The sequence below is a fragment of the Phalacrocorax carbo genome, chromosome 9 (assembly GCF_963921805.1).
Source record: "Phalacrocorax carbo chromosome 9, bPhaCar2.1, whole genome shotgun sequence".
Taxonomy (NCBI): Eukaryota; Metazoa; Chordata; class Aves; order Suliformes; family Phalacrocoracidae; genus Phalacrocorax; species Phalacrocorax carbo.
The window spans coordinates 32246533-32301449 of record NC_087521.1 but is presented as its reverse complement, the minus strand read 5'-3'; the positions used below and the strand labels follow the sequence as shown (position 1 = coordinate 32301449).

Below are 54917 nucleotides of genomic sequence, written 5' to 3'. Positions count from 1 at the left end.
ACCTGAGGGTAGAACCAGTGTTCTCATCTTGAATTAGTTATACATAAACAGAGAAAGAGCATTAACATTTAAAATTAAGGAAACTTTTAAGAGTATTTTAATATGTCAGAATGCTGTGGGTTGAGTATCATGCTAAATGTTTTAATGTAATACTAGAATGTTGTGTATTGAGTATGTTGTAATAATTAAAGAAACAGACTAACTTGGTTGGTTTTGCACTTTTAATATGGGAAGATAATGAGAGCAAGTACAAAAGCAATGAAAAAACAGCCTCTGGTGTTACCAGGCCAGCTCTCAGAGGGACGGAAATAAACTTGAGGAAGCCAAAGCCACCTGGGTGAGGAATTCAGCAGCTGAAGAGGGACCATCTTTGAAGGACGCTGCTGCTGGAAGGCGGGATATGGAGGGATGCGGGCAGGGAACCCCACGAAGGGCCCAGCTCGCGGCCGGCCATGGCGGCCGCAGGTAGCCCCTGCCTGCCTTGCCACAGCTCCTCTGTGCAATGAGGCGTTTTCTTCACCCTTCTTCCCTCCGGGAAGCTGCTGGCAGGCTACAGCTAGAGAGAGGTCTCACGCCTAATTTTAACAGCAGGAGACGGTTATGTGTGGAAAGCACAACTGGAAAAACACGTACTGCCGAGGGAAGGGCGAGCGGGCGGTGGCCGGGGGGCTCAGGGCGCCGGGCTGCCGTGGGGGCAAGCCCCGCCGCGCCCAACCCCTCGCCGCCGCTCGTAGCTCCCTGTGCCGACCCCCGCCACAAAGACGCCCGGAGAAGCCCCTCCGCCACCACGCCGTGGGCCGGGGCCATTTGCCGCAGGCAACGCGGACCCCCGCAGCAACTCGCCGCCACCGGGTGCCTCAGGCGGGCAAAATGGCGGCGGTGGCCGAGGGGAGGGAAGAGAGGGCGGGAAGGGGAGGGGGCCGCCGCAGCAGCGAGGCCGGGCCTCGTCGCCGCCGTTAGCAGCCGCCTCAACCTTCCACCTCCCACGGCCCCGCCGTCTTCAGCAGCAGCAGCCGCAGCAGCGGAGGGGCACACCCGCCGGTGGGGAGGAGCGCCCGTCTGTAGCCTGAGCCCTTCGCACTCCCTCAGGACAGCCTCGGGGCGGGAGGGGGCACCGCTCCGCCATCATTCCTACTCCTCCCGCCGCAGGCTCAGCCCTGTTCCCCTTCTCCCCCCTCCCCGCAAAGCCCCTGACCTGCTCCGAGCCCGGGCCAGAGGTAGGTGCCCGCCTCGCAGAGGCTTTTTACCGCGGCTGCCTCTCACCGGCGCCGGCCGTTCGCCGCAGGGGCGCAAACACCCACCTGCCCGCTGCCCTTCCGTGGAGCGGGCAGAGGCGCCAGGGCCTCCCCGAAGCGGGAGGTGTGGGGGGGAGCTCGCGCCCGGCCCGGCCCGGCCCGGCCCGGCCCGGCCCGTCTGGCTCTGCCTGACCGGCGTTGCCCTCCCCTGGGTTTGCCCACCGGCCGTGCCTCGGCGGGTGCCTGGCTTCCCTTCCTCTCCGCAGTTGAAAACAGCAGAGGCTTTAGTTTTGGTCGCTTGGTTGATTATTTTAATTCCTGTTTCTGCAGAAGATCCAGGGAAGAGGTGGCTGGGTAGGAGGTATGGTGGCTCTGGTGGGAGCCCGTCTGGTCAGGTGCAGAGGCGTCTCGGGAAGGAGGTGGCTACAGCCCTTCCCAAAGGTGGTCCCAGGATGCTCTTCCCATAGCTGGATGGAGCTTGTGGACCTGAAACGCTGCATCCCCGGTCTTGCTGCGGGATGAGGGCTGGCAGGGGTCCCCAGCCTGCTCCGTCTGGCTGCTGGGTTGGAAGCTTGCCTGCAGTGCAGCTGAACCGGATTCAGTTCTTCATAATTCTTCATAAAGAATGAAACTTTAACCATGGAGTGGAGGCGCGGGTGTCTGTGCACACAGGTGGGCTCGGGGCGCATCTGCATTTGCCTGGACAGGGGCTGTTGCAGCTCGCCGTGCGCCTCCCACGCTGGCATTCCTCCCTCCTGTGCTAGCAGGTGGTTTAAAACCGTTACTTAGTCTCGCATGAAAAGACCTGGAAGACCACTGAGGTGAGTATTTTTAAGCCTTATGTGCTTCAACAGCTTAGGTGGCAGAGAACTGTACACATGTTCTGTAATCCGCTTGAAATCATCCTTCACATCCACTGATGGTTTGGGTTTATGTTCAGACAAAAATTCATGCCCTCCAGTGAGCTTCTGCCTGAATTTGAGCAAGACTTGCTTTGTTTCTGTAATAAGGACATAGAGAGGCTACTGGTGGAGGGCAGGAACATGTTAAATGACTTTATGGTGTTAAAGTCCTTTTACCGTCCCTGTTACGATAGTCATAAGTTGCATGGATCCCTGCTGGTGATGACAAACTGTTGTGGTGGGGATTGTTTGGGTAACCAGGCAAGTTGTCAAAGTCAGGCCTGGCCTGTATGTTAGGAATGTATATTGAAGCCAGATCCTGTAAACACTCGCTAATGTGTGGAGTCTTGTTGCTAGGGCTTTGCACAGAAATATCAAGACACGTGGGAGTGCCTCTTTGAAGCCCTAAATGTGCTACCTGACTATTTGGAAGCCAGGAGGACAGTCAAGTGTATCATTTCCATAGTTCTTAAGCGTCAGTCATGGGATTTTAATTTATAAATAAACTCATATCTTTTTATGGCGCATTCTGGACTGTAGCCAAGTAGAACTATATTGTTTATGTGCGTACATTTTTGTGTCTCACACAAAGATGTCTGTTGATAACATAGAAACTGTAAGAGAGATGTTTTGCTAATGTTTTGTTAGCGATATAAAGGCAAACACAAATGCAGACTAGAACTTGAAAGAAAACTAGCTTTTAGAGCAGAAGAACACAGCTGCCAGAAAACTTTCAAGGAAAACTATGCACCTTTTGGTTCTATGTTTCTTTTAAAACTCAGCTTCTGTCATTTCCATGCATACAAATCGTCTACCGCATGGAACTTTCGCAGCAACTTAGGTTCATGCCTATGTAGCTCTCTAAACTATTTCTTTTTCTAAACAAGATTGGATGAATTGTGATTTTTTTTTTTTAATTACATTTGAAATTTGTTTTTAGTTGGGTGTGTCCCTGTTACATTCTCAAATCCCTGAGCTGACTGCAATGAATTCCCCTCTCCATTGTCAACATGTGTCTTTTCCATTAAGACTGACTGCTGCCTTCTCCTTCCCTTAAGAAACTTCCAATTTCTTGAAATAATATGACCAAAAAACCTCTGTGTTTTCAGTATTCCATGTTCAATGGTCTATGTGTAAAAATTCCAGTTTGAAATTCCAATTCGGAATTTTTACTTAAAAAATAATTCCACAGCCTACATGGAGACTACTTATGGAGCCTGTGGGGTCGTGCTTTGCATTGTGGAGTGTATTGACTTTGTGGACCCTGAATGCAAATTTGCGGTTGTGATAATGCATATGAATAGCTTTTAATCTTTCTCATTTGCACTGTTTCTAATTTATTCCCCTGATGTATCTCCCTACAGTCAGGTGATTGATATCTGTTTAAATATAAGGAGTAAATTGTTCTCAGAAGTGACTAAAAGCATTTGGTGTTGTAGAAAGAAAAGACCACAGTAGCTTGGAAACTCCACGGCAGCTGAGTGTGTCATTTTTACTATATCAACAGTGATGGCTAACAATCATTCATCAGATTATACAGGTCCGTAGAAGAAAGTCTTAATTTCAGTACTTGCACATCTGCTCATGTACACCAACATCTCTTTTGTTAGAATTATTATTAATGAAGTGTTTTGGCACTGCATTTTCATGCTGCTTTTTTGCCCTATTTCTTATCTTGAGTATTTCTACCTGCCATTTGTAGATTCTTGCTTTCGTGACTAGTAGCATAAAACTATACTTTCATATCATAGTTACCATCTTTATTTTTGCATCGCCTTATCCTCTCTAAATGAATTCTATATCTGATTTCTATTTGATGATTCACTATAAATGTTTACAGGTAGCTTTCTTCCTTTTTTTTCAGCTTTCTCCACTGACATACAGAAGAATATATGCCGATTCTGCTGCAGCTCATAAGTACTGTGTTTATTTTTTTTATTTTATATGTTTTAGGAAGCCTAAAGTGAACTGTTTATTTTGTCACGTATAGTGCTTAGTACAGTGAGATCCTGTTTGGCAGCTAGGCTGTGTAGGGATGACAGTAAAAATGCTGATGTTGAAAACAATTTTTAATGCTTCTACTAATTTTTTTTACATTTAGTTTATTTCATAAGGCTTTGATTTTTACAGGGACTTGGGGTGGTTGTATCCTTGCATTTATGTGGCTATTCACTGAAATCACTAACTCTTCTGTTTGTATATGGAGATCCTTAACAGGATTAATTGGAATTAGAGGTCTGTGGCAAGATGTGATTGGATTCAGACCAGATGGAAAAAAATGTCAGTTTTAGAAAGGTTTCTGGTGTGGAGATGAGTCGGTTTTATCATATCGCAAGAAGAGATTATGTGTTTGTTGCCTAAAGCTTCAGATCACGAACGTGTTCTTTATTTTAAAACAGAGTGTCTTTTTCCATTTTAGGTGTCTGCTTAGTAGTTGCATTCTGGCAGGCTCTGTGGGTGCTTTAGGATGATGTCTTCTAACACTAACGTGTCAGAATTCCGATAAATGAAAATGAATGGTAAATAAAAATAGGACAAAAGAATTCCCTGGTTAAGTTCTGAGTTCCAGGTTCAGTAATGTTTCTGTCTTTTTCTTTCTGTTCTCTTACAGGAAAAATGATATCCATCCAGCATTCCTGAACAATAAGAATGGGTCCAGATGTACCTCTGCTGAATGATTACAAACAGGAGTTCTTCTTGAAGCGCTTTCCACAGACTCTGCTGGGAGGTCCCCGGTTTAAATTAGGCTATTGCGCCCCTCCTTACGTATACGTGAATCAGATTATTCTTTTCTTGACGCCATGGGTTTTGGGAGGAGTAGGAACACTTTTGTACCAATTAGGCATTATGAAAGACTATTACACTGCAGCACTTTCAGGAGGACTGATGTTTGTTACTGCACTTATCCTTCAGATGACAAATCTATATGCAAAACAGAAAACAGCGAGAGTAGAAAGAATGCAAATTCAGAATACCCTAACGGATGAAGATGAGTTTGAATTTTCCAGCTGTGTAGGTTCAGAGACAGTAAAATTTATTATTCCTGGCAAGAAGTATATAATCAACACTGTATTTCATTCCCTTCTGGCAGGGGTGTTGTGTGGGTTGGGAACTTGGTATTTGCTGCCAAACAGAATAACCTTGCTGTATAGCAACATCGGAGGAACTGTTATGATCTTTGTATTTGGATGGGTGACTGTATGTATAGGAGAGTATTCGTTAATCATAAACACGGCTACCGAAACAGCTACTTTCCAAGCACTGGATACTTACGAAATCACTGCTCTGATGAGACCTTTCTATATTTTTGTCTTTATTGCAGTGGATCTTGCACACAGGTAAACCTAATATGATGTTTAGCTAATAAAAGTAATGGTTATTCTATATGTTTTTGATGAGAAAGATGAAATGATTCTTGTGAGGGAAATTTATTTTGAGATTTTAATCAACTGTAGGAACTCCAAAGAAAGAAACTAGGAGAGTGGATGGTAGAAATTGATGCTCTACGTTGTGCATAAAAGGTTATTGTTAAAATTTTAGTGTTCCATGTAAATTAGGAAGAGAAGTTTCTAAGTAAGGGAAAGCTAAAAATATCTTCTAGTGTCAGTTTCAGTATTTTTCTACAAGAGCATTTGCAGCATCATCCTTTAAAGGGTATGTTTTCAAAAAACAGGTTTCTGATCTGGAACTGTAGATCTAAACACTGCAAACTTGAGGAGCACTGGATGTATATCCAGATTTCACCCTGGCATATTTTCTAATTTAATCTCTTGCAAAGGGATTGCAGAGAGTCATAAATTACAGGCAAAAAGGACCATAAATCTGGTTTTAATTAGTGGATAAGCAAATGTGAACATTGCTGTATTTCTGTTATATGGGTTTTGAACTTGGATTTTTAAATGCTTTTGTAATACAAAAGAACAATGTCAGTCTACAAATGGGAGACTTTTATATTTCCACTTTTCAGATGAGTGTCTTAGTTAAAGTATTTGTAGAATCTCTTAAAGCAAGATGCTTTTAGATTTACTTCATGCATTCTTTCTTCATGTCGGATGATATTTCTATCACTTTGTCACACGTACATATTTTATGTTTGGGATACTTCAAATGCATTTTTAAAAAGGCACACATTTGATTTTACTAGTTTTGCACTTGGAGATGTCTTTGTTAATGATTTACCCTAGTTGCCTCTTCAGTTTGGATATGAAAATTATACTTGTGGTCTTTGACCCCAAATTCTTCTGTAGAATTTCCTGAGGAGAAAATTCAGACATTCTTTAAATTCCTAACAAAATTCCTTTGAAGCTTGCTTACTTATTTAGTAAGAAGTAGAGAGAAACTAAATACCTTAGCAGTCCACCTTTAACTTAATTAGCTAGCTGGTGAACTATGTGTGTCTTAGAATTTATGCAGATTTCTAATACTGATCTTTGTATTTTTACAGGAAGATTGTTCATACTTCTGTGTACAAAATAACATTTCATATGCCTAAAGAGAGTTTACCTCTTGGTGTACAGGCAACATGCCAGTCCTTTCATGGTTAAGACTTATATCTTGAGTCTTAGACTTGCATAAAGTTTCGCTTTTGTAATTCTGAAAAAATACTTAGCATTTTTTTGTTTAAGAGTCAGGGTCTTGGAGCCTGTGGACCTTTCTTCTTTGCACAAGTATTCCTTGAGTGCATTAGCACAATGATATCAAAACAATTAGGATACTTGCATCACTTGATCCATCTGCTTAATCTGAAGGCTTCAAATCTTTTGAATGAAAAATTAGCCTGTGTTCTGGCGCTCTAATTAGCGTACTACTGCCTCAAGCAGAAATGTATGTCCTTATTTTTACTTTCAGAAGATACTAGTTGAGGTTTTGTAGATTGACTATGTAATATTTATACTTCTGGATTTGCTGTAGTAGTTAAACAAAAAGTCTTTCCCCACATCAGTTATCTTTTCCTTCACAGAAGTCAAATACATTTCTTCTTTTATCCAGGTTTGCTGTCAACACAGCCATTCTAGAACAGACAAACCAGATTTTGCACATCGTATTTCTTTTTCTGCCGTTCTTATGGGCAATGGGAATTCTGCCCCCGCTTGATGCGCTTTTTCTATGGGGAATGGAACAACTCTTGGAGTTTGGACTAGGAGGTTCACCTATGTCAAGTAACACAAAGTAAATGTTGTTTATATAATTGTAAAATATATCAATATTGTTTATAACCTTTTTCTTTTCAAGCAAATCTTCTTTATTTTCTCCTTCACAGGTTATTAGTAATGTTTCTCATTTCTGCTGGAACAGCAATAGCATCGTATTTCATTCCCAGCACTCTCGGTGTGATCCTCTTCATGACTGGATTTGGGTTCATACTGAGTCTTAACCTAAGCGAGATTGGTTTTGCCTTCAAACACACCATGATCAGCCATTTAGCCTCCAGCAAATCTAAAAATATGCACAGAGGTCTTAGAATACAATTTGGGTGGAGGGAATTTATTTTTTATTTGACTGTGTTGATATTTGCTCTCATAGAAGCTAGCCTGCTGCATCAATTTGCAGGCTTTTCATCATTTTCCAAAGCCAGTCCTCAGGCTATAGCGAGTTACATTCTGATCGTATTACTTATAATTATGTGGATTCTTAGAGAGATTCAGAGAGTGTACTTGTTTGGAGTCTTCCGAAACCCCTTTTATCCAAAGGATGTCAGGACTGTGACTGTGTTCATGGAGAAGCAAAGAAGGCTAATGAAAGTTGGTGTTGTCAGGAGGATTTTACTAACTCTAGGTAGGAATACGTGCTGTCTGTTGTTTGTTAGATGATGCTTGTAGGGAGATTGAAACAACACTAGAATTACTGTATGTGCAAGATTCTGTGAACTCTAAGAAAAACCAAGTAGCTGGAAATACTTGTTGATGCTTTGCTGAATTGTGCATTGAGGTCAAAATTACTGGTTCAGAATATTTGGAAGTGATTAGTGATTTTTTTTTTATTTATTTATTTTTTATGTGTAAACCTAAAAAGTTGAGCTTTTGAAAAGCCCAGCTCAGAAAGCAAGGCCTTGTAAAGGATTTTAGTTATAACATCAATACTCACTTTTGAAAAAATGGCTCTTGTATAGTTTTTTACAAGGTACTCGGAAACAAGAGTTGAGAGTCTTCAAGCTGACTAAGTATTTGGTTCTTACAACTTGCTAGTAAAGGGAACAGTCTCCTTTCTGGTAGGTTAGGAACAGATGTAATTACTTTGGGGGAAGCAAAATTTGATCTAAATTAATTTTATAAAGAAGCATCAGTTTGGGTAAGTGGATTGATGAGTGCAACTCCCACGTTTATTTTTACTTATATGAGTATTCCTGTTCTCTTGGGGAAACAAACAACAAAAAAGTAATAGCAAGTAACAACTGAGCATCGACATAAATGTTTGCTGTCTTGGGCAATTAGTCCAAATATGCTGTTTGATATCCTGGAAGTTTAACACAAAAGGAATTTGTAATAATAAAGGGAAGAGTTCTCTTTTTACACCAGGATTTCCATTCTGCAATAAGACTGCTTACCTCTATAGACTTTTATTATGTTTTTGAAAACAAATCAATTATTTTTATTTCAATTACAGTGTCTCCGTTTGCTATGATAGCATTCCTGTCACTAGACCGTTCGCTACAGAATCTTCATTCTGTGTCTGTTTGCATTGGATTCACAAGAATATTTAGGATGGTAATTTGAATTTTAAATACATTAGCCTAAAAAATTCTCTTCTACATGATTTAAGTATTAAGGTGACTTGGAAGAAATATTCCAGGTCATGAAATCAGAGATAGATAAATACATTTTTAAATGTATGTCTAACATATCTGTATTTTAGGTCTGGCAGAATACAGAAAATGCCCTGCTGGACATAGTGGTCATGTCAATAGCTCAAATGTTGGTGTTTAATCCAGACCTCTGGTGGAACAGGAGCCTTGATACAGGAATCAGACTCTTGCTGGTAACTGTCATAATGCAAATTTAAGCAGATAGTTGTCACTTGAAGTCTTTGTTTCCTTGCCTTCCCCCATTAGAGATTTAACACAGTCCAGGACCTAGCAAACAGAAGCTAAAAAGCTGTGTACTAAGATCTACGTTCTAATACCACTCAATGATAATCACACTTTATTTTCTTAAAATTATTGTAGATAAGACAGCTTTGGCAGTGCTAAATATGATATGATACAGGATACAAATAAACGTGCCTGTTGTACGTATCTTGCAGGTTGGTATCCTACGGGATCGGCTGCTTCAGTTTGTCTCAAAGTTGCAGTTTGCCATAGCTATTCTTTTGACATCGTGGACAGAGAAAAAACAACGTCGTAAATCTACTGCCACCTTAATCACACTCAATGTCGTCTTCTTCCCGATCCTGCTGACCTTTGTCGCCATCTCTGCACTCCTTTCTTCTCCCTTGCTGCCACTCTTCACGCTACCGGTATTTTTGATTGGGTTTCCTCGGCCCATCCGAAGCTGGCCAGGACCTGTGGGCGCTACAGCATGTGTTTGCTCCGATACCGTGTACTACCAGCAGATGGTTCCAAGTCTGGCTGTTGCTCTGCAGTCTGCACTAGCAGCCGGTAGCCTAGGTAGGTACGCTAGCAACACTGTGAAGGAATGTAGCTAAATATTTTTAGGAAACATGATTTTGCTGGAGAGCAGGAGAATCATAGCATCTGATTTAAACCATGTTTCATGGCATAGGTTAAATCTGATATTCAGAGATTATTCACTTGAGGAAAAAAGTGATTACTTTTGTCATTCTTGTACATCTCTACTTGTACATTCTTGTAAAAAAATAATGCTGGTTTGTTATCTTTAAAATAAGGAGAAACTAAATGGTGATGAAGCAGTATCAATCCTAATCTTTTCATACTGACCAAAAAGATGGTATGCACTCCTCCCACCTAATTGGAGGCAATAAATGGAGGTGTTCTCCTGACAGTCAGTGGAGAGGAAGAGGTGTGTCAAGCGACTTAATGTCGTATCTTGTGCAGCTGGTTAGGGTATGGTTGTAACAGGACTCGTGGTCTTAACGCCTGTGAAAGCCATCATGATGGGTATTGCACAGAGTTACATAAAGAGAGGTGGAGAAATGCTGAGTCGTTTTCCCAGCTGGAGGCAGAATAAGAGTTAAAACTGCAGGCTTGTTTTCTTGAGAAACGGTCTTTGTGTAACCTGAATAATCAAAGGATCGTTGCCCTTAGACCAGAGGCAAATATTTACGTAAGCCTCTTAGAAAATGGCTTATGACTAGAAAAAATGGACTAATATTTGAAGACAGTGGAAGTTAACCTTAATCATGCTTTTCTGAAGGCGATATGCAAGTGCTTTACTAGGAAATGTCTGCTGCGATTTTAGTACTGGCGTAGAGAAGAGGTATTAAAAAACTAGGAAGCTCTTTGCGTCTAAAGAGGAGGGACACTTCAGTTAGTCTGCTGCATCAAGCCTATCTATTTTTTATAATAGATATATAATATTTATAGCTATCTGTTTATCTATTTTATAGATATACATATATTTTATATATATATTTCCCCATTGCCATCATGACTCTGGTGGCATGTATGCTTCAGATTAAATAATTTAAAAGACTAGTCTTGAAGGGGAAAATGTCTCTTCTTTAATGGAAAAATCTGTGAACGAATGTCTTCAAGCAAGAAAAAACATGGTGTTCTCAGACAAGTTCAAAATTATGAGGTATCACTTTGTGTGCCTTTTTAATTTAAAACCATACTTTCTTCTGTGTAAAGGAGTTTTAGTAGCTTTAACAGCTAGCAAGAAAAGAATTAAAATCTTTGCAAAATGTTAGCAAGAAAATGCACTTCATTAGCTCAGTGGGATAGAAAAGGTTACTTAAATTTTAACTACAGCCTAATGGTTGGTTTCATTGATTTCATCTTACAACATTCTAAAAGTAAAATTCTCTGCAAGTGAGTGGTCACTTGGACATGAGTGACAGCAGAAGCAGGTCATAAACTGGCAGCAAATATGCTTAAGAACAGCACCATTGTGTTGGAGAAGTTGAGGGTGGGCTCTAACTTAAAAGAGCTACAGTATAACCACCAGTTGCAAGGGAGTTGGGCACAGCACTTTGTATTGAAATAGGTAGAAGAGAGAAAAGGTACCTTTTTTTTTTTGACATCTGAGTTTTACAGTGAGAGCCAGATTGTGGGATTTGTGATGTCAAATCACAAATTTGATGGCATGATCTGAAGTTGTTCAGAACTTCATTTCCAAATTCCAGTTTATTTTCTGTGGCTGTATTTTTGGTGATGTCAGACTTAATACAGTGGGATCAGATCTATCCTACACACACAGACGCACCAAGGTATTTCAGAAAGACTACAGACGATCTCTGCCGTACCGACTGTTGGTGTTCAGTGCGTACGATACTGATTCACAAATCTTGAACGATGAGCCGGTGCTCATGCTCTGCCCCTATTTATATATCTGTACCATAGGAGTGATACTATGTCATTCGTAAGCTGGCACTTGAGCGGAATCATTTACAGTCTGGATTTTGCATCCTAAGGGATATTTTCTAATCATTCTGGAATACAGAGAAGTCAGTTAGGAAGTGGTAGTGTAGGTAACAAATCCGGTTCAGTTACATTTTTATTTCCCCCATACTAAATAAACTTCGTACTCCACAGCAGATAGGGCCAGTAAGATACTCATGTGCTAGATGATGATTCTTTAATGTATTCGGCAGTCATAAGAATTTTAGATCTCCAGGTGACAGTAGTGGGAACTGTGCGGTTGGAAATGCAGCCAAAGATGAACTTTAATCATGAAAGTCATGTCTGCAATGGGAATGGAGGGTGGGTTGCTTAACCCCAGTCCTGTACGAATATTGTAGTCCCACAGTTCTGTGAGGGTTTCCCAGTTCTCCACAGCTTTTCAAAGATAGCACTACAATTTGAAGATCTAGCTTTGCAGCTAGTTTCTTTAAGATTCTAGGGTACTACTTAGCCAGTTTTAACTGATTCTGGTGTTGATGCAGAAATATTTTGTGTTTGCAGTTGAATTCCTCAGTTGGCATGTAGAAAAGATTTTCACCAATAAAATACCACAGCAACACCATAGGTTTTATTTGGCTTTTTGTCTTGTCCAGGTCTCTCTCTACCTGGATCACATTACTTGTGCCGTTTTCAGGATAGACTGATGTGGATATTGGTGCTAGAAAAAGGCTTCACTTACTGTGGTGTTAACATTAAGGTAACTGCATGCTAAGGACAGACATGATAATGTTTTGAAATCATGCAAACATTTTGCTGTATAACATTTCAGCAATATAACTACCTGACGTTACAGTCATTTTTTTTAAGATGAGTGTTATTGCTACATTAACTAATCTCGCAACTGATGTGCTTAGCAGATGTGACATTTTTTATCATCTAGCTTGTGACACATCTTTAATAAGCTGGCTAATAAGATCTGTATGAGGCAAAGATTTATTTTTTTAAGACATTGATCTGTGTCTAACATTGTAGTGAGCGCTTTGCTATTGCTGTTGTCTCTAGTTAGATTTGTAGGTTCAGTTGTGGAAACACTGACAATGGAATGTACCTTTATTTGTTCAGAAAAATTTTGTTGCAAGAAAACAGCTTGCTAGAATTTAAGGGTAGGTGCTGGTGAAGACTAAAACCAAATTGTTTTCATTTATGCTTTAGGGGCTAGAATTGCAGGAAACATCCTGTCATGCTGCTGAAGCTCACAGAGTTGATGAAATTTTTGAAATGGCCTTTGAACATCAGGAGCACACAAAGATTCTCTCTCCTAATCACCATTTCGGACACATTTTGACTCCTTGTACTGTTCTACCTGTGCGGCTGTATTCCGATGCCAGAAATGTGTTATCTGGAATAATTGACTCTCATGAGAATTTAAAGCAACTGAAAGATGATTTCATTAAAGTGCTCGTATGGATGCTTGTCCAGTATTGTTACAAAAAATCAAAAACATGGGGAAGCCCAGGCAATGCCGACGAGAACAAAAAAGGATCGTTTCCAGAAAATCAGCATAGCGGTGCAGTAGAGAGGTCCAGACCTCTGAGGGAAGAAGATAGCTTTAGTGTTGATACAATTGAGGACTGGACTGATGACAGTGACATTTTTGATCTTGAACCCAGTGGCAGAATGAAAGACAGAAAAGAACCTGGGCAGTTGGGAATGACACCAAAAGTACATCTGTCTATTCCAGGATCTGTAGAAACACAGAGCCAAGATGGCCCACAAGAAATGTTACCAGAAGATAAATTATACAGGGCTGTTGCGCTTGGGCTTCCAGCTGTAGACAAAGGGAAACAGCAAGAAGTTGTACCTCATGTTGAATTTAGTTGCTGTTACTCAGAGCTACTGAGCATCCCTGAAGAATGGAGAACAGCCCCAGTGCCTACTTCCAAGGTCAATGAGATGAGGCAGAGGTTTCCAGAAGAATGGTACCATTTTATTTTGAGTCAACTGGACTTTTTTCATCTGAAAGAAAAGCCTTCCAATTTACTTGAAGACCTTATGAAAGATAAAGCTTTGAAAGACTTATACATCCACGGAGTATTGTCGTGTTGTTTTGGTCTGTTTGGACTGGATAACACCGTGCCTGCTGCGAGCCATGTGTTCAGAGCGTACACTGGTGGCATTCCATGGTCTGTTGGTTTGGACTGGCTAACTGGCAAACCGGAGCTGTTCCAGCTTGCATTAAAAGCATTCAGGTAAAAGAAAAATAATTCCTTGGATTATAAAAATGATATAAAGAGCCTTTTGCTTTGAAGGGCAGCCTCACTTCACTGAGAGTAGTTCATGTTAAAACTGTATCACTTAAATGTTTTTGTAGGTTCTTCCTACACAAATATTGCCTGTGACCCCAGGCAGCGAAGACTGACATGGAGATGCCTTCTACCTTCCCTGCCCCACAGCAGCTGCCGCCGGCACTGCAAATCCACCGTGTTACGTGTGGAGAAACAAACCCGTTTTCATTGTCCCCATAATCTGTAAGAGAATTGTGATGGATTTAGATGTTCGGCACATCTCATTATCAGGCAGCAGTAACAGTGTTTGAGGTGAATGAAGGATGTTTAAGCTAATGTGTTTTACATCTGGGTGAGCTAAAAGCCTCCCCATATTAACTTCTAGTGACTCAGCTGACAAGCGGTAACTTAGGAAGTTGCTAGTGCTCCGTAACATTAGACGTTGCCTTCCTGCCTTTTCTAGCCTGAAGAGGCTTGCTTTCTCCTGTCTTTTGCTGCACTACTTACTGTATGGCTTTTTGTACCTTTCAGATACACTTTTAAGCTTATGGTTGACAAAGCAAGCCTGGGTCCCGTTGAGAACTTCAAGGAGCTGGTTAACTGTTTGGAAGAATATGAAAATGATTGGTACATTGGGTTGGTATCAGATCGCGAGTGGCAGCAAGCGGTTCTGCAGGAAAAGCCGTACCTTTTTTCACTGGGGCATGACCCAAACATGGTAAGAAGAAAAATTACTAGTAAGCAAGGTGGTTTTCTTCTCTGCTGCTTTTTTTTTTTCTTTTTCATTGTGTTCCAAAAGATGACTGCTATGCAACCAAAGTTTGTTTGTACTAGACGGGAGCTGACATCGCTGTTGTTGAAAATCGCAGCGTGTTGTTCTTCAGATGCAGCAGTATTTCTTGACTGTCTTCCTAGGTGGAAGAGTTGAACTGAGACTAGTTCATACACTTTGCCATTTTAAAAGGGATGATATTAATAGAATGTAGCCCCAAAGCTTGATTTAGTGCTTTGTAACCCAAATGCTTGGGTATCTTCTCAGAGAATGTACTGAACATCTTGATCTGTTTGTTCTTAAAGGGAATTTACACTGGGCGAGTCCTCACTCTTCAGGAATTGCTAGTACAAGTGGGAAAGCTTAATGACGAAGCTGTCCGAGGTCAGTGGGCAAATCTGTCCTGGGAGCTGCTGTATGCTACAAATGATGATGAGGAACGCTACAGCATCCAGGCACACCCCGTTCTTCTGCGAAACCTTACTGTGCAAGCTGCGGACCCGCCTCTTGGCTACCCCGTTTATTCATCTGAACTTCTGCATCTGCCTTTGTTTTAGAACGTCTGCAGCACTTTATTTTTTTATATTATTAGTATTCTTTTGTATTTTCCATCTGCATGTCGGGAATCAAACGCTCGTGCTACATTTATACACTACAAATAAGATTTTACTCTCAAAATGGCGTTGGCGGGGTGCCAGGCCAGTGCACGTAACTTGCACAGAAGTGGTGCTAGTCAGAACCTTCAGCGGGCGGGAAGTTTTGAACTGTTTTCTTGCTGCTGGAACATGTGAGACACCATTGCCTGTGTGGCTGACGAGCCAGGAGATGCTGAAATTCTCTTCTCCAGTTTAGAGAAGAGCAGCATAATTCTGATCGCTATTTTTGGTGCATTCTGATTTTTTTAATTATTATTTCTTTTTAATAGTTGGACAGGTGACTTGCACTGACAGGTTACAGCTCCCTGTAGTACCGTCAAGCGCAGAGGTGGTAACCAATGTGTACATCTGACTATTTATATGAATTTTTTATTATTCTGGCCATTTTATATTGGACTGAGTTCAGTTTTAGCCTTTGTTACATTGTATGACTTCAGCTGATCTTCCTTAGCTGTAGTAAGTTATCAGCTATGCTTTAACCAAGTAAGTTGTAAGGGACAATTTTTACCAAAGCAGTTGTTTTGGGGGCAAAGGGAATTTATATAAAACAGTGTGCATTCTGACACATTAATAACCTGTGTGACCTACTGATGGAAATAAACGTGTAATTAGGGGAGAGCAGGAATTTAAGTCCAATGGATTAATTCTGTTTCCCTCTTCCAATATCCATGTATTTTACATATATATAAATATATATGTTGCTTTTTGCATCCTGTGTCTGCATCATGAACCAGTCTTCCACAAATCCAGTGACAGCTTGATGATGATGATGATGGGGTGGAGTCTGGCTGTCTGTGCCAGAATTAATTCTTTTTTATTATTATTATTTTTTAACCTTACCTGAGCTTAGAACAGATTTGGCAATTGGTTTGTAATGGTACAGGTCTCCTTGAAACCACGTCTGGGTCACCTCTCCAGTGGCTTGTTTACCCTCTTCGTTCCCAGCAGTCATTCGCACATAGATGTGTTTTCTCTGCAGATCAGTAGTTACGGCGTCGTTACTGCTGGCACATGCCCAACAGGGTGTAGGGAATTGTCTGTCTTTAATCAATTTAAATCAGATCTGCTCCGTCACTGAATTAGTTCTCGTTTAGAACACCCAGAGTTCTATAATTTGGCGCATGTTTATTGCTTTTACTCCTCACCTTTAAGACCTTTTTGTATCAGATAAAATTTGTCACAGGACTGTGCGCTGTGTACTTGGCTGTTAGCCGGTCCTTTTGATCAGTGACCATAAATGATTTCACAAAAAATAAGCAAACCTTGCAGTGGAGTTCAGAGGTGGTAAGGAAATGCCTGTCAGGTTCCGGGGTGTAACACTTCAAAGTATGGAATGAAATTCACACAGAACGTTAATGGAAGCAGCTTTTAGAAGGTGATTGTTTGGTGTGCGGGAGCATAAATAACAAAGTGCTAATAACCTCACATCACCTTGCTAGGCCATGAACTGTGCCTGGAAGTATGGAGTCATGGAAGGGGCTTTAGGGAGCACCTATTTCAGCTCCCTCTGAAAGGAACTACTCCTGGCAAACATTTAATCTGATTTAAAACTTTCAATACCAGGAGTAGTGTGAAGTCATCAAGTAGTTCGCTCCAGTTCTTTGCTGTTCTTGCAGCAGTTGGGAAGTCTGGGTTTTTTCCTAAATCTAATTAAACCTCCCTGCCTTGTTGTAAGCCTCTTACTACTTGTCTGCTCTATGGTCACAGAAAATTTAATTACCTTTTTTTGCAGCAGCAGCAGTCTTTTATTTGACAATGGCTGTAATTTCTGCCCTCACACTTTGTCTCCTGTAAAGTGAATAAACTAGTTGAGAAAAAAAAGCCTGAAGAGAGCTGTGATCCTTTTCTCTTGCTTTCCTCTGGCTCTTTCCATCTGGTACCCAGCCTTCTTGAAGAGTGTTGCTGGGAACCGGCCCTGGTGTTCCAGCAGGGATCTCAATTGGTACCAGATGGAGGAACAGAATCAGTGACGTGCAGAATTCCTGTTTCTGCCCAGGAATGTGGAGCTGGGCTCTAATGCGCCGTAACATCCCATCCCCTGCTATGGCAGGCAGCATGTCCTGCCGCTCCTTCGTCCTTAATATACCGAGCCAGTTCACACGTTCCAGTTGTTTTGCGACAGGACAGCCCCGACTCGTTTTCTGCCACCCTCTTTAGATTCTTTTTTTTGGCAGAACCACTAGTTGCAGCCTCTGGTTCTGAAGCACAAATTTGTGCAGCTTGAGTATAAGCATGTTGTTTTGTTTGCATGCTCTTGAACTCTGCCCTTGTTTGTTTTGGAGCTTTTCTCCGATTTATGAGGAATTTAGAGAACCTTCAAGCCTGGTCTCATCTGCAGCTCTTGTAAGCCCATGATACATGCTGCTATTTGGATTACCAATGCAATCCTAGTACTAGACATTTAGGACTGCGCTTACGGCAGGCCACGGCACCATTCTCCTGTGTGGCCACCGAGAGCCGCCCTGCGTTCCCCAAGCAGCTGCATGCAGCCACGTTACTGTGACTCCTGCCAACAGCCGCCGGCGTTACAGACGGCCATGTCCAGCACACAGAGGTAAGCGGCAGACGCTTGCATTAGGGCTTCAGAGAACAACCCTTATTTAACAAGATCAGTTTTAAGGTACTCACCTAACAAATGTTCCGTGCTTATTAGAGGATTTTCACCCCCTTTTCTTGAGCCTTTTGTAAAAACGTTAAGTTCTGGAGACTCTCTGCCATTTGTGTCCTGTAAAGCAACAGGAATGTTTACCGGAACAAAGGAGTGGGGAAGTGATGGTCTCAAATGGCCAATGCTTTTTCCAAAAAGGACAGAGTCTACTTCCTGCATTTTCCTTGACCATCAGCTTCCTCTCTGGACGAGGTAATTTTGTCACCACCCGGTCCCTGTCACCTCTACTGTCGCTCCTTCTATGCACGTCCTTTGTGTGCTGCAGCAGCAAAGGCACAGGCCGTGAGAGCGAGTCTGCGTTCACATGTCCAGCAGCAACTGTCCTTTGATCAAGCAAGAGAAGTGAACAACTCTTTAAACACAAAAGCTTACCCTTTTTTTGGTAGAGAAAAAGCAGAAAAACCTGTATGTAACTGAGAGCGCAAACCTTCTGCTGTGTGTGCAATACTGCCAAATCTTCTGTGGATTAGAAGATGGAAGCTAAAGCATCCTGTGACCATCATCTGCGTGCATGTTGTATTAAAAGTAGCTGCGTTTTGTCATGCAGACATACTGCTGCCTCGCTAACTACGGGTTCTGCAATGTGCTACAGGAACGGGTGTGTTAGCAAGTGGAATGAACCTGCCATTCTTCCAGAACCGTGTGAGACAAGACGCTTGTCACTTCATCAGTCTTTTTTTTTTTTCCTAGACAGTCATTTCCATCTTTGTTAAATGCCATGTTAAAACCGTCACTCTTGGCTTAGTCTTTGCTCTGGTTGGAAAGTAAATGGGTTGTTATTCTTTTATTACCATGCAATCATACAAGTAAGAATTTTTCTTAACTGGCTAGTGTGAGGCCTGAGTATATCAAAACATGTCCGAGGCCTTTGTCAACAGCAAGAAGGTCACCAAGCGTGTAGGGGCAGATGAGTTACCACAACAGTGGTACTTCTAGCTAATGGTTGAATTGGGCGTTAGGGGGATAGTAAATGCTTCAGGAAGTAGTCCTCAGTTCCCCAGGGCTGTTGCTGTTGTCTACACCACCAGTACTGTTGAGATTGGCCTCTGCTCTGTAGGGAAGGGCCTGTTTCTGACTGAGCTGGGAACTCAGCTTCTATTTCGTGCTTAAATTGCCTATAACGTGATGTCTGTCCTAATTCAGCTCTGACACAAGCACGGGTGTCCTGCCTGTAAGCAGTGTGCTGTGAAATGGATTTCACATTAATGCCATGGCCCCTGTTGTAGCCAGAGTCTGCTCTCTGCAGGACCTGTCCCCTGCTCCTCCCTCCGTGATGCTCTGTAGGTTTAACACGTGCCAGGTTCAGAGCAAGGCGAAGTGCTGCCTGTGACAGGGGTTACATTTACACTGTCCCTCTGTCCCTCCCCACCGCTGCTCTGGGCTCTGCCCGCTCCTCAGCCTTTACAAACCCACCCAAAGACTGGGGACTGTGGCCTCTGCTGTGGTGCTGAGACACCTAAAGATTAAGTTACATTATACACAACATTTTAAAACTCATGCTGCAAGTTAAGGGATTTAGCCCTAAATACACATGACAACGATGTATATTTTGCTCCCAAACAGCCTATACAGCAAATATGAAATATAATCTCCTTTTCTCAAAGGAACTCTTCACAAACCCAGGCTATACGTCCTTACCTTTTGAGCCTGCTCACCCCATATTTGCCAATGCCATAGCAGCAGAAAACCAAAATACTGCTGCCTGGCCTCTTCTGTCCTTTTCCTGTAAGCTTAAAAATTCAGCCTATGGGAGTTTGGGGTGACACAGGTATGTTTAGAGAGATTTTTATTTAGTCAAGTGTGTATACAGCTGGAAAAACGTGTCATGTTACATGATGACAAAGGTACAACAGATAAAAAAAAGCTTTTGTTTGCAGTCGTGCAATATGAAAAATGTTTCTCAGCCTTAGCACAAGCAGGATTTTGTACGTGTTTGTCCTTACTTCTTCTTTCTTGAGTAAGAGGCATCAGCATCCTGGAAGGAGAGAACATTAAATCAGTATTTCCCCCCTCCTCTTACTTAAGTCCTTCACCCACAGTGTTATTTTGCCTAAGACAGCTTGAGGAAAGTTTAAGTTGCAGGTGCCACCCTTAATTTTCCAGTTTCTGCTTTTGGAGTACATTTAACTTTTTTTTTGTACCAGTTCAACAAAAACCACAGTAAGAGAACTACCCTCCACCAAACAGTACTGCAAGAACAGATCGCTGCACTGCACATCCGTCTTCTGGGAGGTAGCTGAGAGTGAAGAGCGCGGGCAGACAGCACTATTGCTGAATGTAGTGCTGGGAGGTACCCAGATGACACGCCTGATGTAAAAACTAGACACAACAAGGGAGAGATTTTCAACAGTCTTCATTCGAAGCTGCGTTCAGAATTTACACAAGTAAGTTACAGCTCAGGTTTGCATTAAGGCTGAGTTCTGAACTTGCAGCCCACAAGATGAAGATCAGAGCGAGACCTCTGGCACTACAAGATGTACTGACGTCCCTGCTCTGCAATGTGACCATGCTGCAGTAATTCTAGACTACCAGGCGTGCAGTGATGGAGCCTGGGCTGGCATCAGCTGCTCGGGAAGTGAGGAGGGGAAAAGGAAACGGATCCAAAATGCAATCCCAGCATTCCCATGGCTAAAGAGTCTGTCAGCAGAGCAATTTAAAAAAAAAAAAGCAAGCAAGCTTGCAAACTTACCACTCCACTCTTAAAGTTCTGTATCCTCCTCTTGCCCATCCTGTTCATCAGCCACCAAGCCCAAGTGGGCGCATACTGCCAGAGGTAGCAAACGGCCAGGTAGGGGTGGTCACTGACCCAGGCCTCCTTCAGGTCGTTGGCTGTGCTCACTAGGGTGAGCCGGACACAGCGGTCGGTGGGCATCTTGTGGGACTGATCGCCGCTGCTCTCGAGGGACTGGAGGGGAGAGAGAGCGTGAGGAGGGATTAAAACTGGCCTTGTGTTTGTGCCCAGCCAGTACAGCAGAGACTGGGGCTGGGGAACCCACCCCTTCAGTGTGGGAACACTCACCATCTTCCTTTAGTACACATGCTTAAATAAAGAACCCTTTTAATTAATGCCTTAGATTGATGGGACAAAGAAGGTTAAAAAAATGGATCTCCAAACTCTGTCCTGCTTCAGCATGGCTTCTACTTTATTGTAAAACAGATGTATCAGAGCAAGTTACCCATCCTGCAGCTGAGGGCTCTGAGAAATGGGAACTTTCCTGCTCCCAGCTGCCTACCCCACTATATGCTAAAGTTACTCAGTAACCAAGTTAGTAGAGGCCACGTTCCCCATTAACTTAAATATAGCTCTGCTTCGTGGGCAGCCATCTCAAACAAGAGAAAAGCAACAGGCTTCTTCAGTGGTAGGGATGTCTTACTTGAAATCTTGTCCACACGTATCACTTAGTGAACATAAGCTACAGCCCTGTGAATTTATATGCATTTCACTCCAGCAAGAGCAGAGACTGCTCTACCAATCTGTTCTTCTATTTCCCAGAGTAAAAGCAACCCTGGTCTAGATTCAGTCTTCCCTCCTAGGTCTTTTGCCATGCTGAAACTCTGAGGAATCTGTTATGCAAGCTTTCTGGATTGCTTAAAAAAGTACATCTTTTCTTCCACAGAAATATGAAGTTTTGCAAGCCAAAAATCCTTTCAGAACTTGATTCAGCAATGGGAGATTTCCCCCCTCCCCCCAGAAAAAAAAAAATCTGGTGAGTTATCCTCAGCCTCAAATCGATTGAATTTAGGACAGGTCACATTTTGATGTATCATAGTAAGAATTTGTGCCATCTACATTGTCAGACAGCCTTTATTAAAAGCAAATGTGCAGTTGGAAGGTTTTGCCTTTTCTCCTTGAACAATCGCTAACAGGAAAAGAATGCATGCCTCACATCAGCTGACGCCAGTGGCTTTGCCAACAGCATCAATCCAGCAGGGGACATCGTGACTAGGGCAAACAAAAAGCTACCTGTGCAGAAAGGAGAGTATTCTGTGTGCAGAACTGTGTCCAGAAAATCCTGGCCTTTCCCCCAAAAGTGCAGCAGGGTGCTGTACAGTAAATTTTACTAGACTTGGGTTGTATGCGATGGGAGAGAGAAGGCATAAGAATTCTCAAACTTTTTCATTTCCTAGGGACGTGATACCACAAAGAATTACAAGACTATACATAGTTCTGCACCAATCAAACCATTTCTTGGTAAGATGATGAGGTTAGTTTTGCTGGGGGGAGACAAAGAAACAAAAACCACGAAAGGCTCACTGGGCCTGCAGCACAAGTTCGATTTATCACAACAAAATTGAGTCCTTACCTTTGCAAGATTCTCCGTGAAGACATTTTGTATGATCTTAGACTGGACAGGCCCAGGGCATATGTTGATAATACTGATCTCAGGGTAGTCAGTCAGCTCTGTCCGAAGAGAATTGAAAAAACCCTAGAAGAAAAGACTATAATGTCATCCTCCTTTGCCGTATTGCCACATGCAGCAAGGTTTAACTGACTACTTATTTTCATACTAATTTTATGTTGTAAAGGCAACAGTATTCCACTAACAGCAATTCTTACTACTTTGACTTCTCACATTCAGTGGCTGATTTAAAATTTTATCTCCAATTGCAGACATTGCTATATAAAACCACTGAGGAATCTATCCTTGACTTCTCAAACACACAATAATTTCTCTAAAGTACAGCCAGGTTCTGCTGTCTCTGTGCTGAGGATAAGCCTCACCGGTTTGGCAGTGGAAGTGGCACCAACCGTAAGAACTGCAGTATCATGGAAATTAGCTTTTGCTGGTGAATCCTCTTTCGGGTGAGATTAAAGATTTCAAACTGTTTCTATTGAGTAAGTGGCGCTGGTTTTATAGAGGAGAAGGAGGAAGACTTTTCGGCATACTAAGTCAAAGGCGGACCCTGACATTTTAGGGGGTAATTGCGCACTACTGAGTTCACTGCAGAGTTTGAAATTTGCATCCACGTAGATATAAATCTTATTTTAGCTCAAGAATATGCTACCAGTGTATCTAAATTAACCTGTAATTGCAAAAGCTGCAAGTATTTATTTTCTTTAAGCTAATAGGATATAAGATTTTTAACCTCTGTAGCAGCTGACATCTAGACAGCTACTATTGTGGGGAGCATGATCAGTTCAGGCAGGTGCTTCCTATCAAAGTTGCTGGTCAAGCACTGTAGAGCTGATTTAGCAACCACCACATCATGTCTTCTCTCTGAGCTGGTTAACAACAGTTCCCTGTGTTTATTCTAACACATAATTTTGTGTCACAAGACAGACAGAGCAAGCACAGGCTGATAAACTTTTCCTACTGTAGTAAAAATTTATAATTTGTAGTCCCATCCAGCTTGGGAAGAGGGCTGGCTGACCCAGAGCTCAACTAAATTACAACACAGGGCTAAAAAAGAAATCTGTCAGATATGCTCCTGCGACGACACAGATGTAGTCAGCTGGCGCACACCTCTGACCAAGAACATAGGCTCTAATTTCCCAATTGCTGGTGGCTAATTCCAGCCTATATATATTGCATCCAGGCTTTGCAGTTATGTTCTGTAAAAAAAAAAACTGACCATGTATCTCAAGTTATAAGTACCTGCAGGCCCCATAACTAGTATCAAGTCTTCACATCATGTTATCAAGCCTGGAGATGTGTAACTTCTAGAGAAGTTCTAACATAAAGACACTTACATGCCCAGAATCCTGCCTCTGGACACATCAGGAAGCATCTCAGATCTGCCAACCACCCAGTTTTTCATTAAAAACCCGGGCCCTCCCCAGGATTATGTCCTGCCCTCAGAGGAGCCTCCTCTGCCCCGGTGCGCACCTTCTGATGTGGCACCAATAAGGCTGTGCTTTACCCACCTGTGCTCTACCTGTCTAGGCTACCTATGTAGCCTCTATCTAGGCAGGCTGATGCTACAGTCCAGACCTGCACTTTCCCCAAGGGGTCCTGTGCCTGCTTATCCCAGAGAAGCCCCTTAACCCCCAAGTTGTGCAGTCCTGTCACAAAAGTTGTTGAGGAAAAAGTACGAAGTAAAAAGGACACTAGACCCCAAAGGGGAGAAGGTGGTAGCACATGCTACAAGCATGGCCACTCAGGTGAGGGGATGATGGGGTACTGCTCCTTGTTCCTGTGAGTGCTTTATATCCTATTCATCCAGCAAGAACTGAAAGTCCAGGCTCTCCTAGAAATACAGCCTGAACAGCAGCCTATGCAGCTATCTTCCCTCCTTCGGGCAACCGTCAGTTATTCCATCAACACTGAACTGCATGAGCAGGGCTAAGCAGCCCACTCTCCCTTATCGCTGCCTGGTGATTTGGTGAGGAACAGAACTGACTCCCATCCTGCCTGAAGGAGAAAATATCAGGCGGTACTTCCAGGAGTTAAGGAGGTGGAAGGGTGTGTGTCTGGGAATGCTGTGGGAGAAAGGAAGCCAGAAACATTGTTCAGTCGCTTGTGACAAACCACCTACACCAGCTTAAGTGCTGGGAGGCTTCTGGGGTATGAATTCTACCTAAAAATGGGCACCTGCCCACAGTCCCGAGTAGCCACATGAAGCACACAACAGTAGCCAGCTCTGTGGGCAACTCCAGACACATTCCTGCAGAGGGCACTGGCTCTGGCACGCTCCACCCTCACACTGCTGCTCCTCTAAGTATCGCAACGGGAACCTTGCTGACCTGAGCAAGTTGCAAGACACCAAAAGCTGAGCATTGGTACAGTCAGCTTAAGTTATCTTTGAAGATCCTGTCTAGGCAGTAGCCGACCACAGGGCTGCTGTGGCTTTTTTTTTTTTCAGAGTGCTGTTTGAGTAGCACTGTCAAAGTCAGTGCTATCTCGTGCAGCCTGTAAACATGAAATGCACATTTCAGGCTCCTGTTTCTGCTCTGTGGCCACTCTGCTACCCCTCTCCATCTCAAGGAGTTTCTGTGCCCCCCTCCTTCCCTAGTGCTGCAGTTCCAAGTCTTTATACCATGGAAGAGGTGCAGTCTTCACCAGCATCACAGGATGGCCAAGGCACTTGTTCAGCTGAAATCGTGGCTGACACTGAACAGACCATCTTGAAGACCAGAATCCTACATACTCTCAGTCCCCTCCGGAGGCTCTATCTACAGTACATGCAGGTTCTCTAATTCCAGCATTTATCTTAGATATCCAAAAGTAGGTGGTATGAAATTCCTCCGCTCCCTCCCAGAAGAGAAGCTTAAAATTCCTACGTAAGAAAAGGAAGTGCTCCCTTTTTTAAAGTCAGGCAGGAGCAGACCCAGATTTGGCAGCAGCAAAGGAACTCAAGTGCAAGGGGAAGGATCTGAGTGTTTCCACCATGCCCAGACTGAAGCCAGCTCTGACATACAGACAGACACACGGTGTGTGGAATGGGAACTGCTTTAAGCCATCTCTGGGCCTTTCCAGCTTAGTCACCAAATCCTAGAAGATATTGAAAGCAGCAAGGCTGAACTGACTTCTATGACAGAAACATTTAGGAATTCCCCCAGTGACCAGACACTGCACAAAGAGCAGTGGTTGCTGCTCAGTGCAGCCCATGTGCTTATTAGACAAGTTCCTGATTAAGGAACATTTTGAAGGCCACCATTTCTGACCCACTCCACATGCCACCAATTGTATGAATTACAACTCGATGAACCGCACGTGATGTCCATGAGCATCATCATGCTGGGAGAGAAGCTTCATCAGTCAGATGTGGACTTGACTCATGCTCTTACAGCACTCCCAGAACTGAAATAAAGGGTAATTTTGTCAGTAGAACATGGTTATGAATTCCAATTGGCATGAATCAAAGCGTGATTGTTTCAAGAACAAATTTTAATTCTTAGCAGAATTCCTTCCTTCCTTCCTCCTCCAACTGCCATTTAAAAGGCACAAACAAACAACAAACCAAGAAAACCAAAACCAGAAAAGGGGAGACTTTTTCAAAAAAGGCATAATTAAGACTGCAGCATTAACTGTGTCAGCTGTGGTAGACTCCAAGGCATGAATTTAAAAACCCAAAACCGATATAGATGAATTAATGTTAGATGGGTTCACATATTTAATAACTGGTGGCCAAAATGCAATCTTCATTTCAAGATGATCTTAGAAAATGCTGGGAAAACATCGCTTTATGCTTTGTCTTATTCTTCCCCTCCCCTGTCTCAAGCCGTTTCTTCTTGGTCATTTTCAGAGATGGGCTACTGGCCCAATCTGAAGAGGACTGCCATTCCTACAGGCTTCCTTTAGCTGAGCTGTACTGGTCAAGTTTGGTATTTCAAACAAGCTATTCAGGATTTTGTCCCCGTGCCTAGCCATAACTCCAGACTGATAGGAGACTGTCAGAGTCTTTTTGAAATCTTTATTACAAATCATGTTTTAAACACCTGCAATTAGTATTTGCAGAATCACTGTTAGAGAAACAAGAAAGGAGATCTGGAGTCTGGCCTGGTTTTTGAGCAGAAGTAGAAGCTAACAAAGATATTAAGTAGTTCAGTTAGCTTATGCTTCATTATTCCAGAAATTTTAGTAAACTATCTCTTTAGAGCCTCTTCCATGTTCTTCATCTTAACAAGAGATTCAGAGTGCTAAGAATTTTTAGAGCAATGCATTAATTCCTTGTGCTCTGAAACTAATCAGCCATGCTTAGACCAAGACCACACCCAAAAGATAATTCAACTGAGAACAATTAATAAACGAGCATAAAGGGAATTAATGCTTCTGCTCATTCCGTTCTTCTATTTTAAATCTACTAGACTTAAACCAAAAGCTGGCCTCTAATGGGCAATTTCATCGCTGCCACTCAAATGAAGAGCAGCAGACCTCTCCTCATCACTAACTGAGAACTTATTAGCAGAGGCCCGTCACTGCCTTCTAAATTTTCATTCTTTCAAGTGTCTTGTGGCTTTGCAGCGTCAGCCACTTGTTATGTTTTTGTTGTCATTAGTCAAAAAGACATTGATCCCATAGCTTGAGCAAAGTTATTTACCTTATGTGCTTAAATCCAGCAGGGAGTAAGAAGGTGCCAGGTTTTTAAATCATCACTGAGCACAGCTGAAGTTTATTTTACTGCTGATGTACATTCTGATCTCAGAAGTCAAATAGTGGTGAAATACAAACATGTCTAAATAGATTTACTAGTTTAACAGACAATCCCTCAGTGATACTTTCTTTTTTCCCCAGACTCTTTTCTGGGCTCTTTTATGTTTTTCTACACAAGTGAGACTACTGTCAAAAACTCCCTCCAAGCAATATTGAAAAAGTTAAGTGTTACGCAGAAGATAACTTCCTCAGATACCACGAGCTGCCAGTTCTTCACACCACAGCAAGATTCAGAACTGCTGGGAAGATTTGTTCAGATGTTCCCAGCTAGATCACGAATGCTCATTTCTCCGAGTGCTTTACCACTCACTGTTCTCACTTTACTGTCCCCAAGACTTCCTGCAGTCTTAAAACTCTCACCAGTGACTTTTCCTCCCTAACTGAATTAAGATGAGAACATCAGGGCTTCTGTATGCAACAGAATAATCCTCTAAGTTAAGTATTCCTTCATATGAAGGCCAGAGGCGAAGGTCTTGCTTTTCACATTGGAATTTAACTACGCAGTGGTCAGGACCAACTAAGACGGCATTTGAATTTTAGTCAGGAAAATGAATCTACACTGGGAGCTGATATAGTTCACATTTCAGAGCAAATTAATTTTAAAGGACTCTCAAAACCTGAGAAAGCTACATATGCTGTGTGCAGTTTCATGTGAGACTTGTGTTTTCTGTACAGAATAAAGTCCTCTGTTACGGTACTAACTGCTGCTCGTCTACTGCACAATAAGACTTAATTAATCTCTGAAATTTAACTTACCTGCAGAGCATGCTTGCTGGCACAGTACCCAGAGGCAAGAGGAGCTCCCATGATACCCATCACACTGCTCACAGTAACAATCTTTCCTTTCTTCCTTTGGATCATGTGATTCAGGACATGTTTTGTTAAAGAGATTGTACCTAGGTAGTTGAGTTCCATTATGGCACTGTAGACATCCAGGTTTGTATCCACAAACAGAGAGCGCTGGGAACGTCCACCATTGTTGACCAAAACATCAATCTCAGGAAAGATAAAATGATAAATTAACATAACACATTTTCCTTTAATATTTGCACTTCCTCATGCAATTGTTAACTGACCGTTCCCTTCCCTCCAGCATCATCTCTGCCACACACAAGTAAGATGTATTCGCTGCTGAATAAGTTTCGGCAGTTGCTCTACCCTATTAGACTTCCCCTTTGAACTGAAGGCTGGCTAATTTTGAGCTGAGTGTACAAAACAGGAACACTGTGTTTGATGCCAAACAAGGTTAACTCCTAGTGCAGGAACCCCAGCAGCTGCAAAGTTGCTCTCCACACAACATTTTTTTAACCCTACTGCACTGCAGCAAATAACACTTAACACTCGGGTCCTGCAAAGTGACCTCTGAAAATACGTTTTGTGCAAAACCAGAGACCAACTAGAGTAAAGAAACAAACCTGCTACCAATAATTTCACTGTGAAACCAAAATATCAGTGGACAAAAGGCCTAACTTTAAGTACAACGTGCAAAGCTTCAAGTTAGTTACACCTGACTGCTATTTTCTTCCATTGTCTGGACTAGCAATCTAGAAAACTACGCACAAAACAAAGAAAACTGTGCCTGGGGTCTAGTTTTGTTCTGTACGGCTCTGAACCCAAACTACAAAATAAAGGTTCTGACTTTCATACACAACTTTAAGCCCTAAATATACAGCTGAGGATGGTTCCAGTTGGTCTGGAGATTCAGTGACATCAAGCGATTTTTTAGTTCTTGGTAGTGACCAGTGATTATTTGTTCATTGCTGCATCTCTGTAAAGCCTGCTGAAACCCAGAAGCAAGCGCCAGAAGGGATGAAAATTCAGGCACTTTTTGACAAGTTTAATATTGAAACTTAAGAAAGGTGTAGACACTGGTGAATTTACTATAGGATAGAATAAAAGTGAAATACAAACAAACGCAGGGATAAGATATAGAGAAGAAAAAGTTTAACCCCAGAAGCACACCTTACCTTGCCAAAATGCTTAAGAACACTGTTGGTTGCAGCTTCATGAGAGCTTCTATCAGTCAAGTCAAGACGCAGGACAAGGATATCGTTTTCACTCAAGTTGCTAATCTCTAGAAACAACCATCAAGTGAAAGGGAACCAGTAAGACTGGTGATATAACAATTGTGCAAAATGTAATCTGCTTTTGAACACCACATTTTTTAGTGAAAGACACCCAGAAACGATAATATTAAGTTGGAAGTAAAATGCTTGCTTTGTTTTCGTTTTGATCTCCACGTAGGATCCATTTTAATCCATTCCTACCAAGCCTTTCTTTTCTCATCATTAGGTTTTTCCCTGTGAAAAGCCTGACTTTATTAAACAGGCTTGTGTAGCACAATATAGACAATTCAAGCCTCCAAATAAATTGCAACAGTTGGGAGTAACATGCAACAGGATTATTTGACACTGAAATTTTTCACTGAGCCATTCAGAAGCGCAGCAGATTTACAGCCTTGACACTTTCTATGTTAACTGGTCAAGTATGTTTATTCCTGACAATAGGACTAGGACAATTTAGACCCAAAACACAACATATATACATGAATAGCTATGAGGCAAAGTCTAGAGAAGCTGGATTATATGGAGAGGTAGAAGATTTTTGTTGAACTGAGAGCTTTTACTAGATCCATCTCCTGAAATAAAAGTCAGTTCAAGCCTTCACGCTGAGTGTCTCTACCACTGTCTCTTCAGAACAACTGACTTTACATAGAAAGTATTTTTTGAGCAGTGATTTGCCACCCTGGGGTTTGAGGCAGATGACTCACAAAAACAAAATCTTCAATGTTAACCTTTTCAGTTTTTTTTAAACTACTTTTTAAACTTACTTTATTTATATTAGTTTGCTATATTAGTTTATATTAGTGCTATTTGTTTCTAAATTGATTCCTAGCCATGCATACCTAGCCACTAGGTGTACCCTTTAAGCAGCTGCCCTCCTTAGAGAGCCTAAGGCTCTGATTTTTTAATTATTACTTCTTGCATATACAGGTGAAGTTGAACTTTGTCTCTACAGTGATGTACAAATAAGGAGGTTACTTTAATTCCAAAGTTGCCTCTGTTCAAAGGTCACTAGTATTTAGGCTGCTGGTTATAACAAATCCATCTGTCGGGTTTAAAGCTACCAGTATTTCCATTTATTGCTCCCTCCAACCCCTCCATATGCGGTTTCCTCTCCATTTCTTCCAGAAAGACAGCAGTAAAATCCACGTAGTTTAAACTGCCCTCTCAGAGACACACTCTACCTCATGCTCTCTCAAGCAGATTTGCACAGTTGAAGCCTACTGGGATGTGGAGTGTTTCTGCCATGGATTAAGACCACACGCTCAACCCAGCCAAGAAAGCTACATGGGCGAAAAGAAAAAAGCAGAGGAAGAGACACAGACTGCTGTTATGGAAGGAAGTGCTCTTTTATATGACCTAAGAAACTTTTGACTTCAGGAAATATCAAACCAGAGGTCTAGTTCTTGTTTTGGTGCAATCGGTAGTCCAGTCTGATTTCCAGCCCCCAGAGCACTCTGACCATGCACCTCTATCAGCCCCCTTACTACTTCTCTAGGGTGAGGAATCCTTGTCTAGTCACTCCTCAGAAAGCTTTTAAAAACTTCAAACGTTCTTGTTACCCTTTTTCTAAACTACTTCTACAATCCACACATCGCTTGTTTTTCTGGCGGATAACTAGAACTGTGCACAGTGTTGAAGGCATGTACACGTACCGATTTCTGCACTGTCAGTGTGTCCTCCACCCCTTTTACTAATAACATCCAATATTCCACTTCCTTTTTTGCCTGCTACCAAATTGGTGTTTTTAAGGGAACGATTATAACCCTGAAAAGTACTTGCTCCCAAGCAGAAGACCTTAGTTTAGAGTTCATTATCATTTTACGTAACTGCTAACATCCTTTAGTGAAGCGTCTCCAGCTGCAAAGGGAATTGCAGGTGGCCATCAGCATTCGGATGCAACGTATCTGAAACCAAGCGCTCAAAGCTCAGCCTGCCCAGAATGAAGGCCACTTTTACACAGGTGTGCATATGTTCTAGAGGTCCTTCTGGAAGCCTCCTTATGTATCAGCTTTATACTACATGGCTTCTCATCAGGATCAAACTGCCCATCCACCAAGCAGCTGGTCGTCTGACTGACATTTTCCTCGCAAGCAACCATGGGCTGCCTCTTCCCTACTGATGGTTCATTAAATTCTAGTTACTTTTTAACTAAAACATGATTACAATCACTCAAAGCCAACTTGTTTATTTTGAAATACAGCTGCATAAGTAATGCTGAGAGAATAATATTTTGTTGGGACATCAAGTGTCTACCTCCTCCCCTTAGGGTCACCTAGAGGATTTCAGATCAACCATTCTTTTCAATACATGTTAATCCAAGATAGCAGTTTCTTGTAACACAACAAACGCTATTACTCAGCACAGACCTTTTATTTCCTCACTCTTCAGTGCTTCCTCTTCTATTTCCATCTTGTATAATAACCTTTAACAGTACATGAGCTTTTAGCAGAGGCAGAACAACATGACCTCCTGAGGCCCATTCCAACCTCAATTACTGCCTAATTCTATAATTTATAGATTTTGTGTCATTCATTTGGCCTATCTATATTTAAATCATATTTGAGCTTTGTCAAACCAAGAAACACACCCCCCACCTACTTATTTTTTTCTTCTTCTTTTTAGGGCTTTTGAGAGAAAACAGCCTCCATAATTACTGGAGAAATTCAACTCATGTTGCAGAGAGTGGCTGGGGGAAATACATGCTTCCTGCAAGTAGCATCTGTAAGTTACACAAGTTGTTTTCTCTCCCTTCTGCAGAGAAGTGTTGAGTTGGCACATGCATGACTCAACAGGTATTACCATAGCTTTTATGGTACTTTCCTTCTCTCTCTCTCCTTCAGCTTTTAAGTAGTGTAGAATGCATAAACGTGTATCATAGGGTGGTGTCTCTGAATTTTGAACAAGATAAATGTGCTTGCTTCTGACATTAATATGAAAATCACCTAGTTAAGTTGCTGCTGTGTATAGCATCTACAGCTGGCACATTAAAGTGTATTAGCTCCAATTACGGCATATTATTCTGCCAAATTCAAGTTCATGTCACATGTTGCAGCTCAATCTTAATCCATCCCACGCTATTCAGACCTTACAGAATACTCTTGAACTCAACTGCAAAAAGAAAACATGCAAGTGAAAGCAGGAAGAAGCCACCCAGGAAGCACATGGACCCACTGCCCAAGCATGCAGGGATGGAATCAGGAAGATCAACACCCAGGCAGAGCAGAAACTGGTGAGGAATGTGAAAGGCAACAAGAGCTTCATAGGTACAGCACCAACAAAAGGAAGAAAGAGCAAGCTCACTGCTGAATAGGGATGGTGATGAAGTGACGAAGAGCACATAAAAACATCAGGTACTCATTGCCTTCTTTGCCTTAGTCTTCACTGGCAAGATCTCCTCTCAGGTCTCCCACATTCCTGAGGCTAGATTCTGGGGGAAACAAATACTACCAATGTCAGAGGAAGACCAAGTTAGGGACAAACTACACATACAAGCAGGACAGTATATACACCCAAGATTTACAAGAGCTGACCCATGTCACTCATCTTTGAAAGGTACTTGGTAAGTGGAGTAACTCCCCAGTGACGGGAGAAAACCAAAAGTCACACAGTCTAACATCAGTCCTTAGGAAAATTACGTGGCAATTCCTCCTGAAAACAATTTCCAAGTACACGAGAGACAGGAAGGAGACTGGGAAAAGTCAGCACGGACATATACTGCCAGACCAACTTAACTGCTTTTTGTGACGACTGGCTCTGTGGACCAGGGGAGAGCAGTGGATGTTGTTTACCTTGATTATGTAGCTTTCTATGTTGTCTTCCATAGATCCTTGAAGCTATATGGGGGAAATATGAGGGGTCTAGGTGAATAGACTACGATGCAAGTGAAAAACAGGCTGGATCACCGGGCCCAAAGAATAGCAACCAACCATTCAAAGTCTAACTGGTGCCCAGTTATAAGTGGTAACCCTCCATGATCAATATCTTTTAATTATCTTCATTAACGACTCAGATGATAGGACAAAACACAGGTTTTCAGCAAATTTTCAGTTAACGTCAAGTTCAAAGGAGGAGTTGCTATGCTGGAGGGAAGAACTGCCATTCAGAGGCATCTTAACAAGCTGTAAGAATGGTATGACAAACCTCATTAAGTTCAGCAAAGTCAAATGCAAAATTTCACACCTGGAGCAGAATAACACCATTCAGTACTGCCAGACAACGCCCAAATGGCTAGGTACCAGCTCTCCAAACAAGACCTGAGGTCCTGACGGAAGGACAACAGCAAGTTGAACGTAAGTCAGCAATGAGCTCTGCCAATTAAAAATCCTAGTGGGCTGCACTAGCAAGAGCAGACTGAAGGAAGTGACTTTTAAGTGCCTGTACTTAAAAAGTGCATTGAGAGTACTGTGTCCAATTTTGGACCCTTCCTACTTCAAAACAAGTACCGATAAACTGGAGGTAGCATAGCATAGGGCCACTAAGATGTCTAGTGCACATGACAATCAAGGAAAGGGGTGGGGCGCTCGGTTTATACAGCCTCGAGAAAAGAAGGATAAGAGGGGAATGGGGCCCAATTACTCTCTTCCATTACTTAAAGGCTGGCTATAGAAAATATTGAGTAACTATGTTCCTAAAGAACTTCCAGTATTCCTACTGATCTGACCTATAGTTAAAATAAAGTTCAGTAGCATGTATTTGCAAAACTCATGGCTATGTAAGACTTTAAAGCCAGTATATACCACAGCTAAGACATTCACAGGGTTACTTCAAATTGGCAGAGGCAGAAATTATCTTACATAAGTCTGTACTCTTGGGTTCACATCAACTGAAATATTCTGTCTGAATATTCTTTAGCACATGGCACCCTCATACAAGAGTTGCCTGAAAATGGATATCCAGGATTATGGCTCCTGCCAACCTATCTAGTGTTATCAGTTTTGCAATGACAACAAATGGCCACAGACGTAAATGTGGTTGCATGCTCTTGCTGACCGCTAAACATTGCGTCATATAGCATTGGAATTTTGCCATGATTACCACTTAACCACACTGTCATCTTATGTCCCTTGCTTCCTTCTGAAAATATCTATTTAAGTGACTGCTTTTTTGAGGCATCAGAAAACAGAAATAAGGAGTTATGCATTTTTGAAGCTCCTTGACAGATTTTCATAGTAACCCACTGCAGCTTTTAGATTTCTAGAAGTGTTTAGATGCTAACCCAAAACAAATGTTTCATTATTCACCAGCACTCATTCCAAGTAAGCTGTGGATGTCTGTCCACATTACAAGTGAAGAACTGTCAGTGTCATAATATACTCAGTATAAAATACTGCATACTGAGCTACAGAGGATATATTGTCTGAAAAAGATAAAATGTTAATAACGTTCAACACTTCTATCTATCAATGTGAATTAACTGTCTATCCTGCTTGCTGTCAAGCCAGCAGAGAAAGAGAGAGCAGGAGGAATGAAGCCAGAATATTGACTGAGCAGGCATATGAAAGATAACTGGAATAGTTAAACATTCTGCTTCACATTTGCTCCTCTTGATCTACATGAGATCCTCTTTCTTGCACTTGCTCAGAACAACTTTTTCTGAACATTTCTATTCATTCCTTTTCCAAAGAGGAAAGTCAGTTGTCAGCCTGCCTGTAACATGCAGAAACCTGAAGGAAGACAACTTCTTATTAGCAGGCAGCTACATGGTTTGGTTCTTAATAGGATGATACTTCTCAGAGCGTTTCCTTCATTTCCCACAGTACTTATTTCTTCTCCTGATCTAGTATTTTACAAGACCACTTGCAATTGAGAAAGATATTTTTAGGTAACATTGGCTTATGAACTCATAATGCAAGTCTATACAAAGGCTTCTCACAAAAAGAGGATAGCTTCATTGCATGTTTGAAGCTGGTGTGTATAAAGTTTACTTTCATAATGAAATTTATTCCTGTGATATGTGGGTTAGTATTTCTGCAGCAACCCCATCACAGCACGAGTGGAAGTGATTGCATGAAGTAGCAAGTTGTACTTACGAAGGCATTTATTTTTCACTCTTTCCAGCTCATCCTCTCTTCTTGCTGAGATGGCAAGCAAGGCTCCTATCTTTGATAGCTGGTAAGCCAATTCTTCTCCAATTCCACTTGAAGCTCCTGTCACCCAGACAACCTTGCCACGCAGTTCATTTTCTATCAAAATAACCAAGACAGTAGTTCAGACGTTGCCAATGCTAGGATGAGCACTTAAGTCACTGCAGGGGTATAATCTGGTACTGTATTTAAGAAATATCATCAAATTTTTTGGCTATTACAAAATCCTGACTTCTTTATTTTTTGGTCACGTGCACTTGTGAAATCGTTCATAGCTGTTCCGTTGCCACTTGAACTTTGTTCCAAGGCTAATCTGAATAAACACTTATTATCTACCTGATGGAAGAAATTTGATTGCATTTCTGCAAGCCATCTACACATAGCATTTCCACTAACCTCATCAAAAAGAGCTTCAGAGGAAAAGGGAGAAGAGAATTCTTGGAAACGACAGGAAACAGTTACTGTATCGCAAATCCAAACAAAAGCCTAAGCAAACCTTTCCCAGTAATGTTCTACCTCAAAAATGTTCCTAAGTAATTGTCGACAGAAGAAAATTCTCTGAAGAATGACAGCTAAATCATAACAAACCAAATGGGTGCTCATCCACTCTGTTTTGTATCTGATGCAGGTTAAATCCTGCCTTGGCTGGAGTTCAGTACTCAGAGCTCCCAAGGTGTAAGCTCACATGTGAATTTCCCATGTACTCATAGTTCCTGCCCAGGCATGCTTTTTTAACCTGTAGTGAAAATAATAACATCTTACTCTTTTTACTCCTTTGCTTATATGCCTGTTCCCCCTTGTTTGCAGTCACCCCCACTCCATGACACCTGGGCACTGGAGAAAGGCTTAGCTTTCCAGACATATATCAAAAAATCAACAGACAGATGGAAATCACACATTTAATTCTATAACATCATTTAAGTATGAATGATCACTTTGCAGAACGCATCACTGCCTAGCACTTGTACGTGTTCTTCAGGTGAGTATTAGTGAAAATCTGACTCAGGTACTCCGAACACTGCTGACAGGAGCCCTTCATTTTATTTCTCACGTTTGTACAGAACAGTATTCCAACAATGTCTAGGCAACCAAGAAAGATTTCATGGTATAATTCAACCAGCAGAGCCAAATGCAGTTCCTGAGACTTAGAGCCAGTTCTATTTTGAAAAAGGCCAGAACAGATTTTTTGGCTCACTGAAACTCACCCACTCATTTAATTTAGCAAAAGTACTTCTTTTGCACTGCAGCCAGTGGCTGGGACTGTCTTAATGACATAAATCTCATGAAGAGATCAGCACTGCAACCTTCCACCCTTCTGACAGAGCAGAGGGCACTCAAGACTGACTACAAGTTCAGCTTGAGTCTGTGGGACTGGCAGTGGGTATTATTTGTCTTTTCTTAAGCTGACTGTATTTTAGTCAAAGAAATATATCTCCTAAACCCAAGCTTTGGTCGTTGTGGGTGTTTGGGTTTTTTGGTTTTCTTTTAAAAACAGTAACAACAACAGCAACAACCGTCACTTTCCAAAGCAGAGAGGTATTCTAAGGCTACAAACCTGGGAGGTGGAAAGAGGTGTTGCTGAATCTGTAGGAATGACCACTGTATTAATCATTATACCAAGTGGCTGCTGACTGCAAAGCTTATCCACGCTCTTTTCCTACAGTTTTACTCCAGTGTTACCATTTCACCGAATTAACCACAAGACACATGGGGGTTCACATCTCCTGTTACAGTTTTTTTGGCAGAAAACCTGCGTAGACAAACACTACATGAACAAAAGAACACATGGACGTACTTTCAACCCTGCTTACCACACTCATCTCCTCTTGCTACTGAAAACAAATCCACTTCCTCCTACCACTTAATTTCCCAGTTCCCAACCTGTCTTGGGCAGCTTCAGTGCAGTTATTCAGGATCTTGTTCTGTGGACAGAATAATTAGTTGAGATAAGGAAGGTTTTCCACTGATTCCTCAGTGCTGATAGTTACCAAGCAGTGAGCTACTGGGAGTTAACATAATGGAAAACCTAGCTCAAACGCTGTTGTAGAACAAGTATCAAACCACCCGCTTGCTCTAGAATAAATGTCATGTTGTTACTGGAAATAAGTTAATTTTTAAACTGTGCCAAATTAAAAAATTATACTATTACTAACCATTACCTACTGTGTTACAAGGCGTAACAAATGAGAGGTTGAACACAGTAGTACTGCAAGTAATCCAAGAAGTGCTTTCGTAGCTCTGTTTAGGTTTTTTCCCCAACATTTTATAGCTCCTAGAGCACAAGGTTGCCATGTCATTTCACTCGCAAAAAAAACATTGGGACTGGCAGGTTTAATGCAGAACATCCTTCCCACACCCCTGAAGAATCACACCATTATTCCCAGTTTTAAGAGTGGGCTTTCAGATACATAGGCTTTCATACCTAAATGGTTCATCCTTAGCCTGATAATATTACGCTGCCCATGAAAAGCACACCATTTTGAGTGCCTGCTGCTCAGCTAATAAGCCACAACACATAAGGAAAGTCATCCAGCACCGAATAACCCTTGTCTCCCGACCACACAAATATTTAGAAGATGGGAAGCAATCCAGCACCCCCAATGACAAAATCCAGAAGTGAATTCTCCCTATAGAGTTGAATCATTGAAATAGAACCGGTCTTACCTATATTAAGTCCTTTTTTCATAATTATAGTTCATAGCACATAAGAAACGTATGAGGTCAGTCTGCTTTCTAACAAGTATTTTTATCCCCCAAAACTTTGACATCCATAATAACATTGTAGGAGCAACAACACAATATAATGACTGCAAGAGTGAAAGCTCTAATAACAGCTTTAACTAAAAATAAAGAGTTTTTTCCACGGGATCCACACATTACTTACCTAGGCACACTACATTATGGGCACAATATGGGGAAGAAGAAGAGAGAAGGGGGATAAAACATCTTTTCTAGACTTTGTCCCTTCTGTTTTCCTACCTCAACAGTTAGGATCAGCACTGTGGCACCACCATCCCACATGTACTTGGCTGAACTATCAGCAAAATGCCATTTAAATGCTACCACTTCAGCTATGTATTTACGTTTGGACTCGATGATCTTAACGGTCTTTTCCAACCTATACAATTCTGTGACTCTGTGATATTTTAGTTAATTTTAAGCACTGAGGCTAGGAGACAGGGCAGGGGCAAAACAATGTTGACAAAACTGCCTGATTCTTCTTAGATTACATGTTGAAACAACTATATCAGAAAAATTACTACATTGCTCTTTTTTATGGGAACTTTTGGACACTAGTTAAAAGGTTTCCAGGCTTCCAATAAGACTGAAGGCTACATTCAAATAACGCTGTGTCTACCTGAGAGCTCCTACATCTTCATGTGCATTGCTCAGGACAAAGCTTCAATGCTGTTTGTACTGGTCACGATTTGTCTTGTTTCTTGGTCCTGAGTCTTTCTGTGATCTTTGCAAAGTCCACACATGAAGCTTTTTTTTGTCATTTTCTTATATTAAGAGATGTACAATAACTACCTGAGGGAGCTGCTATAAAACTTTGGGCTGCATATCCAAAGAGTTACAGAAGACTGTAGAACTGCTCGCATAGATTTAATTTCTTAGAGCTTTAGTACTTGTGCATGCTTTTCTGTTCTCCATTATATGACCAGCACTTTTTCAGTAAGCTTCTACTCAAAGCAGAAGACAGAGATGTCTCAACAAGTTTGTCCTATGCTTCTCTCAAGCCCTTCCTAATGCCAACCTTCACCCACACCACCATCCCCTTCTGAATCATGGTCTCTCAATCCAGCGCCGCCACCCCCCAGTCACACGTTCCTGATCCACTTTCATCCGATGCAGTTCTATCTCCCTATGTCAACCCAACATCCAGTTTCATCTCCCACACGGGACAGGCTTATAGCGTTCCCTGTCCCATCTTCATTCGGACCAGCTTCTTCCCCCAACCAGTCAGATGCAGGAAGAGTTCCCCGCTTCCACCTCAGCCACCCACACCCAGCACAGCTCACAGCAGCCCCGAATCGCCACTCCTCGCGAAGCTGAGGGGCAATACTCAGAGATCTGTGGCTTTCCTGATCAAAATTCTCTATTAAACACATAAAACCTATGATTTTTTAAAGATCTTTGTCCAGAAGTTGACAGAATTACAGCCAAACTAGAAAGATTAATATGTGCAAGATCTGAAAATCCCCATCTGACGGCATTTTATTGAACCTGTATACACACAGGTACCAAAAGCAGCACCTTACAGAAAAGCGGTGTAAAGCCACAGACAGCAACCGTGCGGTGCTGCTCCCTTACGCCTTCCAGGGCGCAATTCTCAGAAGAGGAAACCCATTTAATCCAAACATTAGTAGTCACATTTACTACACTGTGAATGCTTTCAGCCCTACTGTGTAACAGAAGCCTGCTTAAAGATGTGAGAACAAAGCGGAACAGACGCGAAACAGCCTATGAGGCAGCTCGCGCCGGCCACAGGCGCCCAGCACCCGCTTTCCTCCCCGACCCTCCCCCGACACTCCCCGACCCTCCTGCTCACCAGGCACCCGCAGCTACTCCCCGCACCGATGCCAAAACTGGACTCCTACCCGGAAACGGTGCAAAACAACTGGTTTTGGGCCAAAAGAGCCCAGCCCTCACCACAGACCTGCTGGAGCTTCGCTCATCCTCACTGCAAAGTTGTTTTTAGGCTGCTACTTTACTGGCACGAGGGGCACCACGCCTTGGTGGATAAGGGTAGGAGAGTTATCCTTTTGGAGTTGTTTTTATTGATCTTGAGCAAGGCAGCTGCCGAGGGCTGGGTTCACCGAGTTGAGGCGCCTTCCGCCCTCTCCCTGGGGACCCCTCTCCTCCTCACACGCCGCCACGGCCCCTTCCCTCACCGAACGCCCCAAACCCCCCCCCCCCCGGCAAACCCCCCCTCCCTCCACCGCCGCCACCCTCCCGGCGGTCGGGGGCTGCTGGCGGGCGGCTTTACCTGGCTTCTTCCCCCGCCACTCGGCCCAGAGCAGCGTGAGGTCGCCGTCGGCCCGCAGCCAGCGGAGGAGCTGCACGAGCAGGGCCAGGAGGGCGCCGCCCGCCAGCGCCGCGCACAGCGCGCAGCCCCACGCCATGGCCGGCCGCCACCGCCCACAGGCGCTGCCGCCCCTTTATCGGGGCCGCGGCGCGGCGGGAGCCGCCCTCGCTGCCGGCAGCCAAGCGCCGGCCCCCTCCCCGCCTCCCGCCTCCCCTTCCACCCCCTTTCCCCGCCGGGCAGGGCGGGTGGACGGCCACGCTGCCCACCCCGCGGCTCCCCGCCCCGCCGGCCTCGGGGCGGGACCCCGGCGACGGCCGGGGCTGGCGGCGGGTAACGCGGCCCCCGTAACGCGGCCCCGGGGCTGGCGCAGTCAAGGCTGCGGCGATAAGGGTTTGTAGGGGAGAGGCCGTGCATGTGATAGCGGGTGAAGGTCGGCCCCTGGGAGCGGGGCCATCCTTTACGTCCCCTCCCCGAGGTGCCCCCCAGGGGAGAGGAAGGCTGCCCGGCCTTTTCCTGCTGGTAAACAACGGTGCCCGCCGGACGCCCCCGGGAATTGGACAGGTGTCTCGGGCGGTTTGGCTTCGGCCTTTAGAGGTCAAAAAACCCGAAACCATCCTCCTGAGGAGAGCCTCGCGGCTGTCCCTTGGGGACACGGGTGGTTCCCCGGCGCCCCCGGCCACCCCTGGCTCTTGTCACAGGCCGTACCACATCCCCTTCACAGGAGCAGCGGCGCATTTCGCAGCAAGGAGACCTTTGCCACCCAGGTCTCGGCAGCCTTGTCTATGCCTCCTTCAGTGCTGCTTGCCAAGGCGAACCCAGTTCTCACACACACCTGCTCTGGCCAACGTTTCAGACCTTGGGTTTAAACCCTGGGCTCCAAAATCAGTGGTGCTGGATACCCGCAAGTGCTAAAAACCCAGGGACTGCGGCATTTCTGGGCTTCGCATCTACAGCTCCTCACCATAGATTTGCTACTGCTTATGTGCAGAGGCACAAAACTCTGTTATTACTACCTTGATGTTTCAAAGTCTTTCGCAGAGTGAGGTACAGATATAGAAGAGGAACCCATAATAATTTCTGCTTCCTTGCCAGCCACTTGACACAAATGCAAGCAGAGCTTATGCAGGACAGGCCACAGAGCTGTTCAGAGAGGCATACAGACCCTGTTCCCAAAAACCCATGGGCTAAAGCCCCTGATCTATCAGAAGACTTAGCATGGGATGGCCGCATTTACTGTCCACAGCTGCCTGGTCTGTCCCAGCTCCACCAATGACCAAAGGATTCATGAATCAACACCTGAATTGCCACAAAATTTGCATTACAGCTTCCTGAGGCAAAACACAGCCGTGGGCTACCTTTAAACCTTTAGGTTCTGACTGATTTACTGAAAAATCAGTCAGAACTTAATCCACACAACAAGGGAAAGGTGACAGAAAATAAAAATACACCGCCAATGTACTTTGATTCTGGAAATAGCACCAATCCTCAACTGTGCCTAAACCAATCATTAATTAAACAGTTGTTTTGTGTCAGAATAGAAGCAGGTCTTAAGAGGTTATGAAGAAAGTCTGTCACAAGAACTGACTATTCACAGTTATACATCATGGTTACTTACTGAGTCGAGAACTATTTTGTGTTACACATAGCGTATTAGAACCTTAATGCCACACAAAACATAAATAATATAAATAAATAGCAAGTAATTTAAAGTATTTTCCTTACTTTATAGTGGAAAATTAGGGCTCAATGAACAAATTTTCTCATTGCAAAATTCAGCTGCCCATGCCTGCCAGATATTTATAAGCCCTGGTAAAAAAAATTTCTAGGTCTTATTTCCTCCTTGTGCTAAGTGCAGATGGTGCACACGCACAGTCGTGGACCTTTGCACCACTACATACCAGAACAGGCACTATGAATTTGGAAGAGGGTGTGCGCTGCACCTACACAGTATATTCTTAGTGGGGATTCTCTGAGCGCAGGGAGGATGCGCAGGAGAAGCTCACGAGGTCCCGGCATCCTGTGACCGGTGAGCGGTGAGAATTTATCCTGTAACTCTGTGCTTCAACCCTTCTTTTACAACAAAACTGAGTAAGATAGATTTCTCTTGTTAAAAAAAAAAAAGTTCAGCTACAGAGTTCTTATGCATTTGTACAGCTGCACAGTCACCATCAGTGGGGATTTTACTGCCTGTCCCTCAGATTACAAAAACAGGCATGAAGTGCCTGCTTGGTGTGTGAGGTGTCAGGCTGAGCATGGGAGGGAGAGCACTGGAAAAAGTTACAAGGTCCTTTACACAGTAATGTCCATTCTTGCTGTTTTCCAGCTTATAAAAAGTAAATATGCTCATCTCATTAATATTATCTTGATGATAGATAAATATACTTAAGGAGTTATCTTCACTATACCCACCTGAGTATATTTAAAAGATTTCTTTTGAGATCTCCACCAGCTAAAAAGCAGTAAAGCTACCAGAGCCTGCAGCTTTTACATACGGCTGCTGTAAACCATCCGAATCATGCCAGACTGTGAGACTTCTCAGCCCCAAAGCAACTGGCAAAAAATTGATGGGAGTTTAGGGTTGCCAGCTTCCAGTCTCCCCTTGATGGCCAGCAGTGCTTTGACTTTGCTCGCTAGAAGTACAACTTTGAGTGTTGACAGAAACATACCTTTTTTTTTGTTGATTCCAAGCCAGCAGCTACTTAGGAAAGAGCTGTTTGACAAAGTACCAAAGCAAAGTGAAACATCTCTTAAAGGATCACATCATAACGAAGCCCTTGGATTTGACCAACAGCTAAACTACCAAGGAAACCCAAAAATATTTCTCCTTCCCATGCCTGAACTTAGTTTCCACATGAGAACCTAATTTTCACTTTCTGAAGAGGCCATTACTGCTAACAGTTTTTAAAAGTCAACCAAAGTCAACCTGAACATCCACAGAATGAATGACAGTTCAGTTGCACTTTGTGCTGTGATTGATGCAGACAGCACTTTGGAGTTCAGTAAACATATTCTCATATCTATACAAAGTCCTTTACTGTGGTTGTGAAGTGCAAGAGCCAATGTAAAGCTGAAGTACAAGGCTCTGAAAACAAAATGAGAAATAGTTACCAATGTGGGAGGCCCCAGTCTTGCCCCACACCCGGCTGTGAACCTTGCTGAGGTTTCCCATGTTGACTCTGTGGCAGCAGATAACAGATTAATTAAACTCAGCACATAACATGATAACATGCCTTATTCTTAAGAGTTACACAAATTATATTGACACACTTAATATAAATAAAAGCAAGATAAGCTGCCTTCTGTCTCCGAAGCAATAAGGCAGAAATACATGTTTGATTACATTACTCTTTCTAATTTTTTTTTTATTTCTCCAGTTGTCCAGTATTGAGACCTCGTGCAAAAGGGCAATGGCACAATGGAACTGGGGGATGAATGGACTGAGACCTGTCCTGCAGAGGAGGGCTTGAGGATGCAGGTGGGTGAAAAATTGAAGGTGAACAGGCAATGTGCACTTGCAGCCCATGTCCTCCCCCTCTACTCCACTCTGGTGAGACCCCCTGGAGCACTGCACCCAAGTCTGGGGTCCCCAGCGCAGGAGAGACACAGACTTGTTGCAGCAGCTCCAGAGGAGAGCCACAAATATAATCCAAGGGCTGAAGCACCTCTCCTTCGAGGACAGGCTGAGAGAGGTGGGGTTGTTCAGCCTGGAGAAGAGAAGGTGCTGGCTAGACCTTATTGCAGCCTTTTAATGTATAAAGGGGGCTTATAAGAAACACAGATACAGACTTTTTACCAGGGCCTGTAGTGACAGGACAAAGGGCAACAGTTTTAAACTGAAGAGTTTTAGTTTGGGTATAAGGAATAATTTCTTTACAATGAGGGTGGTGAGACACTGACACAGGTTGTCCAGAGAAACTGTGGATGCCCCATCATTGGCAGTGTTCAAAGTCATTCGAACAAGGCTTTGAGGAACCTGGTCTAGTGACAGATGGCCCTGCCCATGGCAGGAGAGTTGGAGTAGATGGTCTTTAAGGTCCCTTCTGACTCAAACCATTCTGTGATTATATGATTCTATAGAATGAGTAAATTTGCACAGGTTTCTGGGTGAAGTGCTTCCCTTTGAATGTTCACAAGGGGGCCTCAGACGACTTGATGCCAACTCTGGTAATAATACTGTGAGAGCACGGGTGTGAATATTTTCCACAGTACTGTGGTGCAATTTATTTGATCCATGTTAGAGTAAATAAAGCTCCAGTGCAATTATCTGAAATTGTTCCAGTGTCTGTGTAAAACATAGATTTGAAAAATGCTCTTACTTCATTAAATTATTTATGCAGGTACACTAACATTAAAATGAATAGCAATTAGAGCAGCACTATATTGCCTTTTACTATACTTCCTGAATTTCTTCTTCCACTGTGAGCAAAACAGAGCAGCTTCTAAGGAGAAAAGCTCTTTTCTTTGTTTAGGAAAACAAAATTTTAAGGAGAATCCTTCATAAAATGCACACAAGTGAAGTGAGGACAGTTTTGACTCCATGCTATCTGCTTCAGAATGCTACCTATGCCACATGGTTTGGTGTTGCTAGAAGAGGAGACAAACACACAGCCGGCCAAAGACAGTCCTATGTAACTGTAATGGAGTGTCAAAACTACTTCTCACACAAATCTGTTTGATCAGACAGTGAATATATATATTTTTCTATAGTTTTTATATCTAGTTTAACCACAAATTATTATTTAAGAAAATGTTGTCTTTCTGTAATAATCTTCTGTAAGAAATCTTAAAAATTTCTCCTAGGTAAGGGACATCCATCTGAGCCTTTTAAATGTGGGAGTCATTTTGATCTGATGCTGATCTGAGGTACAATTCTGATGTCACTATGGCAGTGAATTTTTCCTATTGCTTACAAAGAGCACAAGCTGTCTGCTTTCTGTGTCAGAATTACCTTCCTCAGTTGAAGCCTCTGAGTTCTGTGCACTTAAGCCTCAGCTTAATTCCTGGCTACTGTAATCTCCTCTCATTTCAGCTTTTAGCATGTTGTTCAGTGTTCATGGTTTTTGCCCCTTCTGCCTGCCTTCTTACGCAGGCCACTTAAAGACAGGCTTGAAGGAAATAACTTACTTCCTTTCTTCCTTCAAATCTCTCCTTAATTTTACTTACTCCTTGCATCCATTTAATTTCAATCCGTTTAGTTAAGGTTTTGTATGTGAGCTCCCATCAGTATAAAACTTGGGAGACTAGTTCTAATTAGGGCAAGTTAAACTACTGTGTCTTCTATCCATGTTTGAAACAGTAAATAAGGTTGTTGGTACTGCCTTCCTGGCCACTGCATTACAGTTCAGTACAACCTGTCCCCAGGCAACAGAAGGTGTATTAGAGAAATCAGAGTTTTGCCAGAGTGAGCTACATCTATACCAGTAAGTCAGGCAGGGCCAAGGCACGGAGCGATACACTGGCACGTGATCACCCATACTTTTAAACTGTTATTGTGGTTCATGGTATGGCTTTGCCCACTCACAGTCTCCCACGGAATGTGGGGTATGCCTGAGGGGCATCAGCTACAGGCACAAGCCAGGTCAGGCCAGCTGGTCTCAGGACTAGAAAGTCCACAGATTGTTTTACTTACTAGCAAAGACAAAGCAAAGACAGTTACACAAGTCTTTGCAACTGTTCAGTTAAGCAAACTCTAAGTTCAAGCAGTGTAACTGTGAGCAAATCATTCTTTACTCCTCTTTCCTCTCTATGCCTCACTGTTTCCTCCCTCAGAAAAAAAATATAGAAAAACATCTGACAACAATATAGCATCACAGAAAAATACAAAACAGTAACATAAAGAGACACAGTGGCAAGACAATTCTTATTCAGACAGCCAGGACAAATACAGGAAGCATCTTCAGACACAGAAGTAGATGACTCCTGGTTGCTGGTCAGTGACTTTTTGCTGTGTCCCTGGGAAGGATTTCCTCAATATAAGAAGTGAGAGCCATTTTCTACCCTCTACCCAGTGTCACGCTTGTGTCTGAAGCTATAAAACTCTGCAGCGATCCCAGCCACCTGCAGCTAACACCTGCCCTTCTTCCAAATTTCCCATCCATGACTTTTCAATTAGATGACAAACTGCTTGGCTTTGCTTTTGTTTGCAAAGTGCTTGTCATGCTTTTACTGACACCTGCATTAACTGTATCTGTTTAAAAAGGAGCATGTTATTTTTAAAGGACATTTGCCTCCAGACAAAAAGATCCTGCACATCAAGTCCCCCTCACTGACCTACCTGGATATTTGAATGTGACTTAAGTGTTCCAGATGCCTCCTTCACATAAGGGTGAATTTTATTCAGGACAGCCTGCCTGAGCTCTGCTCATTCCTGTAGACCAAACTGCTGTGACTTCCCTTCCAGTTTATTGACATTAAAAGCACTTTTACTCCAAAATAATAAAAAGAGAAATCCAGAAAAACTCCAGTCTTTTCTGTAGGAGATGGGCCATTTATATGGAGATAAGATTTGTTTAGTATGATGGGACAGTGATGGAACCCAGAGTCCTTAAGTTGTATTAACCTTTTCATAACATACTTTCTTCAGTTTACCTTAAGTGGTGTGACTAAATCATCTGTGTTTGTATAAATAACAGAGATACAGAACACATTCGAGTGAATCGACAAAACTCAATTTGATGATAATGCCATTTTGTTTGTCTGACATTACTGCTATGTAATTCTTCATGATTATTCAAAAGAAATCATAGAATCACAGAATGGTGGGGGTTGGAAGGGACCTCTGGAGATCACCTTGTCTAACCCCCTGCTTGAGGAGGCACACCCAGAGCAGGGGCACAGGAACGCTTCTAGGCAGGGTGTGAATGTCTCCAGGGAAGGGACCCCACAGCCTCCCTGGGCAGCCTGTGCCACTGCTCTGGCACCTGCACAGGGAAGGAGTTTTTCCTCATGTTTAGCTGGAACTTCCTGTGTTCCAACTTGTGCCCATCACTCCCTGTCCCATTGTTGGGCACCACTGAAAAGAACCTAGTTCCATCATCCTGACACCCACCCTTGAGATATTTATAGGTATTGATGAAATCTCCCCTCATTCTTCCCTTCTCCAGGCTGAACAAACTGAAGTCTCTCAGCCTTTCCTTATAAGGGAGATTCTCCAGTCCCCTGATCATCTTGGTAACTCTCCACTGGACTTTCTCGAGCAGTTCCCTGTCCTTCTTGAACTGGGGGGCCCAAAACCGGACACAGTACTCCAAACGTGGTCTCACTAGGGCGGAATAGAGGGGGAGGATAACCTCTCTCGATCTGCTGGCCACATTCCTTTTAATGCAGCCCAGAATAGTGTTGGCCTTCTCGGCCACAAGGGCACACTGTTGGCTCATGATCAACTTGTTGTCCACCAGCACTCCCAGGTCCTTCTCAACAGAGCTGCTTTCCAGCAGGTCAGCCCCAAGCCTGTACTGGTACCTGGGGTTGTTCCTTTCCAGGGGCAGCACCTTGCACTTGCTCTTGCTGAATTTCATGAGGTTCCCCTGGGCCCAGCTCTCCAGCCTGTCCAGGTCTCGCTGGATGACAGCACAGCCTCCTGGTGTATCAGCCGCTCCTCCCAGCTTGGTGTCATCAGAGAACTTGCTGAGGTTACACTCTGTCCCTTCATCCAGGTCATTGATGACTATGTTGAACAGGACTGGACCCAGCACAGACCCCTGGGGAACACCACTAGTGACAGGCCTCCAGCCAGACTCTGCTCCATTGATCATGGCCCTCTGAGTTCTGTTGTTGAGCCAGTTCTCTGTCCACTAGCAGAAGTCAAGATACAACTACATGGAGGACTTTTCCTCACAGGCATAGTTATAGGTAAAGGCTAGAACATATCTGAACATACCATGTCATATGAATATATCATGGCATGACAATGTATCTGGATAAGTGAGGGAAAGCAAGTATTTAATGTTTTTCCTTAAAAAAGTTTTCTTGCTTTCCTGATATGGAACAAGCTTCTGTGATGGTGAGGAAGAGGAATACTTTATCATTGACATTTACATTCTGCCTCTTCGATCCCTGTTTTACTTCTACCATCCTGGGCTAAGTTACAAGGTCACCAAAGTCAATAGAAAGATTTGTGCTCCCTTTTCCACATTTGGAATTTTCCAAGTACATACATAGATATATAAAGCAATCTTTATTCAATTTAAATCTGTTGTAATGAATCTAGAAAGTTTTCTTTCTGTGCCAGCTCGCTTATTGCTCTAGTACTGAAAAGACTACTCATACAGGGAACCAGTGAAAACTTTTTCTCCTGCATCATTTAACATTAAGTGAGGGAGCAGAGGAGGAAAAGAAGATGGAGTCCGAAAGACTCATTCTGCAGAGTTTCGTCTCTCTGAGCACCCACTATAGTCAGCAGAAACAAACTCTACCATGGGGGTGGCCAAGGAACTAATTAGGAACCTGCTCTGAATCCTGCACTGAAAGATTTTGTCTTCCTCCAGCTCCTTACACAGAGGTAGCATATGGAGTAGCTTATGGATGGAATGTCTCCCAAAATGCATGAAAAAATACTTCAGGGAACCAGTCCTTGAGTAGCTGTTAGCCAATGACAGAATCAGATAACGAAAACTCCTTTCCTCATCCTCAAATTATTTTTTTCCTTAATTATTAGTACGACTGTTTTTGACAGCTTCTTAATAGTGTGGTTTTCCTAAGGCAGTTAGTTTCCCTTCATTTTCATTAATGTATTCCTCTTTGGTTTTCACAGAGAACTAAATTAAAGTTTACTTTGTTAACAGTTCCCGCACAAATCTGGGATGGGGTTTGCTCGCTCTCTCTCAGGCACCCTCTGCTGGTCTTCCCAAAGCAAAACACAAAATATCAGCGACCATTAGCAACCAACATTTTTAAGAGAAAAATCCAGATTTCTGTTTCTAAACCTTTTACTGTCAGAATATAAATTATGAGGAAGATCAGCTTTGGGGCTGTAAACTGATCATGGGGGGAGTTTTTTAGTGAATTCAAGAAAATAATAATTGCATAATCAAGCATGTGAACCTGTGGAATTTCTCAGGCAAAAAGTACAAAAGTGAGCATGGCCTAAAAAGCTGATCACAGCCTGACCTGGCTCTCAGCAGAACCCTGTGATTGGCATTTTAATGAAGATATTATGTAAGAAGCTCTAGAAGCATATGCTACTGGGGACTTTTTTCCCCTGTGCATCTCGGTTAACAACAGCCATAGGCAACAGCCCTGCGTAGATAGTACATACTTTAAGAAGGTAAAGAGGTAAGGAGATACAGTGGCTAAATATTAGCTTCCATTCCAGCAACACAATAAAGAGAGAGCTGATCTAATTATTCATCCGGGAAAATCCCTCAGTGTCAGAGAAATAAATTAGAGCATAGTGCTTTCTTAATCAGCTGATAGATGGGACGTGCTGGTGCTGGAAGAGGGTAAGTCTGAGGCACCTGGTACTCCAACAATTCCTTTCTGGTAACCAAAACCAAGAAAAAGTGGCTCTAAGACTGCTCTAACTACTACCAGCATCTAAAAAAGCTTCCTGCCCTGCCCAGGAGTAGGCAGATGTGGGTCTGTCAGGAAGGTGGCCCTGTTCTTCTTCCGCAGTGTATAGGACAGTATGCTGCAAGAAGCTTTGTTTAAAATCTATAGGAACACAAATCCCAGATGTGTACGTGATGTGACAGCATTTCACCTATTCCACTTTTGGAACCCAATTTTTACTCGACATTAAGCATTGGTGCAAACCGGGTGCTTTGTTGAGGACAGAATCATAGAATGGTTTGGGTTGGAAGGGACCTTTAGAGGGCATCTAGTCCAGCCTCCTGCAGTGAGCAGGGACATCTTCAACTAGATCAGGTTGCTCGGCGCCCTGTCTAACCTGACCTTGAATGTTTCCAGGGATGGGGCATCTACCACCTCTCCAGGCAACCTGTTCCAGTGTTTCGCCACCCTCACAGTAAAAAGCTTTTTCCTTATATCCAGTCTAAATCTACCCTCCTTTAGTTTAAAACCATCACCCCTTGTCCTGTCACAACAGGTCTCGCTAAAGACGTTGGCCCCACCTTTCCTATTGTTCCCCTTTAAGTACTGAAAGGCCACAACAAGGTGTCCCCGCAGCCTTCTCTTCTCCAGGGTGAACAACCCCAACTCTCTCAGCCTTTCTTCACAGCAGAGGGGCTCCAGCCCTCGGAGCATTTTTGTGGCCTCCTCTGGACCTGCTCCAACAGGTCCATGTCCTTCTTGTGTTGGGGGCCCCAGAGCTGGACGCAACGCTGCAGGGGGGTCTCCCCAGAGTGGAGCAGAGGGGCAGAATCCCCTCCCTCGCCCTGCTGCCCATGCTGCTGGGGATGACACCCAGGGGACGGTTGGCTTTCTGGGCTGCAAATGCACATTATTGGCTCATGTCCAGCTTCTCCTCCATCAGTACCCCCAAGTCCTTCTCCACAAGGCTGCTCTCCATCCCTTCATCCCCCAGCCTGTATTGATACCGGGGGTTGCCCCGACCCAGGTGCAGGACCTTGCAGGATCCATCAGCTTTCTGTGCATGGGTGCGCAGGTGTCAAACCAGAGAGGTTCAGGAGAGTCACAAACGATAGTAATGCTTTATTCTGCATAGCTGAGTTTTTTAATGATTATAAAAAGCATTTTATATGTCACAGCAACAGGCAAGATACTAGCCACCAGTGTTTAAATCAAAGCTATGTAAGCTGCCTCCTGTTACCTCTCCTGGGTAGGTAAATTCAACATACTGGAGAAAGTGCAGTGGAGCACCACCAAGATGAAGAAAGACTGAGAGAACCAATTTTGTTAAGCTGTAAGAAGGGTAAGAGGAGGTTTTATTATTCAACTGCAGACTCTTTTCAGAGGTACACAGTGATCAGACACTATGTGACAACTATGTGACAACTATGTGACAAGACAAGAGACAACAGACACAAATCGCCACACAGGAAATTCTGATTGGAAACACAGAAACAGGTGCCCGGAGAGGTGGCATTTCCTTTCTGAGAGATATTCAAAACTCAGCTGGACAAAGACCTGAGCAACCCCATCTCGTTGGACCTGCTCTGAGCCAGGGGTTCAACTACATGACCTCCAGAAGTCCCTTCGAACCAAAATTATTCGATGACCTTATGATAAATGACTACTGTATCATTAATCCAGCTTAGACTGATGAAAGTAATTTTGACAGCACTAACACTTCCCCGAGCAAATAAGAAATTTAAACCCAATCCAGGCTCGCTGAGGTCAGTGGGAATCTTGAGTTTAACTTGAAAGGCATTGGATCAACTTCAACACTTTTAGGATTCGTGCTTGGAAAAGATCCTAAACTTCATTTTTGTAGACAGCATGAGAAACTGCATCAGTGTGGTGGTGTTTTTCACTGCGGGTTTCTCAGTAGGTTGCTTTTGCAGCAACATGAGCACGAAGCATTTCCTAACTGCTATCTTTGAGTATTCACAAATTCTACCTAGTTAGCAGCAGAATGAAGTGTTTGCTCAGGGCTCTGAAGGTATGTAACTTTGCTTTTCAGTTTGCACTTGCAGGAAAATTCCTATTTGCTAACTGTTATTGGTAATGAGCCTCTCATCTAACTTGGGTTCAGCTCAGGTCAACTGCTACTTTCATGTTGAGACACTGTCTATATTAATTGAAATTCATGTCATACAATGGCAATCTTGTGACCTCTGTAGAGCAAGCTAATGATTCCAATCCCATTTTCAGCAGGCTGCTGAGAATTAACATCACCGATGCTTTCCCTTTTTCACCTCATTGTTCTTCTCATCTCTGTAAGTCAAGCTTTTTTCCTTTTCCTTATCTTGCCTCTTACAAGGGATTATATTATTTATTTTGGACATAAAACAGAGTAAAACAACACAAGAGAGTAGTTAGAATACAACATGATAAATGTCAAGTACTAGCCAGTTATTTTGATTATTCCTATAAAGGTTAAAAAAAGAAAAAAATTAATGTGTTTGTAAAAATACAACGTACGCCTTTACACACACAAATATAATGGACACATAGATTTATCTTAATAGTGATATACTACAATGAGTGAAAACAAGGAAGAAAAACATATTTCAAATCCTTAAAAGAAATCATATTCTCAAATCTCTCAAGAAATATTTGAACTCCTAATCCATTGGATTAACTGAAATTTCCTGAGAAGGAAGGACATCCTCCTTAGGGTGGAGACTCAGATTATCCCCAGGTAGTATCCATGGTTTGAGTAACACTCTGATGTGAAGCTGCCCCACATTACTTGCACTTAAATGTTCTACAGAAGATCTAATGTGACCTGGAATATCAGCTTTTCCTTCCCCAATGAGTTCCTCCTCCTGAAACCCTGAGCTTGAACTGCACAACAAGCAGCTTCTTTTCATAATGGTCCTTACTCCTTTGCTAATATTTTGTTCTGCCCCATCCCCAAAGAAACACAACACTGTCATGGTGGGGGCGGGTGTTGTCATAAAAATGCTAAAAATCCAAATTACTCCTTGTTTTGCTTTCCTAAGAAAACCATCGCATATAGCTTGTGATCTCGTATCCATTTTTATCACATTCCTTATGCCAGCAAACATGAAACAATGACTTCACTTCTTACAGTCATACCACATCAACACCTATGTAATGAAACCAAATTTAAATTTCAGTTATGTTGTCAACTAAAAAAGGCAGAAGTGGCAAAATCCAGCTCCGGAACAGGATTATCCTTTAAATCCTGGAATCTCCAGATTCCTTGGTACTGTGTAAAACCTATTTTGCAAAATACTAAGCAATGTTCAGATTTTAAATATCTTCACAACTTGGCCATTTGATTCTAACATGTTGCTTTTAGTTTAACTGTTTAATTGACACAAAAAAATTATCTCCTCAGCTGTGTCCCAGCTAACAGGCTTGTTAAGAGGCAACCAATTGAACAGACTTATATGAATGAATGTAGCGAAAAGTAAGTTGTGTTTGGTTGCACAAAGATGGCGACTAGAGCTGGCTATTTAAAGAAAAGGACTAGTAACACAAAAAGTGGAGTTTACAGACTATAAATCTTATCCTCTCATCAGAACTAATCTCCTTCACATCTGGAAATTCCAGTCTTTATCGAATTCCAGAATCTCTTGCTTGAATGTTAATAATTATAAAACTCTAAGAGCATTATAAGACTCCTGATGACTCAGTATGAAGTATTCTTACACATCAACAGACTGACATGTAATTTCAGCTGTGATTGCTACGCTAATTTTTAGGTTAAACAACTGACAATTGTAGGCAGGCCCATTAAAATTGGCCGGGATAACAGACGTTTTTACAACATGCTAATGACTAAGGGTTTGATCCTGCAACGCTGAGGTCAATGGAAGCTTTGTCACCGACTGCAGTGAGGATACAGGCCTTCATGCACAGACTACTAATAGTAAATGAAAACAAAAACTTACATATACCCTCACATTTTGAGAACAGAAGAACCATCTAATGAACAGAATAGGCTAAAGCCTAGCTGATCAAATATTCTGGTTGTTCGTGACTTCACAGCTTGCCTTCTAGCAAAAGAAGATCTTGTCAAGAAAATTAAGCTTTCAGCAATTGAACACAAAGACTTTGTAAGCACTCACCTCTGACAGATGACGATTCAATAAAGTGTATCCCCTTCAGGTTGGAAAGAACCATAGAAAGGTGTGTGTGCCGGAGCCCTGTCGTGTGTGAATTCGACCCAGCCTTTAGAATACTTCAAATCAACTTACATGTCCTACTAATGTTGCTTTAAGCTGATTCACGGTTTCTACGTTGAAGAGCAATGCAGATGGTCCCAATGAGACCTTTTACACCGTAGCATCATGAATCTGGTAGACAGCAGAGGGGACAAGATGAATTGGCATACCCTGGAATGCCATACCAGCGCTTCTTCAGACATCAAGCATGTCTATTTTATCCCTTTTTATACAACAGGTTCAGGACACACTGGCTTTCTAGCAAGACTTTTCCATTTCCACTACTGAGGCAGTGGAGATTCTAAAGGGAGGGGAAAAAAATCAGTATTTAAACAGTTCTCTTTTTTCCCTCATTTTTCATTTTCTTTAAAATGCTTGTAGACTATATTGATGTCCTTTTTTATTTCTGCCATTTCACATGAAAAGCAAATTTTCCATTTTCCAGGCCACCAGGTCTTCAGTGACATTTTGCTACAGATAGAAGGAACCATGTGAATTGCAGGTTATTTGCAGATGAACTCTGAAAACCTTGACAAACTCCATTTCTCTTCCTGAGCTGCCTGAATTTTTGTCTTCTGACTTTAGTGTAAGTTTTGGACTTTTATAGAAATCGGGAGGTGTCGTGCTTTTCCCATATTTCACATACAAAAAAGTATGAGAAAAACAGCAGGACAAAAATAATAACAATATTCTAGAATAAAGCTTTATATTAATTTTCAGCATAAAAGGATTTTCCCTCTCTTGATACTTAGGTCTTTACTGTACTTTGCTTTTGCTGATTTCCCTGAATTCCAGGTTACTTCCATCAGCAAATTCTCACTGGAAAAATAAAACTCATGACTGAGCATTGCTTTCTGTCTCTTACAGCTAGAATAAGATAGCCACCTGGTGATGCCCTAATGATTTTGTCCCTAATTTTGTAGACTGAAA

At 42.7% G+C, this 54917-nt stretch overlaps 2 protein-coding genes across 11 annotated transcripts; one reads left to right on the top strand and one right to left on the bottom strand.

Annotated features, from left to right (window-relative positions):
* Positions 1-1113: 1113 nt before the first annotated feature.
* On the top strand, positions 1114-16038 carry PCNX4 (pecanex 4). Of its 10 annotated transcripts, none has more exons than XM_064461004.1 (13): positions 1114-1217; positions 4002-4054; positions 4557-4656; positions 4749-5475; positions 7127-7306; positions 7398-7912; positions 8741-8841; positions 8990-9112; positions 9377-9740; positions 12269-12372; positions 12828-13864; positions 14432-14618; positions 14978-16038. In XM_064461004.1, the coding sequence occupies exons 4-13, from the start codon at positions 4787-4789 to the stop codon at positions 15227-15229; spliced, it is 3552 nt and encodes a 1183-aa protein (XP_064317074.1). In that variant the 5' UTR covers positions 1114-1217; positions 4002-4054; positions 4557-4656; positions 4749-4786; the 3' UTR covers positions 15230-16038. The 10 variants fall into 10 exon arrangements, with proteins under 10 accessions (XP_064317074.1, XP_064317072.1, XP_064317075.1 ...); XM_064461003.1 differs by adding an exon at positions 2003-2056 and having other exon boundaries at positions 1192-1217; positions 4002-4656; XM_064461001.1 differs by lacking the exon at positions 1114-1217 and adding an exon at positions 1417-2056.
* Positions 16039-19765: 3727 nt separating this feature from the next.
* On the bottom strand, positions 19766-40390 carry DHRS7 (dehydrogenase/reductase 7). The gene is made up of 7 exons (XM_064461008.1): positions 40231-40390; positions 35187-35339; positions 29059-29165; positions 27848-28087; positions 22301-22423; positions 20686-20901; positions 19766-19971 (listed from the first exon to the last, which is right to left on the bottom strand). The coding sequence occupies exons 1-7, from the start codon at positions 40364-40366 to the stop codon at positions 19936-19938; spliced, it is 1011 nt and encodes a 336-aa protein (XP_064317078.1). The 5' UTR covers positions 40367-40390; the 3' UTR covers positions 19766-19935.
* Positions 40391-54917: the final 14527 nt, after the last annotated feature.

Excerpts from the sequence above, each read along its gene's own strand:
- PCNX4 (XM_064461004.1), top strand. The coding sequence starts at position 4,787 with ATGGGTCCAGATGTACCTCTGCTGAATGATTACAAACAGGAGTTCTTC. Across the intron at positions 7,913-8,740 it reads GAGGATTTTACTAACTCTAG|TGTCTCCGTTTGCTATGATA; the intron begins GTAGGAATACGT and ends TTTCAATTACAG. Across the intron at positions 9,113-9,376 it reads CAGGAATCAGACTCTTGCTG|GTTGGTATCCTACGGGATCG; the intron begins GTAACTGTCATA and ends CGTATCTTGCAG.
- DHRS7 (XM_064461008.1), bottom strand. The coding sequence starts at position 40,366 with ATGGCGTGGGGCTGCGCGCTGTGCGCGGCGCTGGCGGGCGGCGCCCTC. Across the intron at positions 28,088-29,058 it reads TTCTTAAGCATTTTGGCAAG|ATTGATGTTTTGGTCAACAA; the intron begins GTAAGGTGTGCT and ends ATCTTTCCTGAG. Across the intron at positions 22,424-27,847 it reads CCAGCAAGCATGCTCTGCAG|GGTTTTTTCAATTCTCTTCG; the intron begins GTAAGTTAAATT and ends CTTTTCTTCTAG.